The 72,089-nt window shown below is 39.9% G+C and overlaps 1 protein-coding gene across 2 annotated transcripts; it reads left to right on the top strand.

Annotated features, from left to right (window-relative positions):
* Positions 1 to 5,306: 5,306 nt before the first annotated feature.
* Positions 5,307 to 41,867, top strand: LOC126210140 (dnaJ-like protein 60). Of its 2 annotated transcripts, none has more exons than XM_049939288.1 (6): positions 5,307 to 5,444; positions 9,928 to 10,021; positions 15,007 to 15,191; positions 25,462 to 25,635; positions 29,013 to 29,294; positions 39,656 to 41,867. In XM_049939288.1, exons 1-5 carry the CDS (start codon positions 5,368 to 5,370, stop codon positions 29,290 to 29,292), a joined length of 810 nt encoding a protein of 269 aa, XP_049795245.1. In that variant the 5' UTR covers positions 5,307 to 5,367; the 3' UTR covers positions 29,293 to 29,294; positions 39,656 to 41,867. The 2 variants fall into 2 exon arrangements, with proteins under 2 accessions (XP_049795245.1, XP_049795246.1); XM_049939289.1 differs by lacking the exon at positions 5,307 to 5,444 and adding an exon at positions 9,453 to 9,851.
* The last annotated feature ends 30,222 nt before the right edge of the window (positions 41,868 to 72,089 follow it).

Consider the following 72,089-nt stretch of genomic DNA (forward strand, 5'->3'; position numbering starts at 1 on the left):
TTTTCTTGTTTTTGCTCTTCAAATTGTGCTTTTCTTGTTATCATGTGATTTACGTGATAATTATGGCGTGTGAAAAACGTAACACTAGGCTCCAAAGTAAACTGAGAAATAATAGTGACGACGAGCGTAGCTTATCAGCACCACCGTGTAATGAATTAACAGACATTCAAAGCAGTAATTTGGTAATTGTGCATAGGGAAATGGAGCGCGCTGCAAATAATGGTGTAGACAGTGAAACAATTAGTGAACAGGGAAGCATTATCATTCGATCGGTCGACAACAGCTCGCCTCAGGAATCCGAAATGACAGGACACAATCTTGCAAATACCGTAGATTCAGGTTTTGCGTCCTCGCCGTTTTCTCAAATAAGTCAAGACACATTTTCTGATTTTCAAAATGCGAATATTGCCGCTTCAAATGCACTGCCGGATAGCACTGAGGAACATGTTTCAGACACCAGTGCATTGTTATTACCATTAATACAACAAATGGGACAAAAGCTTCAAAAGTTAGACACAGTGGAACAAAATCTTCAAAAGTCATAATATATCATCCAGTCTTACAAATTTACTCTCTCTGATGGAGACACGTCCAGATCATCCGCTCTCAAAACTCCGCCGTCTCTCTCCCCACATCCACCACTGCTGGCGGCTCACCTCCAACTGCGCAACGCTACGCGCTGTTAACAGCCAACTGCCCAATACTACAATAGCAAATTCCAACAATGCAAACCACCCACAGACTGCACACAGCACAGTCAGTGATTTTCATACAGAGCGGTACATGACGTTACCAACATAAAAACCTAAACAGCCTACTTATAACGTGGCATTGCAAATTTCATATTGTACTTCTTAACTAAGCTATTTTTCTTCTTAGAAAGGTTATTTTAATTTTATGTTGTAACAAAAGGTGCATTTGCCTGTAGACATAACAGCAGTGGTCACACAAATGACAACACACCACATCAACTGCCAATAAGACTACTTAAACTTTGTAGTGTCTTCTCTGCCCACAGAAACCGCTAAAATGTATAAGAACAAGTGCGATAAAAGTCGATCCAGCACACCTCTCTGCAAGAAACTGCAAAAATTATTTTCTTTTTAAATTAGAAAGACAGTGTCAAGAATATTCAGGACACATTTGCATCCCAGCTAAAATTCCGGCGACGAGGGAAACAGAAGGCAGAAAAGGGACTGCCGCTTTTTCTTTACTAGACGAATTCCAACCGGCAGGTGTGCTTCTACTGTTCACTGACAATTAATTATTCTGCATTGCCGTTCTTTCATAGCACAGTTACGTCGAGTAATCCTAGTTGGTCAGTTCATCACTCGTGTTTAAAGTAAAAATCTTTGTGCTCGTGTGCTGTGTTTAAAGTAAAAAGCTTTGTGCTCATGTGCCATGTAGTACTATTGGAACTGGATACAGTCTTTCTTTCTTTCTTTTTACAAATTTTTTTCTTTGTTTTGACTGTTGGTTGACAATTTTGTAATTACCTTAACATGACTAACAGTGAAAAAAGCAAACGTGCAAAATTAAGTGGGGCAAAATTTCGCAAATAATCGAAGGAAAGTCGAGAACAGGAAGCCAATATTCTAAAACCGCTTGGCAGAGTAGATAAAGTTTTCGCAAAAAATGTTACTAGTTCGACTTCGACTTCAAGTAGGATGGATGATATTTCTGGCACTGCAACTGTTGTAAAAGAAGTAAATACAGACGAAACAAAAGTTAAAAATGAAGAAAAGCAAATTATACCACATTACGAGTTTCACGAAAACTAAGTGTCGAGTCAGACATTACAAAAAGAAATAACCTCGTTTGTGTTGATCCTGCAGAATGGTGTGTCAATGAATCAACAATCGACATCCTCTTACATCGTGGCATTGATCAAAATTGTAACGATGATTTTTCTAACTCAAGAAGATCTATAAACCAGATATTTGAACAGAAATGTATTTTACCTAAACTTTTAAATGGTGAATCAACATTGCGTGATTTTCAAATATACTCCTGTAGCACCGGTGCTGTTTTCTGTGCACCATGTAACGTATTCGGAGGTAAGGCCGCGATTGCTACTAATGGTATTGCAGATTCGAAAAATATTTATAATATTTATCTCATCATGAGACTTCACTTGAACACAAAAGTTCTGAGTTATCACTCTTAACAAGAAAAAAAGTCACTTGGAACAATAGATAACCATTTTGGCTCATATGTTGAAACAGAAAAAATGTAATGGCATAGTGTGTTGAAAAGGGTGTTTGCAGTAGTGAAGAAGCTAACAAGTCGTGGACTTCACCCTACGTGGACACGTTGAAAGATTCTCATGATGTCTCTTGAACTTATAGCCGAGTCTGATCCTTTTCTCGCAGAGCGTATTGAACGATGTGGAAATCCAATGTGGGGACGTACACGGTATCTTTCTTCAACAATCTATGATGAAATAACAGAGCTTCTTTCTGAACGAATAAAAAGTGTTGTCATAAGTGAAATAAAACAGGCTAAATATATCTCTGTAATAGTAGATTCTACTGCAGACATTTCACATATTGGTGAATTATCTATCATATTAAGATATGTGAACGAGAATGGTGAACCTGTTGAACATTTCCTTCTGTTTTTACCAAAACCAGGACACAAGTCCGAAAACTTATCTGTGGCCATACTAAAAGTCTTGTCTACAAAATCCATTGATGTTACTGACAGTAGAGGCCAGTCATAGGACAACGCAAGCAATATGTCAGGAACCTACACTGGTTTACAAGCACGCATTAAAGAACGAAATCCGGAAGCTCATTATGTGCCTTGTGCAGCATATTCTTTGAATTTAGGCGGCACTAGTGCTGCAAGCTGTTGTCGGGAAGCATGTTCATTTTTCAATGTAGTGAAAAACCTTTATAAGTTTTTCTCTGTTTCTACACAGTGCTGGGATGAACTTTCTTTCATGAAACCAGGAAGCAAAACGGTAAAAAGTTTATCAAAAACACGTTAGTCCCAGACCCTAAAGCTTTACATGTTAACTATTAGATTATAAAAAAAAATTGATTTTTCCACACTAGTATGTTAAATTATGTAATAGCAAATTCAGTTCTGTGTTTGTTCATTTGTATTTAGTTATTAGTTCGTGCAACGGAATCTCTATCTCATTTTCATTTCTTACGCTTTCCTATAGATTCACGTATTAATATCGAACGTGTTTTCTTTATCTGATACACATGCAAGTTAGTAGGTCGTATAACAACAGTTCAATATTAATTTTCAACACATCTTAGTAAAAGTACGTGTTAATTTCTAATGTATGACACGTTCGCTTCACTTTTTAGATCGTAACACAACATTTTATTTTCATTTTGAACGGCCTCGTGTAAAAGAACGTATTAAAAGTGAATATATAACAAAAATCCATTGTCTCCTACACCCTCTGCTGAGTTTTTAGGCTATAAAAGAAAAATTATTTTCCTTGTGTTCGTTTCTGTTGTCTTTCGACAGAAGAATGTGTTAACACACCACATTTTATGTTTGTTTTATCCGCTGCCGTACACCAAGTATGACTTGGAACTCTGGATACCATAGCAAGAATACTTTGTGTGTCCTCCGTGAATATGGTTCTAAGGACATATAACTGTTTTGGAGTCAAAACACACAGAAGACACATAATAGTTTTTCAAATTACCTTAGCACTTATTTTCCTTTGTTCATAGAATTATTCCGAGTATGCAGCTGCATTTAAATATTTTCCTTCTTTTATACGGATTTACTTGGGTATTCATTCTGTCAATTTTCTATTGGAAATGAAAAACGTGTTTGTAGTGTGATTCTGAAAAAAAATTTCATGTATTGGTGAAAACACTTTTGAAATTATGCAACAGTTTCTGTACTGTAAGAGCAGCTGATTCGCGTGTGTACAACGCGGTTTTGTAAACGTGTCTGTGACAACGTCTCTTCATATCTCTATACGCCGCTATTGTTTTCGCCTACAGGCGTTTGCTCTTCGCAGTTGAAAGCTGTCAAAATTGCTGCCAGGTATCGGGGATTTCCTTAATTTGACTCGACGGTAGGAGTGTCTTAATTGTAAGGAATAGATGTATTAAAAATCAATGCATGGAGTGGCATTTTATCATGAATCTCAGTGTTTATGACGTCATATCTCTTGAGATATGTAATGTATTTGTGTAGGTACTGGAAATTGGGAAATTTGTCGTAGGGCCTTACGGGACCAAACTGCTGAGGTCATCGCTCCCAAAGCTTACGCACAACTTACGCTAAGGACAACACACACACACACACACACACACATGCCCGGGGGAAATTTATTGCGAATAGAATTAGGAGTAAAGAAGTATTAAATTGAAACGGCATGCATGTTCATTTTTTTCATGCTTCTCAGTGTCTATAGAGTCATATGTCCTGAACCATGTGTAGCACCGTGACATTACTTTGTAGGTGCATTTCGCGGCAAATGTGGATACTGCCTGTGAAATTTATTACGAATAGATGTGGTAGCACATAAGTAATGAATATAAACGTTATGTGTGATGCCGCCGTTTTTTCACGCCTCTCAGTGTTTATGATGTCACATCTCCTGAATTTTGGAAGCTAAGGGGTTATTACCACCTCCACCCCACTCCCCCTGCCCCAGCGATTGTTGCTTGACAATAGGGGAAATTTGTGCCAAGTTTGGTTGAAATCGGTCCAGTGGTTTCAAACGGAGATTTGTAACACACACACACACATACATGTGTATATAATGCACCTCCCCATTCATATGCCTTGGATAACATCGCCTCGTAATAGTAAACTGGTGAACAAAAAGTGTCACATTACTTCTAGTGATGAACTTCTCTGCCTTCGATTCCGTCTATGAAATGAGGCACACAAAAGAGTGCACACGGAGCAATGTGAACCTTGCCCTGCTTTCAGTAGGAAAAAATCAGTTTAGGTCGCAAAAATAGCGTAAGCTTTAATGACGCGTTTCGCCTTTTTGAGGCATCGTCAGTAATCTTATAGGAATTGCGGGTAACCCATTAGACATAAGTAGTCGACATTCTGGTGTGCACCTTAGTTGAAAGCATGCAATTGTGCTTAGATAGCGCCACACTTCTATGCTTCCTATCTAAAGCCGTCGGCACACGAGCCGTGCATCCGTACGTTGAGTGTTGAGCGTGCCGAGTTTCTGACGTCATAGCGTGGATTACCACGTTCGGGAGTCTTTCTGACATGGAGGTAAGAATAGACGGAGACGCCGTGACGTCACAGCTGTGAAGCTATGTGAAGCCGAGGGTAGCCATCTCAGTCCGACCAAAACATTGCTGCTGTAAGCTTGTGTGCATAGGCTTATCGCCGCTTTTGGAAGGATTTTGCGTTATTATGGTGACTTGTGTGGTGTTCGGATGTACGAATCGTTCTGATAGTGATGCGAAATCGAAGGGAATATCATTTCATGTGTAAGTTGTCTCGTTAAGTGTCATTTTACAACTTCATTGTGAATGAACGTGTGCTACATCGGTACTTGTACTATAGCGTGTTTTTCTCCTGTATGATTTTAATTTCCAAAAAATGAAAGTCGTAAAGCTCTGTGGGAGAATGCCGTGAGGAGGAAGAATTGGCGTGCGTCTAAATGGAGCACTATATGTTCTCAGCATTTCCGAGAAGAGGACATAGACCGAACCTACCTTTCAACAGTAAGGCTCCGAGAAAATGCTGTACCATCAGTTTTCCCTACACACCCAAAACATTTGCAAAACGTATGTTAATTCAAAGAATTAAATTCTTAGTTTTCAAGTTCACGTTTCAGTATAATACATACGTATCGTCGATAATCGAAGTGTTGAGTAACTCACTTTGTCTTCATCATGTACCAAATTAAAAGCTAACACTACATTAACTGGCGTAAAGTATAGGCCTAAACAGGACACTGTGTAGATTTGCCATTCTATGTACCGTATTTCAGCAAATATTGGTGGTAATGAACAGTGTTTCCCATTAGTGTAACGTAACTGAAATGTCCCAGTACGTATTACAAACAAGATGTATTTATGGAGCTTTGGAGGGAGGGTATAGCTAACTTAGTTTTCAGTTTCTATTATTTAGTTTGTGATACACGTTTATTACTGAATCAACAAAATTGTATCGTTTACATTGAAGACTAGCTATTCGTAATATTACATTAAAAACTATTTTTAATCAGAAGAGACGCGGAATTTCGCCTTTACGAGATTTCATTTTAAATAAAAACTTTGAAACAACCAATCTGATGACGTTACATGCGTATATGGTGCAATTAGCGACTGTAATACACGCAGCGCTGTAGCACACTGGCAATGTTTTGGTCAGAGTGTCATGGCAGCGAGCCACGCCCCCATGGCTTCAAAACGTAGTACGGCTGGGATACGTTGCGCCATCTCCCCTTATTCTTACCTCCATGCTTTCCGAACGTGCAGAGCAATATCTGGCATGTCAGATATTCTGAGCGTTGACCAATGAGATGGCACAACGCCACCTACGTCACACGCAAGCCGTCCCCCTTCAGTACAGAGTTGTGAGACGCCATATTGGCATTCATTTCAAGCCTACATGTATGTATGCCGTTTCTGTGCACCAGCAAATTGAGAATCACTGAAAAACCCCTTGTTAGTTGTGTGATTCGTTCCAATAAAATAATGAGAAACATCATATTCGTGGCAAAAGAATTATTGTAACTTGCGTATTATGAGAGTAGGCTATTTGAAGGCAACGGCACACTGAAGATCCACCCAAAACGCATTGTTCTTGGTATAATTTGTTATAGTTAAATTTCAATTAGTAACATTATTATCTACGATTAACGTTTTTAGCAATGTGCAACACAATATGATTAAGCACAGTGAGCTTATTTTTGGTTTAGCGTAAGGAGTAGCGTCGCTATCCAGTAAAGAGTTTTTGTTGGGGCGGTGGTTCGCCTCGTAACACTTCCAATTTTTTTCTCAACATTCGCGTTTTTATTAGGTTCTGATACTTTATTATTAGTTTAATATAAGTATATGCTATAATATTTGGTGTTATGCAAATATAAGTCACCTTTTTTTGAGGAGTGACTTGGTTCGATTGGATTAATCTACAGGACAGCTTGCGCTACTAGTATAAAGATATTTTGCTCCTTTTTCTTTTACGATTCGTAATTCACATGTTTCAATAATTCTGCTACTGGGTAGGATCAAGTAAGACTGACCTTGGAGTTTTACTAAAATGTGGGAATGGCGAAATAATGTTTATCTTATGCGGAGAAGTATTTCAAATTTGTACCGCACTGTTTTAATGGAACTTTTATAAGCCTGTGTCCTTATCGATTGGACATGGTACTTTCCTTTTCATGGACGATGGAGGAAATGTGCGTTTTAATAGAGCTAACGTGGGAATTTTACGCGCGGCCGTTGAGTAAACAGTGTGATATACGAACTAGAAACATCCCTCAACTGCCGCTGGAGTGCGTTGCGATCGCGTATACAACGTTGGGGCCCACGTACCGTGCGCTCAAGTCGCATCGTTCCTGAGCGTTCAACAGCACGTTGAACTTGGCATGCTCAACGTTAACGTTCGACAGCACGGTCCGTGTGCCGACAGTACGGTCCGTGTGCCGACGGCTTAAGCATAGCCTCGTGCTTCGCCGAAGATGCACGCCAAAACTTCGATTACTTGTGTCTAATGCATTACCCGCAGTTCCTATACGTGTTATGAAGTCCCGAAAAGGCGAAATGCATCAATAAAGCTTACGCTATTGTCGCAACCTAGACTGACTTCTCCTACTGAAAATATACCACGATCGCTTGCATCATTGCTACAAAGTGGGAGGATTTGTCCTGCTTCATCGTAGGTGCTATTTACTCACTGTACAAATGGTTCAAATGGCTCTGCGCACTATGTGACTTAACTTCTGAGGTCATCAGTCGCCTAGAACTTGAAACTACTTAAACCTAACTAACCTAAGGACATCACACACATCCATGCCCGATGCAGGATTCGAACCTGCGACCGTTGCGGTCGCTCGTTTCCAGACTGTAGCGCCTAGAAGCGCACGGCCACTCCGGCCGGCTACTGCACAAATATTTAATATTTAGATATAGATATGATATGTTGCTACGTTGGAGGTGGAAAGTAAAGAGATATTACAGAACGTATACCAAGTAAGGCGACACGAACGGTGACAGGTTTGTTTGACTCATAGGAGAGTTTCTAGCAGACAGACGCCAATTGCACCGCAAAAACCTACTTGCAAAGCAGAAGTACTGCTTCTGCAGGGTCCGTATAAATAAGGTTACACTAATTACAATGTGCTCATAAGCAGTCACTTTTCCTTTGCTTCCTAAGCGATTGGAACGGGAAGAAACCCTAATCATGTGGTACCATGCTAAGTACTCCTCTGTCTTGCACTTTACCAATTTGCAGAGTATGTGTGTAGATGTAGAGCAACATTAAATAATCAGCTTTTTTTGTAAAAGGAGCTGTCGAGGAGAAGCTACTTTAATCTACCTTTCGTCAGACATTTGATTCCTGTGCGCAGACTCAACTACCTTCATTCCTATGTGACGTAAGGCTAGGTTCTCAATTTGGTGGTTCAATATCGTCTATCTTTCTACTACTGGTACTGTACTCCTGAACGTCGCTGCTACTCTCACAATGGGCGTCCATACGATGCCTTTCCCCTGTGCAACTTCGCGCATGGTCACGTATTTCCAACAGCGCAGCAATGCAAGTGCATTATTTTATACGTGCGTACACACATTGTTCGCGCACAACGATAAGTGTGTGTAGGCTTGTGGTCCCAAGTGATCACTATGTGTACATTAACACGAGGCACAGTAATATTCTGAAAGGAAAGAGTTGTAAACACGCACCAGTGACGTCCATGCGTCTGTTGAAACATGTTGAAAGCATAAAATCTAAATTACTTAAAAATATATACATGTGCTTTCTGCCAAAGACATTGTACATGTTTTAGGGATAGTATAAGACACTATTCCTGTTTCGTCCATTGATGTACCGTAAGATTCACTTGATTGTGCGAACAGTAATTCATATTCTGATTTTTACAATCTCCTATATCATCAGCTATTATTGTTTCCATTTTGGATTGCTCCATTGTGATTGTGTCTAATCACAGAATCATACATGTCTTATGTAACATTCACTGAAATATGAGAGCCAAATCTACCATGTAAGGAGTGCCACATTGCTGAATTACATTACAAGCGTAAGTCCTTCTTTCCAGACCATAGGATCAGTCACCCAGACAATTTTATTTTGCACATTTTCTACAGGTCCTTATGTGAGAAATTTCTTGAGTCAGACATCTAATTCGAAAAACGAAAAGTTTATCTGCGTATGATGCTTGAATTCTCCTACTGCTAGTAACTTTGTTAGCAGACGCAATTTCGACACTCCCACTCGCTAATTATATGTGCGGAATGCGAAGCTTTTAGCAGTTGGCAGCGCGTAAGAGTAGTTGGGAGCGTGAATGAACTCTGGCCGAGTGTGGGAGCATCTATGGATTACATTATTTGACTTGACTGTGGTGCGGGGGTTGACAGCAGAAGTGCGTGAACTGACGTAAATAAAAACAATGTGAAGCAAACAAATACGTAAGTGACAGTTGTGTTGTAAAAGCCTATGTGCTTTTCTGCAAAGGACAAGTGTGACCGTTTGAGCCAGCATTCTAAACGCGATAATGATAAAAGTGATTGCGCAGATGTTTGAGGCATAGGACGGATGCCTTAGCCTTCTTCGAAAACATTAGATATAACGATGCAAAATTCCAGTTTTGCTTCGTTTGCGTGTCATCTATGCAATGCTGCACTCCGAAATTTCCACTCGTCAAGGTAACGCGCTAGATAGAGTTTGATAGTTATGTAATCAAGTTATTCTTGTCTTACATCCGTACATTCACCTTTTCAGATATTTGCAGAAAACCCATTACGAAGTACTCAAAATTGCACGAAATAGCTCAAATAAGGACATCAAGGAGGCATTCATTAAATTATCGAAGAAGGTGAGTAATCGCCTAAACAATGTTATGAAAATTTCGATACTTTTAACCGTGTTAGTAATGTTTCATTTCTTATGGTAGAAGCTTCATGGAGCTTTCAGTTTTGTAATTAACAGCAGAGTTTGTATGCCGGCTAGAAACGAATATTCATGTATTGTTACAACTGTTTCACATAAACGCACCATATGTTCCTACTCTTTTTTTTCCATTACAGCTGGAGGTGCAGTTTCTTTGTGCATAAATTTCACTATGTCTGTGCTACACGGAAACTGACATATATTTTTCTAAAAATGCTGAGTGGTGTAGTATAGTGTAGAAAGCTGCTTGAAGCGTAAAAGATATGCCAGACATGAAAGAGACCTACATTGCATATCAGGCATTATTATTATGATTTCTAAACTTCGTTCAAGGTCAATGGATTTCTTATCAACTTAGGAAACTTGACAAGAACAGTTCTGTTTTGATAGTTATGCTCTCAAGTTATTCTTTTTATTACTTTTGTACATTCATCTTTTCAGACAAGTGGAATGGTGCATGTCCATTGTGATTAACTGCGGTTTGCTGACTGTCGAAAAAGTTGACGATCAACTCAAGCTTTGAGACTGCTTAGCCAATTCGCACTGAAACTGTCGTTTTCAGTGTAACATAGACCTCAGCCTATGCTAAAGAGCAATGTTCACCCTAATTTCCAGAAATAATGTAGATACAGAAACAATATTATCAGTGTTCTGTTTTCTTTGTTTTTGTGCTTGGTCAACTTCACATGCCACATCATTTTTACGTAATATGATGAAGTGACTTCCAGTATTGGTTAGCTCAGTTGACTCAAGATTACCATATGTTACCACATTTTTCTTGAATTTATTTGTTTCACCGAAGCCAGAATTAAATTATAGAAATGTTGGATTGTGGTTGAACTGACTTCAGACAAAACGAGATGAATTAATCTTCCATATTACTGTTTGTTTATACAAAAGAAGAGTGTAAACTCATACTGGTAAGCAACTAACTGTAGGCACAGTGGTCAATAATTACAAATTCGATTGTATGGAAGTGCATCACCAGTGTTTTGAACTTTCATCTTATTCATTCACAGTGTTAATGGTAAAAATATTAAATTTTCAACTTTCAGTGACAGTAAATCCACTAATCGTTTGTGGAAATATTTATGACTGTGAAGTAGCTTCACTCTATTCCAATCCTAAGTAGAGACCATCATTGAAAAATGTTTTAAGTCTCTGTATGTTCATCTGAAAATAAGTCACCAGGAAATAAAAAAACCCACACGAAGTCTTTACATTGCACAACTGGGATTTACATGAGGTCCAGTTAACTTGTGTGGCAATATTGCTGCATAGATTGGCACATCTTTCCCTTCTTTACAATTTGCAATGCTGTTTTGTCCTGTCTGCCTCCATGTGTCCCTATTAAAGGTATTCCTCAGACTTACGTGTGTGCACAGCCCTCGTACTACATCAGTAAGCAATTTTCTTTACAAGATTTAATCTATGTAAGTACATTAAATCTAAAAATACCAAAATGAGAATTGTAATGCAGCAGTCAAAACAGCACTGATAACGTAGGTAATTATTATAAATACAGTAAGCCTAAATGAGTAATTGTGAAACATAATTAAGTCCGATTTATGTACAGGAAGAAAAAAAAGAGAGAGAGAGAGAGAGAGAAGAAAACCTTTTTATAACAGCCAGCAAGGACATAGTATGAACTCTGAAAGGATATTTTGTTACGTTTCTTATTGACTCAGAATTTACTTGCCTCCCACTGTTTGTAACATAAAGCTTCTGGGGTCGACCGAAGCATCCGATCCCACCCGTCGGATTTGACACATGACGTAAGGCTGTTGTGGTGTGTGACGCCACGACGGCGCGGAACTGAGTTTGTGAGAGTGGCGTGTTTGTAGGTGTCGTTTTGATGTGATCGGTGGTGCCCTCTGGTGGTGTGTTAGGTGATGTTTTTGGTTTAGTTTGCGAGTGTGGCGTCGTGTGTGAATTTTGATAAATTGCTTTTTTTATGTCTTTGGTAGGTATGCATATGACTGACAGGGTCAACAGTTTTCGGTTATCGGCTATGATGGGGGACAGTGCGTTGTCTCTAAGAAAATTTCTTCAACTATTCGTAATTTTTTGATGAAGTCGTGAAGTGTTCAGTATGTCGTGAAGAAATGAGGCTTGCTTAAAGTTCCGGCGTCTCGGACCATGGACGGCTGTATGTGGAGATGTCGTAAGGATAACAGGTCAATGGAAATGTTCGATCGCAATGTGTAGCTGTTGGTATTGGTATCGGGAGATGTTTTTGAGCTATATAGGTCAAGGGAAGTGTTCGATCCCAATTTATGGGATCGTAACAACTTTATATGCGCCATATTTGAATCGTGGTTGGTCGTTTCCGCCATATTTGTGACGTCATGGGTCAAAGCAGACGGGCGGGATCGGATGCTTCTGTATTTCCAGCTTCTGGAATTAGTAATTATATCAAACCCATGCAAAACTATAACTGTGAAGTTGTTTCACTGTTTGTAAGTAGTGGCCTACTGATATTATGTGCTGTTGTGTGTATGTCAGTGTGTCTATTCTTAATGGTCAGTGATCAAAGTTCATTAGCAGCCTGTCGCATCTGACAATTCAGGACATGTACTATTGGGCACTGTGTAATAAATTAACTTTGACTAAATAGAATGAACTTTGGCTTAAAGAAAGAAGGCAATTCTGTAACATTCAACACAAATGATAAATCTATGGTCTGTGTAACATACACGCAAATTTTAGGGATGAATATTGATTGTCATTGAAATGGAAGGAACATATGGCGGATATTGGCAAAGGGAGTCTCCTAAGTGTGTTATAACCATAAGGTTCTATCGTCACAGCCAGTGCCCCATATGGAATTATTGTTCTTATGTGCACTTAGTTCTTAGCTACAGAATTACCTTATCAAACAAAAGGCTAACTTGCTTAACTAGGTATGTTGCACATTTTAAAATAATAGACATGTGGTATGTACCATTTTAACCATTAAAGTCTGCCAGAGATTGAAGACCTTGGTGCAGAAGGGGATAACTCCATTTTTTTTTTTTTTTTCCATAACACAAACCAGCTTCCATAAGCTTTAGAATCTGATCTCTTTCTCACTTTGGTGGAAGAAAGGGATGAATACTGGAGATATTCCTATTTTGCTCTGAACATAGTGGTCCAGTCACATTAATGAGACCATCATCTGTGTTCAATGTCGGATATGTTAAATGTGAGTTATCGCCTTCTTGCACTGAGGTCTTCAATTGTCACAACAATTTGCAGCCTAATAAAGTTTTCAGCAGTTTTTGGTGGCATACATAACAAATTCCTCTATCAACTCTGTGAAGCACAATGTAAGGAAGATTTTATTTTTTGTTTTATTAAGCTAACTTGTTCTAAATATGTGCAGGCAAGAGAGAATTGTTTGCAAGATAGAACCAGATGAGGTAGTGCATTTATTAAGTTGCTTATCTCCAATTTGAGAGGTGCGGGTTTATGCTATTCTGGTATAAAGAAGAATCCAAAAGAAAACTGAGGATCTCTTACATGATGATTGTTTCGGCTTTAGGGATAGTAAAAGCACAAGAGAGGCAGTTCTGACATTGCACTTGGTAATGAAAGCAAGATTTAATAAAAATCAAGAAACATTCATACAATTTACTCACCTAGAAAAAGTGTTCAACAGTGTAAACTGGTGCAAGATATTTGAAATTCTGAAAAACCTGGGAGTAAGATATATGGAAAGACGGGTAATATACAAGAGGGAAATATAATTATGTTAGTCGAAGAAGGACGTGCGAGATTAGAAAGGATATAAGACGTGGAGGTAGTCTTTGGCCCCTACTGCCCCATCTGTACATTGAAGAAGTGTTGGAAATAAAAGAACGGTTCAGAAGTGTGATTAAAATTCAGGTCAAAAGGATATCAATGATAAGATTCGCTGACGGCATTGTTGTCATCAGTGGACGAGAGGAAGAATTGCAGAGCATATCGAACGAAATGAACTGTCTGCTGAGCACACAATAAGGACTGAAAGTATCCAAAGAGACATGAAAGTGATGAGGAGTAGCAGAAATGACATTAGTAATAAAATTAACATCTGAATGAAGTGAAGGAGTTCTACCTCGGAAGCAAAATATTGGGTGACGGACAAAACAAGGATATAAAAAATAAACTAGTGCAGGCAAAGAGGGCATTCCTGGGCAAAAGAAGTTTACTTGTATCAAACATTGGCCTTAATTTGAGGAAGAAATTTGTGAGAGTTTATATTTGGAGCCTAAAATTGTGTGGAAGTGAATGGTGGAGTGTAGGGAAACCAGGAAAGTTACAGAACTTGAAGTGTTTGAGGTGTGTTCCTACAGAAGGATGTTGAAAGTTAAGTGAATTGATAAAATAAGGAATGAGGAGGTTCTCCACAGAAGCGGCAAAGAGAGGAACATGTGGAAAACATTGAGGAGGAGGAGGAGGACAGGATGATATAACATTTGTCAAGACATCAACGAATAAGTTCCATGGTAGTAAAGGAAGCCGCAAAGGGTAAAAGTGGTAGGGGAAGAAAGAGACTGGACTGTATCCAACAAATAATTGAGGAGCTACTATGAGATGAAGAGATTGGCACAGGAGAGAAATTTGTGTATATATTTGACTTACATCTTTCCTTGTACTAAGCTGATGAATCCTTTATCATAACAAGCCATTACTGTTACTTTGGCTGCCATAAGACATGGTGAAATCATATGCTCACCCTGCTGCTCTCTCTTTACTGGTATCAACTCCCTGCCCTCTTGGCATCTCTCTGGTTCATGCCTTGCTTGTCCCAGTGACAGTTGGAATGATACAAGCATTGACAGCCTCCTTAAGCTGCTTATGCCCATTATGCTGCAGTCAACACAGCACCTCAGTTCACGAGTTTCGTCATATTTTCTGTTTACTTATTGATTTCACAAATTGTTGCAGTTTCATCCAGACATCAACAAAAATAACCCAGACACTCACAATGAGTTTGTAAAACTGAATGAAGCGTACAGCATCTTGAGTCGTCCAGACAAGAGGAGGGAGTATGACCTCAGCTTGCAGGTTGCTCACCCATCACCACACCCCACTGGTGGCCCCAGTGTATACGAGAATGACATCCGGCAGGAGTAAGTACTGCACTAATGCTGTTTATAACTTAATCTCTCTAGTCAGTGCTGAATTTCTTCATTGTTGTCTCTTGCAGTGGTAACTTACATGTATCCTCATGATTCCACAAAATGGAGCACTTGGCCACTGCCGTAATTAAGGATAGGGGCTTTCAATTCATTACAAAATTCTCATGTATTGTTAGAAGTAATTGACTGTGATTCCATCAAACAACAGACTTATAACTGCCAAGCACAACAGGAATCGCTTTAGCAGTCACCACAGTCCAGAAATCCAGTAGGATCCCCAGTCCCTCCACAAATCCCTAGGTCCATCCCAGAACTGCTCCCCTTAAGTCTGGCTCCCTCCTCATCCCCACCACTCCCCACAGTCGTACCCTCTACATGCTGCCTGTATTACATAAACCAAACCACTCGGGACTCCCCGTCGTGACCGTTTACTGTACCCCGACAGAGAGAATATCTGCTCTTGTGAACCAGCACCTTCAGCATATATACTGTGTAAAAAACACCAACTATTTTCTGTACTGACCCACTGCAGTTCCTGTTCCTTTACTGTCCAGCTTCTTGCTCGTCACTGTTGTTGCAATCACCTCCTACTCTAACATCACTAGTACCTGTGGCCTTTCCACATTGCCTTTGTCAATGCCTGACTGACTCCATCCTGGCTACCATGGCCAACTATATCCTCATCCACAATGACTTCTCCTTTGAAAGCAGGATCTACAGAGAAATCCATGGTACAGCAGTGGACACACAGTCCTGTGCTAATATATTTGTGGACCACTTAGAGGAATCCCCCTAACTACTCTGAGCCGCAAACCCTCCCAACTGATTCAGATTCGTTGATGACATCTTCACGATTTGGACTGAGTGTGAGGACACCCCATCCGTGTTCCTCCAGAGCCTCCACACATTCTCCCTCATTCGCTCCCCCTGGTCCTAATCAGTCCGATGAGCCACCTTCCTCAGTGCCAACCTCTGCATATAGGATGGCTACATCAATACATCCTTCCATATGAGACCTACCAACCTCGTGACAATACAATACATGCAGTTTGACAGCTGCCCTCCCATCCACTCCAGGAATTCCCTCCCATTAAGCCTAGCCACCTTTGGCTGTCGCTTCTATAATGATGAGCAGGACTCTCTCCAAATATGCCAATTGAGATCCCCTGCTATACCCGCAGGACAGGAGAAATACTTTAATTTGTGGAAAAGGGCCAAAATGAGTGGCTGTCAGCTGCACTTGAACATACTACTTTATCCATTTGACAAACATCACAAGAGTAAACATTAAAAACAGAGCAAGCCAAACATTAATTTTAGAACTTAATTCCCGGCTAAATGCGCCATTCAATCTCGTGTCTCAAGGGCAAAACAACTTTAATTTCAAATCGGCTTAAGGCCAATAACTTCAAACTCAAAAACAGGAATTTGAATTTTAAAAGGCAGAATGACTCATCTTAGAACATTTCTCTAAATTAGGCTGAAGGCCCAAACAATCTCATGCCCTAAGGACAAAACCTCTTTGACTTAAAACCAGCTGAAAGCCAATAACTTAAGGCTCAAAACAGGAATTTGAATTTTAAAAGGCAGAAGGCCTTATCCTAAAATTTCTTTAAATCAGGCTGAAGGCCCAAACAATCTCACGCCTTAAGGGCAAAACAACTTTAATTTAAAATCAGCTAGAAGTCATACACAAACAAACAACAAGGACAAATAAGAAAGGCAGCGCACCAAATGGTACTCAGAAGTTTCCAAGGGTCGGCCTGGAATTCAAACACTAACGCTTACTTAGGTGAGACAGGCAGTCGGCCCTACAATTCTCAATCCGACGGCAACCCAATTGACAGACAGTCAATGGACCAGGCGACAGGATAACTTCTGCTCCAACCGACCAGCACACAACAGGGAGTTCAATGGAACAACGCAGGAGGTATCGGCGCCCACAATGAAGTACACATTCAGCTGCCAAACTACACGCCATGCTGTACAGCCACAACACAACAAGGAAAATACACTGCCTGAATTTACGTCTATGGCCAGGGCAGGTAACTGGAATGTTAATGGCCACAAGGTAGAAGATTCTGCCGGTGCACTTCAACTCGGAAATAAACAAGTTAAGTTAAACTCCACAGGAGGGCAGCTAGAATCTCGGCAACTTGAAAACACACGTTGTTGCTCGCAGGAATGTCCCGACAGCCCACAATGAAATTCAAATGACACAGTGTGAACAGTTGGAGCTGGCTAGTAGATTAAGTAAAGACTCAACTTTCGTGTCCGGGATCGGTGAGCCAAGGACCTCGTAGCAATGGGAACAGCCCCTCACACTCCGACTGCGCGTGGACACCGCCAGTGGGCCCGGCCAGATGCCCGCCACATAGACTTCCTCGCTGCTCCACGCCAACCGACCAACTTCCCGGGCCCGGAAATGGTGAAAGGACCAAATATACGTCGACCGATGAGACGACCGACAGACGGTCGTCCCACTTCAACATCGCTCAGTCGGACAGTTCATATGTGTCCAGAATGAGATTTTCACTCTGCAGCGGAGTGTGCGCTGATATGAAACTTCTTTCAGGAGTGCTAGTTCTGCAAGGTTCGCAGGAGAGCTTCTGTAAAGTTTGGAAGGTAGGAGACGAGGTACTGGCGGAAGTAAAGCTGTGAGTACCGGGCGTGAGTCGTGCTTCGGTAGCTCAGTTGGTAGAGCACTTGCCCGCGAAAGGCAAAGGTCCCGAGTTCGAGTCTCGGTCGGGCACACAGTTTTAATCTGCCAGGAAGTTTCAGTTCATATGTGTCGCCAGTGGTCAGTGAGCACTGGCTGTCGGATCCTCACCGGCGCTCAGACCGTGACTTCACTGCTGCTGTGTCCTGAGTGCACTGCTGGTCCTTCTTTTTTTCTTAGTTTCAGATTCAAAAGAACTGGCAATTACATCTCTTGTTGAAACTTAGTAGTGAAGTGTTACACCTGCCAACATAGAGGGCTTAGGAAAGTGGTTTTCGGAATATATGGAGGAGTTATCACTTCTACATCTACATATACACTGCTAGAGCCAACATATGGTGCATGGCAGAGGGTACCTTGTACTAGTGTTAGTGACTCCCTTTCCTGTTCCACTAGCAAATGGAGCAACAGAAAAATGACTGTATTTGTGCTTCCATACAAGCCCTGATTTCTCGTAACTGTTCTTCACAGCCTGTTGTGAGTTGTATGTTGGTGGCTGTAGGATTGTTCTGCAGTCTATCACAAATTCTGACTCTCAAAACTTTCTCAATAGTGTTTCACAAACGAATGTCATCTTCTCTCCAGGGATTCCCATTTGCATTCAGAGTATTTCTGTAATACTTGCACATCGATTGAGCCCACCCGTAACAAGTCTAGCAGCACATCTCCGAGCAGCATAAACGACACCTTAGAATTTCACAAATGCAAAGTCTACCACTTGCCTTCTGTACGACTGACCTTAGATGCTCGTTCCATTTTATGTTGCTTTCCAGCAATGTTGTGACCTTCACTCCGAACACTGGTTCGGTGCAGCTTTCCGTGCTACTTTATCCTGGGCAAGCCTCATCATCTCCAAATAACTACTGCAAATTACATCTTCTGAATCTGTATACTGTGTTCATCTCCTGGTGTCCCACAACAATACTAAATTGGTGATGTGTCCTATCAACTGATCCCGTCTTCTAGGCAGGTATTGCCACAAATTTTTCTCCCTAATTCTATTGACTACTTCTTCATTACTTACCCTTTCCAGTGTTATGTCTATTTTGTCAGGCAGCATCTCACTGATAATGTATTTGAACATTACAGGATTGTTTATCTTACTCATCAGCATTAACTTAAGTCTTCCCCATCCATATACAGTAAGCTGCTGTCAATCACACCAAATAGAAATTCTACGCAAGTCTTCCCATATCCTCCTACAGTCACTTGACACTCTCCCGTACACGACAGTGTCGTCAGCAAACAGTCACAGATTGCTAATCACCCTTTCCATTAGATGATTTATGTGTATAGAGAACAAGAAAAGTGCTGTCACCTGTGGGCACTCTTGTCGATACATTGTGTCACTTTGTCAGCGTCAAATAATTCACCCTCACTGGCACTGTCTGTGAGTATCTCTGCCAACTCTCCCTCAGTGCAGCCACAACAACCTGTAATTTTTGTTGTAGAACAGATGATGGTAAAAACTCCGTGATGCCAATTCTGATGAACTGTAAGAGATAAAGCAAAGTGGGATCCGGGAAAATGAGTTCACAACAGATAAAGTATCCGTACACCACTTAGCTTCCAGAACAGTGAGTAGTTGTGGTACATGGGGGTGGACATTCCACTGTACATCTGAACTTGTAAACAGCACTCGTGTACCTGAGATCATTAGTGCTCGGAGGTTGGCAAGAATACCCGAGTTAACCTGTCAGTAGTGCCGAAGACAAACAGAGACGCTACACTTAAAACTTGTCAGCAGCACCTCGGGGAACAGTAAGGCATAATGAGTTAACTCGTCACAGTAGTCAAAGCGTTAATGCAAAAAACGTCGAGTTACCCCACAGATGGTAGTCCACGTTACGCTGTCGGTTTCCCTGTAACTGGTTCAGTAAGTCATTTCGAAGGTCAGAGGATGGCAGTGACATACTACTCAGTACAACTGTGCCTAGTTAAGCACTGTAGTGTTCAAACTAATCCTCATGTTGACACAGTTTCACTTTTATGTAACTTTAGGTTTGTTTGTCTGTCAGCCTGCTCACAAGAAATTGTGCCATTTCTTTGGCAAGATGCCACTTTCAAATCTATATTGCTGTCAAGGCTTGTGAGAACCACCCAGAGCACTGCCGAAAAAATGCTTGCCATCTTTTCGCCGGCACTTCCTCACACAGCCCTTATCGAGCTGCAGAAAGGACTCGATTCGACTCCGTGGGGTGCAGTGTGTGTCGCAAATTCCCAGGAGACTTTTATTCTGTCTCACCAATCCACTGTAAGCATGTTTATGCAACATAAACGTGACTGTAACACAAAGTGTGTTAAAAAAGAAACTGAACTTTTGAAATAGCATGCTAGGAGTGCACTGCAGTTATCGAGCACATGTAGCAGGAGGTTTAGACAACAAACTACTGTTTGCCGTGTTTTAGTAAGTGAGTTTCAGCTGCTGAAGTGAGCATGTGCACAAGCTTCTTATCAGATTACTGCCAAAGTGACAATGAAAGAGCTCAAAGAACAATATGTGTTTTTGCTATAAATTTGGCTAAACTTGCTTAGCCAAGCATACAGAGAAGACCATGAGTTGCAGACAGTGCTGTGAGTGGTTTAAGCATTTTCAACAAGGAGAAATGTTAGGTGGTGGTGATCCCAAGCCTGGACGACTTCCCACGTCAGCAGATGACCGTGTCAAGAGAGATTGTGCTACAATTCGCAGAAATTGTCATTTAACTGTTGCCGATGGAGCCTAGTGTGCACGAGAGTTGCTGTGCGTGGGAAGAGGCTTGAATTATGGGAAAACCAAAATTGGATGTTGTATCATGGCAGCTCATGCATCTGCAGATATCTGGCAAAACATCACATTCCCGTTGTGCCCCATCTACAGTACTCTCTGGACTTAGTCCCAGCATACTTTCTCCTGTTTCCCAACCTTAAAACTACACTGAAAGGACATTTTTACCAAACCGTAGAGGACATTCAGGACAACGTGACAAAAAGATTGCATACCAAACCAGAAAATGCATTCCAGGTTTCTTCCAAAAGTGGACCAAATTATGGGAATGATGTTTTGCCACTAGAGGGAACTATTTTGAGAGAGGCAATGCTTAAAATGTTGTACAATAACCAGTTAAGATGTTATAGCAACAGTCTGGTTTCTTTTTGAACACACGTCATGTACTTGGCCAGCATCCCCCCCTCCCGCACCCCCTCCCCATTCCTGTAAGGATACTCCTCACCTCCTTGCCCCAGAACTGAAACACACCAGTAGTTTACCTTTCTTTATGCAAAAACAAGGCCTTCAGTGGCTTGGTGAGGATACATTTAGTTTCATTTAGAACAGCCATATTTTATACTGTAGGTTTGTGTCTCTGCTCTGTGTGTGAACCCAAATACAGTGGTTGTAAAGACAAAAAGAAATTTTGTGTATTAGAAAAGAGAACACCAAATTTGCTATGTTGAAGTAAAAAAGATGTCCTGTCCAGGAGTTGATATCATCTCAAATTTTGTGGAGTGCAATATTGTGAAACATGCATTAATACAATGCAACCCATCTGGCATAGTGCTCAACAATGTGTCAAATTGTGGAGGACAAGGAACATCTTGCTTCGTCCTCAGGTGTCAAGCCAGTTGTATCAGTCAATTCAAGCACTGTTTTGGGAGCTTTCCTACATTTATCTGGTCGAATGCTGGCCCTGGGTTACACATTATGCAAACACCCCAAAATTTTAGTTTTCATGTTTTGTTTGACTTTAATTTACTATCCACTTTAATAAGTACGTGCTGATTACATCCCAGTTTCCCCAGTGGCAGAGAGGTGAATTACGATAAAACCAAATATCGCATATTGCACCGTCAGGCTCTCCTTCCTTGCATTGTTGGTGGGCACAACTTTGAACGAGTTCAAGAATTCAAGTACCTTAATTTCATAATGACCAATAAAAGTGAAGTGACAAAAGAAGTGAGTCAACAAATGGTAAATGGTAAATGCTAATCACATGTTCTTTAGTCTGAACAATTTATTCAAGTCACGATTGATATCACAGAAGAATAAGAGTCAGCTGTACATGTACAGCCGATATGTTTATGTGGTTGTGAACTGTGGGCAACATCAGCAACACCGAAGAAGCATTTTCTGCCGTTGAGAGAAAGGTATTCTGAAAGGTCTGTGGACCTGTCTACAATACCGTGGAAGATAGATGAGAATGAAAGAAGACCTGTAGCAGTGCTTTGGAGAGCCACACATAAGCCAAATGTTAGGGCACAAGAGGCTACACTGGTTTGGCCGCATTCTAAGAGCTGGTAGACCCCTCCTGAACCAAATCTTCCATTCTCAACTTGCTAGATAATGTCCAAGGGTTCATCCAAGAATGTGATGGAAAGATGGAGTAGTAACAATCCTTAAAGAAATGGACTTGACAGCATTGGAAGACAAAGCTAGAGACTGGCAATGGTGGAACATCATCTACATCAGATCTCTCTTCTGCTGTGACAGATTGATCTCCTTTATCATGCTTTTTGTGATGTGTTTTGTTGTAATTTTGTAGAGTGTTTTTTCTCCTTTCGTAGTGTAGTTATTTCTTTTGTTTTTCTGCTGTAGGCTCTAAAGAGCCATTAATGCAATAAATGATGGTTTTGTTAACTTTATTGGCCACACTAGACCAGTCGAGTCATTCCGCTTTCAGTTATTCTCTGAAGGTTGTACTCTTTGGTTCTTGCGATCTGCCCAACACCATTTTGTTGTTTCCAATTGTAATTTTGTCAGTTCACCTGAAATCTCTTAACCCCTTCTATTTATCATTTCTGTTGAAAATTTGTGGTTATTAAGAAAAAGAATAACAATTTCTCTATGTTTTCTGCATGTGGTATTTGAAGTCCAACTGCTATCTGAATTTCTCGGATCCACTGTCCTAAGATTTCTCATCACAAGTTATTGTAAAATCCTGTTTCCTAACAGTCACAACATGTGAAAGAAGTGGGAGATTCTCTTCTTCTTCTTCTTCTTCTTCTTCTTCTTGGAGCTGGTGATTGTGTCATTGGTCAGTTGTGGAGGATTCTCCAGACTCCTTTGACCTGGTGTTTTTTATGTATGCAAATTGTGATGCTTATTGTTTTAGTTTTGAGGATGACCTGTTCTTTCATATTTTGTTTGGATCAGGGTTTCGCTAGCACAAATGGCTTCCAGGAGAGTTACAGTTTTGTAGTGTTAGAGTTATACTGTCTGTTGACAAGCATTCCTTGTTGTTGACCAGGACAGAAATTGAGCTATATTCATTATATTGGTTCTCTTTTTTCCACCTTTGTTTCTCACTTAAACTATGCTTGACGACTTTTCCAAGATATACAAAGGGCATTCAATAAGTAATGCAACACATTTGTTTTCAGAAAGCAGGTTGGTTTTATTCAGGGTTCCAGTATGCCATATTATGCCCCCTCGTTTGGCTATAAAACTATTTTTCAACATAATCTCCACTCACTGCGGCAGCTTTCTGCTACCTAACTGGGAGGGCTCCTATGCCCGCACGGTACCACTCTATAGGTGACATCTGAGCCAATGTCTCGCTGCATCGATAACCTCCCCATTATCCACGTGATTCTTCCCACGTTAGACCAGACAGACGGAAGTCGGTAGGTGCGAGATCTAGGCCATAGTGTGGATGAGGAAGAACAGTCCAATGAAGTTTCGTGGGTTCGTCTCAGCTGCACAGACTTGTGTTGGCGTGGGGAAGGAGAAGTTCGTTAGCATTTTTGTGGCAGATGGACACGCTGAAGTGTTTGTTTCAGTTTCCTGAGGGTAACCCAGTACAGTTCCAAGTCGATCGTATTATCGTGAGGGAGGACGTCAAACTGAATAATCCCTTCAGAGTCCCAGAAGACTGTAGCCGTGACTTTACATCTGAGGGTGCAGCTTTGAACTTTTTTTTCGGAGGAGAGGTGGTGTGGCACCACTCCGTGGGAGGCTGCACAGGTTTGCCTGACGTTGTTGTGATGAGGGGTGACGTCCCGCCCGAGTCAGTGGGTGTGTGTGTGTTCAGTGCCAGGTCTCCACAGACCTTCTGCGAGCTCCTATGAATATCTGCAATGCTGCGGTTCTCCGCCAAAAGAAATCGAGTGAAAGCTCTCTTCTTGGGACACACCTGCATTACAGATGCCTTTTTTAAAGCTATGTGTACGCTGCCACCTATCAGAATTTCTTGTAACTATAGGGCTGAAGTTGGCATATTCTATGATGTCCCACAACAAATTCCACATTTTTTCAACTGAAATTGGCCGAAAAAAAAAATTTGTTGCATTACTTACTGAACACCCCTCATAAATTGTAGAACTATGTTAATTTTTTATGTTTCTGAGGAGTTAATTATATACAGTTTTCTCAGATAATACTTGTAATCTTATTTTAAGGCAATTTTTTGGAGACTGGTGATCTGCACACAAACTTCTTCCATGTCAAAAGCTAAATCATCTGGAAACCCCAATCAGTTTGTTATTATTGAATGTTTCCCTCCAATTTCGATTTTAGGTATGGTTTCTTTTTGCCAAATCTTCGTGATGTAATGCTGTCTAATATCAGAAAATAAAAGACAAGAAGATATTTTTTCCTACATTGTTTCATTTATTGAAATATCTCTTAGGGGAAGGGTATTTGGGTCTGCTTATGGCATCTGAGCTCCCCTCAGAGTTTTATTGTACTGTATTACATAATTCTCGTGGTCCGAGTGTAGAGGCATAAGCCTAGTTTACTTCTTTCTCAAAACCATTATTGCGAAACTATTTCTGTAGATGACTGCCTATATTGTGGCCCCAGTGTACACTTAATTTTCAACATTTTATGACTACTGAAGCACCATTTTCATCTGTGAGATGAAAATTTTGACAGTTATATTTGTAGTGGTGGAGGTGAGGCTTGTCTGCATTTTTGCAAACAGAGACTTTTGTTCCGTGTCCCTGTAGTATCCGTGCCGTGTTCCAAATTCCTCAATTGCTGTAGTTGTTAGAGATGTTCGTCATACCACTTATAAGGTAAATTATAAGTTACTTTGACACACTTTTCTAATCGTGTATATTAAATTTTCTGTTTCCACTGTTAGCTCCAAATTATGTTTGTTGGATGGCTTCTGTATTTACAGATCTCTGCTTTTAGTAAAGTTGATCTCCTCAGGATGGCTTCATATTATCCTGAGAGCATGAGCAGAAGTTTCCAAATGCAGATATGGATTGTCATTAATTTTAGATGTGTTATTTCTTACGCAATTGTCTTCAAAAGTAATTCTGACATTGTCAACCTTTCAATTCTTGTATTGTGACGACTCATCTCGAGTGCCGCTCTGCAGGGCACATCATTCTTGTAAAGATTATCATTAACATCTGACAAGCAACTCACATAGTGTAACTGCAACATAGTTCTGTCTCATAAAAGTTTGGGTACCTCAAAAACAAATAGTTTCACCAACAAGTTTCCCCACTATGGGTCGCACGTGTGCAGTGGTGAGCGGCACACTTTCCAAACTCCGTTTCTCAATGTAATGCCTCTGTGTAACTAGGCTTTACAGTCTTTATTTTGTGTTGCAGCCCATGGAAGGACCCATCATTCTTCAGGAACCGTGATCGCAGCCGGGACGATGAGAACCGCAGCAAGCCATACTACGGCATCGGCAAGCTGGGCCGGTTGCCCAACTCGTGGCTGGTTGCCTTCCTGTTTGCTGTAACTGCTGTCGGTGTTGCTCTGCAAGCTGTAGCTATCAGGTTATTGAGCCAGTCCCTTGCTCCTGAAATAAGCATTTCCTAACACTGATCACTGATATTTACATTGTCGAGAGGGAGGGAGGGGATGAGAGAGAGGGAGAGACAGTAGAGTGCTCATGTACCTAACTAACTGTGTGTTTTTTATGTATTTGTGTGTGTGTTTGAGGGGGTGCTTCCCCCTCCCCCCTATCAACCCCCAAATTGGAGCTGTGTCTGTACATTGACAAGTTTCAACATGCATGGGCAATTTAGTCTTTACCACATGTGTAATCTTGCACTCAGCTGGGATGCAGAAACTGTGAAACTCCTTCATATCCCCTGGGAAACAAAATGAAGGTGTGTGTGTGTGTGTGTGTGTGTGTGTGTGTGTGTGTGTGTGTGTGTGTGTGTGTGTGTGTCACTTGGCATTTCCCAATGTAATGCAAGTAGCAAACTTCTCAATGGTTTATCAGTTTTCATGAAACTTATCATTACTTAAGAAAACAGTTAAAGCTCAAAAAATAGTCATACACTAAAGTGCCATCATTTGTAGCTGGTTATGTAATTCTAGAAGTCATTCCTTATTTGTGATCCTCATAAGTTTCTTATGTTACAGCATAATGTATAGTTTACATTGCAATACAGGAACAGTGGCATAGTTAGGAATCGGCGTTAAACTGTATGTTCTCCTATAGCTACCTCGGTAAGTCAGTTCAAAAGCCGGAGGAAGGCAACGGCATACTGTGTACAACAGGACCACATGTAGAAAAGCATTTTTATTTTATTTTATTTTATTTTATTTTTTTTTATGATCTTCTGATTGAGGATTGCTTTACCTTAAAGGCTACCTTGTACCTAGTTACCTTGTATATTTACCGAAATAAAATGATCACTGAAATACAATTTTGCAGCTGCCGTCTGGCAGAATACTTGGGGATTTCGAATTTAATGTCTTATGATCATTGGTGGCATCCTTTTATAGGTTTTTTCACCGGAATATAAAATTCGTTCCTGAACCCTAGCCAGAGATCCACAGTTTATATGGAAATCATTTGGACTGTGAATTTCACAATTCACTTTCAATTCACTCGTATTATTAACTGTGAATACCAGGATGGAATGTAACAATACAAGAGAAGGAAAGTTGCTACTCACCATATAGCAGAGGTGCTGAGCTGCGATGGGCACAATAAAGAGATTCACACAATCATAGCTTTCGGCCGTTAAGGCCTCTGTCAGTAGTCTTTCGTCTACTGCTGACGAAGGCCTTAATGGTCGAAAGCTATGATTGTGTGAATCTCTTTATTGTGCCTATCGCGGCTCAGCATCTCCACTATATGGTGAGTAGCAACTTTCCTTCTCTCGTATTGTTACATTCCATACTGGATTTTCCATTGTTTGATTTTTGCCTGACGGCTTTTCTTTGATCCTAACTCTGTGCTGTTTACCTTTGTAACTACTTTCTTTTGCATCACTATACTCAATGTCCATCCTTCTTTCTTTTCTTTCCTGTGTTTCTCTTGTTGCCTTACGAACCGCACTGCATGCACTACTTATGAGCCACACTGTATCGACAGACTTGGCCGTGCGCAACAGATGGTGTTAAGAACATGCTGATTGCTGGTGCAGCATCTTATGTCCCACATTACTCCCGCCGATATAATTAAGCCTATACCTTCAAACTGATCACGCTCCCTGTGCCATTGTCTGTATTTTTGTGTGTTATCCCCCACACTTCTACTGCTGACAAAGGCCTTAATGGCCGAAAGCTATGATTGTGTGAATCTATTTATTGTGCCTATCGCGGCTCAGCACCTCTGCAGTATGGTGAGTAGCAACTTTCCTTCTCTCATATTGTAACTGTGAATACCATCAGATAGTAAGCACATTGACACCTGAACATAAAGTCAACCTCACATGGGATGTGAAAGCAAATGTGGGCGTGCAACTGGATTAGTTTTGCAACATCACAGTTTACATTGTGGAGCAATTGTGAATGTAACTGGTAGAATAAGGTACATCAGATTTTTGCTGCATTGAGTGTGTCGCCAGTGAGCTGCAGTGTTGCTTATTACATCACAAGTGGGACTTGGGAGATGACATTTTGGATTAATTATTTCTAGTTGAAACCAATATCTGTTTTTATATTTTAACAGGTGTGCTATGAATATGTGCTGTTTCAAGTCATTGGCAAACTTTAGATGTCTCGAAAATGTGTTATTTTTAGTACCATTTGTGCAGAGAACCTATCGATGGTTAATAGCTTTTTTAATTACAACTTTTGTACCATGGAAGTAAGCCTCTTCAGAACACCATTTCATTGAAGACTTACCAAAATTGCATCATTTTTGGTATGATCTGTTACTGTTAAATTACAGATAACAGCATATTGGTAGTTGAAGCCTTTAGGACATTGTAAGATTTAAAAAATGGACTTGAATAACATCTTTCAGTGGCAGTTTAGTGGTTGCACGCACTCTCTCTTAATTGAAGAGTCACTGTTCATGTTCTATTCTGAGCAAATATCTTTTTTAATTCACCCTCATGTTTTCTGCAATATGCTGCAGCATTGATATAATGCAGAAATAAGAGGAAAAAATGGACCAGTGAATTGCAAGACTGCTGTCCACCTCTTTCGATGATTCATCTGCAGTTTGGTACAAGATATACTGCTAACAGAAAACCTGGCTAGTATGTGGACACAGGAGCAAATGTGAATTTTCAAAGACCCAGTGGAAGAGGACCAGTATTTGTGTAATGTTTAAAGTAACATAAGCAGGCGTACTCTACCAGCAATTCACTTCTCTATCCATTGATGTCTCCAGAACAACCTTACACATGTCTGTCACCTTAAAGCAGACTGTGACCCAGGACCTGTAAATATGTGAAAAATGTTATGATGCAGCAGTTATTGTAATCAGAGAGTGTGTGATGACTTTGTGCTGTTGCTAAGTATAAAAATTTTCACTGGTTGTGCCTTTTATTACTAACAACATTTGGTGAATTTAATTATATGCCTAAATACTTTCAGTCTACATATTACAGATTCACTTTCTTATTACTTCCCTTAAAGAGTTAGAATCTACAATTATTGTAACTCTATGTTACAAGATACCAGCAACACCCCATACGTAAAAAATTTACTTTCGTGTAAGCAACTTACTTTTAAAAGAAGTGTATTGGATCCTTACTGTAAAGGAAAAACAGTGGCAGTACTAAACAGGAGTATATTTAATTTCATAGTGATGGCATATTATATAAATATATGTCGTTACTTATTTCATCAGCTTTAAACAGTATTCTACTTAACATCGATCCTTACACTAGTGTTTGCTTACACTCGACTCTTTGTGGTTTTGTGTGTCAGCATTCACTGTCGGTTGCTCTCCCCTGTGCAGGCACTCGATGACACTGCGCCGAAGCGCTCTGGACGAGGCGAGCGCACGCCACAGCGTGCTTCACACAAAGATGCAGGAGCAGGCGCACGACGCCGGCAACCACAACAATCTGCGCATGATGCACTCGCGTCTCGGTGGCACCAGTGCGGGTTTTGCACTCCTCATGAAAGATGGCAATCGGGAGCTGGCAGAAAAGCAACCGGTGGAAAAGCCGCCGTCACCCATCAAAGTTGTGGATGATCTTCCAGCAGTGGATGCGAAAGCAGCTTCAATTGGCTGAAGGTAAAATATTTTTTAATGTCCTCCATCAAGCTATTTGTTACGTGCAGTCTAGCAACTAGTCTGGAATACCTCAAAATATTGATATTTTTTTAGTGTTCTCAACTTTTCAATTGAGCTTAATTCTTTCTGATTGTATATCATTAATTTTGTGAAGGTTTGTAGGTTCACCTCATATGGGGAAGAATAAGGTGACCCCGGCTGGGCCTGTTTGGAACAGTAGGTGTCCCCTCTCCACTCTTATGTAAGATCTCCTCTTATTCTCACTTTCCTTCACTCCAACAGATCAGTCTGTCAGTCTCTTGCCTCCTATTGTCACTTCATGGGCCTCTCTCTATATCCTGCCAACTTCCGTTCTTTTAACATGCCCACAGCATCTGTTGTTGCTTGCACAGGCTTTTATTTCACACTTTCTCTCACTGCCTCCTCCTTACTTTATCTGTTCCAGTAAGTCCTATTCTGCTTCTTTGACATTTCATCTCACAAGCCTGTACCTTGGTTACCTGCCTTCTCTTCGTTACCCACGTTTCTGATGCATATGTATTGGAGTGTAATATGCTTGGTACAACACTTGTTTGCTTTTTGGTGGTACATGCTTGTTCCAGAAGAGGCTTCTTATACTCTGGAGGAAACCATGGGCTTGTCTTCCTCTTTCACTGATCTCCTTGTCATTCCTCCTACTGTCCTCTGTTGGTACTTGAAAATTTCCTCTTTTTTTTCAGTACTTGCCGTCTGATACTTACATCTGTTATTACGCCCATTTCATCATCACTCCACACTTCTTTGCATTAAATTTCAATCCATACTGTCCCAGTACTTCCCATTTCCCCACACCATTAAATAATCTGTGTACACCTTTGCTTTCATATTTTCATCTCTTATACACACTAACACTCCTTTCATTATCTCATCCATGATGATTATGAAAAGTATAAGGGGTAGTGCAATCCCTTCTTTCAACCCATTTTTCTGTTCAGACTGTTGTCTTCTCTCCTCCTATCTTTATGCCACTCTCACTCCCATGTTACATTTCCTGTATTCTTCTAATAGTCAGCCATCCGATTTCCCATATATTGCTTTTTTTATACCATAATCTGCCTTCTTAATGTACAGGTTTATACACTATCATTTAAATTTAAAATTAAATGTTGCTGTTGTTGTTGTTGTTGTTGTGGTCTTCAATCCTGAGACTGGTTTGATGCAGCTCTCCATGCTACTCTATCCTGCGCAAGCTTCTTCATCTCCCAGTACCTACTGCAACCTACATCCTTCTGAATCTGCTTAGTGTATTGATCTCTTGGTCTCCCTCTACGATTTTTACTCTCCACGCTGCCCTCCAATGCTAAATTTGTGATCCCTTGATGCCTCAAAACATGTCCTACCAACCGATCCCTTCTTCTAGTCAAGTTGTGCCACAAACTTCTCTTCTCCCCAATCCTATTCAATACCTCCTCATTAGTTACGTGATCTACCCACCTTACCTTCAGCATTCTTCTGTAGCACCACATTTCGAAAGCTTCTATTCTCTTCTTGTCCAAACTGGTTATCGTCCATGTTTCACTTCCATACATGGCTACACTCCATACAAATACTTTCAGAAACGACTTCCTGACACTTAAATCTATACTCGATGTTAACAAATTTCTCTTCTTCAGAAAAGATTTCCTTGCCATTGCCAGTCTACATTTTATATCCTCTCTACTTCGACCATCATCAGTTATTTTACTCCCTAAATAGCAAAACTCCTTTACTACTTTAAGTGTCTCATTTCCTAATCTAATCCCCTCAGCATCACCCGATTTAATTTGACTACCGTATTTACTCGAATCTAAGCCGCACTTTTTTTCCGGTTTTTGCAATCCAAAAATCCGCCTGCGGCTTAGAATCGAGTACAAAGCAAGCGGAAGTTCTGAAAAATGTCGATAGGTGCCGCCACAACTAACTTCTGCCGTCGAATACATGTAGCGCTACACAGACATGCTTTGTAGGCACAAAGATAAATACTGGCGCCAAAACCTCTGCGTCAGTATAAAAAAAAAAAAAGTGGAAGACGAGCTTTTTTTCTCCATCCCGAGTTTCGACCACTGCATTTTCATACATTATCCAACGAAGTAAATACAAATTCCGTATTACTCATCTTTGAATGTAGCAGAATTTCAATGTACTACGAAAATCCGACTGACAAGACTGCTTGACATGTTTGTCAATATGGTCAACTCTACGTTCTGAATTTTTTCCTACCTGTGAGAAGAGATGGTTGCTAATAGGAACCTGATGAAATGTGAATCACATGCATTATTCTTTTCACCATCAGAATAATACGAATATAAACATTTTGCCATGTATTCTTTCATGTTTGCTGCTATCTCGTTTAAATGCTGTCTGCCTAATAAACTACGAAACTTGAGTGAGACAACAGCAAACGCGGAAGAATATACGTATCGTGTCATGTTTATATTCGTATTATTCTTATGCCTAATAGTGATACAGTCAAAAATGAAGCACGGCAACTGACTAGATTTTTAAATCTAAGATGACTCTAATTTCTGTGCAGAATTTGATGTACTAAAGAAGCGGCCGCAAAGATTTTGAAACGGAGAAAAATTTTCGCCTAACTCTCGTTCCGAACATGTTCTATCATACGCAGTCTATTATTTGGTTCTTATTGATCATTATCAAAGAAAGCAGCAGTGTAAATAACAACAACTAGCAGTCCCTTGCCATTGTTTCTCTAATGAGACGATTTTTTTCTCTCTCTCTCCTTTTTTTTAAAAAAAGAAGCGGCAGTAGCGCACACAAAAGAAAGCCATGCCGCGAGCGACGACAGGCCGTAAACACTCACTATCAGAATGCGACAAACAACGCATGACAGTACAGTAATGCATTTTCAGCTTAGAGTGACATAAACACCTACAACAAAGAAAACAGTACTTATCAGATCAAAGCAAAATAAGCAATCGATTCAAACCAGACGAAGTACGTGAAAAAGGAAGGGTACCCGTATAAATACGGACGGAGCGCCTGACGCATAGCAATGGCTACCTGGTAAAGCTTAACTGCTTAACTTACGACTCGAACCAAACTACTGTAGCTGTATCGTCATTCATTCGACCTAAATCGTGTCTCATATTACAATGGACCAACTTTGTTTCGATTTGGAGGTGCGGCCTAAAACTTTTCTCTCCCCTTGAATTTCGAGTCTCAAATTTCACGTGCGGCTTAGATTCGGGAAATTTTTTTTTCCTTTATTTCGAGTCTCATTTTTCAGGTGCGGCTTAGATTCGAGTGCGGCTTAGATTCGAGTAAATACGGTACATTCCATTATCCTCGGTTTGCTTTTGTTGATGTTCATCTTATATCCTCCTTTCAAGACACTGTCCATTCCGTTCAACTGCTCTTCCAAGTCCTTTGCTGTCTCTGACAGAATTACAATGTCATCGGCGAACCTCAAAGTTTTTATTTCTTCTCCATGGATTTTAATACCTACTCCGAATTTTTCTTTTGTTTCCTTTACTGCTTGCTCAATATACAGATTGAATAACATCGGGGAGAGGCTACAACCCTGTCTCACTCCTTTCCCAACCACTGCTTCCCTTTCATGCCCCTCGACTCTTATAACTGCCATCTGGTTTCTGTACAAATTGTAAATAGCCTTTCGCTCCCTGTATTTTACCCCTGCCAACTTCAGAATTTGAAAGAGAGTATTCCAGTTAACGTTGTCAAAAGCTTTCTCTAAGTCTACAAATGCTAGAAACGTAGGTTTGCCTTTTCTTAATCTTTCTTTTAAGATAAGTCGTAAGGTTAGTATTGCCTCACGTGTTCCAACATTTCTACGGAATCCAAACTGATCTTCCCCGAGGTCCACTTCTACCAGTTTTTCCATTCGTCTGTAAAGAATTCGCGTTAGTATTTTGCAGCTGTGACTTATTAAACTGATAGTTCGGTAATTTTCACATCTGTCAACACCTGCTTTCTTTGGGATTGGAATTATTATATTCTTCTTGAAGTCTGTGGGTATTTCGCCTGTCTCGTACATCTTGCTCACCAGATGGTAGAGTTTTGTCATGACTGGCTCTCCCAAGGCCATCAGTAGTTCTAATGGAATGTTGTCTACTCCCGGGGCCTTGTTTCGACTCAGGTCTTTCAGTGCTCTGTCAAACTCTTCATGCAGTAAGTATCTTATCTCCCATTTCATCTTCATCTACATCCTCTTCCATTTCCATAATATTGTCCTCAAGTACATCACCCTTGTATAGACCCTCTATATACTCCTTCCACCTTTCTGCTTTCCCTTCTTTGCTTAGAACTGGGTTGCCATCTGAGCTCTTGATATTCATACAAGTGGTTCTCTTCTCTCCAAAGGTGTCTTTAATTTTCCTGTAGGCAGTATCAATCTTACCCCTAGTGAGACAAGCCTCTACATCCTTACATTTGTCCTCTAGCCATCGCTGCTTAGCCATTTTGCACTTCCTGTCGATCTCATTTTTGACGTTTGTATTCCTTTTTGCCTGCTTCATTTACTGCATTTTTATATTTTCTCCTTTCATCAATTAAATTCAATATTTCTTCTGTTACCCAAGGATTTCTATTAGCCCTCGTCTTTTTACCGAATTGATCCTCTGCTGCCTTCACTACTTCATCCCTCAGAGCTACCCATTCTTCTTCTACTGTATTTCTTTCCCCCATTCCTGTCAATTGTTCCCTTATGCTCTCCCTGAAACTCTGTACAACCTCTGGTTCTTTCAGTTTATCCAGGTCCCATCTCCTTAAATTCCCGCCTTTTTGCAGTTTCTTCAGTTTCAATCTGCAGTTCATAACCAATAGATTGTGGTCAGAATTCACATCTGCCCCTGGAAATGTCTTACAATTTAAAACCTGGTTCCTAAATCTCTGTCTTACCATTATGTAATCTATCTGATACCTTTTAGTATCTCCAGGATTCTTCCAGGTATACAACCTTCTTTCATGATTCTTGAACCAAGTGTTAGCTATGATTAAGTTATGCTCTGTGCAAAATTCTACAAGGCGGCTTCCTCTTTCATTTCTTCCCCCCAATCCATATTCACCTACTAAGTTTCCTTCTCTCCCTTTTCCTACTGACGAATTCCAGTCACCCATGACTATTAAATTTTCGTCTCCCTTCACTACCTGAATAATTTCTTTTATCTCGTCATACATTTCATCAATTTCTTCATCATCTGCAGAGCTAGTTGGCATATAAACTTGTACTACTGTAGTAGGCATGGGCTTTGTGTCTATCTTGGCCATAATAATGCGTTCACTATGCTGTTTGTAGTAGCTAACCCACACTCCTATTTTTTTATTCATTATTAAACCTACTCCTGCATTACCCCTATTTGATTTTGTATTTATAACCCTGTAATCTCCTGACCAAAAGTCTTGTTCCTCCTGCCACCCAACTTCACTAATTCCCACTATATCTAACTTTAACCTATCCATTTCCCTTTCTAAATTTTCTAACCTACCTGCCCGATTAAGGGATCTGACATTCCACACTCAGATCCGTATAATGCCAGTTTTCTTTCTTCTGATAACGACGTCCTCTTGAGTAGTCCCCACCCGGAGATCCGAATGGGGGACTATTTTACCTCCGGAATATTTTACCCAAGAGGACGCCATCATCATTTAATCATACAGTAAAGCTGCATGTCCTCGGGAAAAATTACGGCTGTAGTTTCCCCTTGCTTTCAGCCGTTCGCAGTACCAGCACAGCAAGGCTGTTTTGGTTAATGTTACAAGGCCAGATCAGTCAATCATCCAGACTATTGCCCCTGCAACTACTGAAAAGGCTGCTGCCCCTCTTCAGGAACCACATGTTTGTCTGGCCTCTCAACAGATACCCCTCCGTTGTGGTTGCACCTACGGTACGGCCATCTGTATCGCTGAGGCTCGCAAGCCTCCCCACCAACGGCAAGGTCCATGGTTCATGGGGGGAAATTAAATGTAGTCCACACAAATATACTTAAAGATTGCTTTCAGGTAATTGCAATAAATGTCTAATCTACCTTCAGTTAGTAGATCATTCTGTTTTTCAAAATGTCAGAAGGGTGCTTCGCTAATGCATCTTGGTGAACTGTTTTGAAACTAGAGATAATCATTCCTCACTTAAGACATTTCATGATTTTTTTCGTTAAACAAAATATTACTATTATTAATCATCAATTAAATAATATAGTGGACCGTATATTGTGTAAGTAGCTAACTCTTCAATGTTACTGCACATGTTCATCTACATAAGTGATGAATGTGTGGTGTGAGTGAATTCGCTGCCTGCTTCCCCTCCCTTCCCCCCCATTTCCACTCCAGTGGTGAAGCAGAAAACAAGGTAGTTGACACACAAAAAAAATATGTATTCTAACAAACTGCAAGGTACACAATGCATTCCATTCAGCAGTTTGCCTGTCCAAGACACGCCCACTCATCACGGTGTAAAGGTAAGTGCACAAACAGTTCCTGACAGTAAGCAGTCTGTTGGTGGATTTTCGAGGTCCAGACCCATTTTCCATTGCCCTGGTTGACCTATCCACGTGAGAATGTAGCACTAGATACCACTAAAGTGCTGAAAATGAGTGAGATAACTGGAAAAATCAGGGGAAAGACTTGGTTGGTGTTCTGACATACTATAGGACATGTTGACATTAGAATATGTTCAGGGTCATTTTGTTACAAATCTGTCTCCTTCAGAAACAATCACTTCTGGAGCCACATAAGGACAGGTAAAGAGGTGCTTTGAATTGTTATCTCTTTGTCAATCTTCCATAGTTACCACTGGCACTGCCCAGCCTCTGGAATCTCCATTACTGTCGGTGGATTGTCGAGGTCCAGACCCATTTTCCATTGTCTCATTGTGAGTGTTACAGATTGTAACATGCATGTGAGAATTTGTCATTAACATAAAAGCAAAGGTGGGTTTCCAATTTTAAAAAGTAGAGAAACTGTGCACGAGTATAAATGTTTTGTAGATCAGCATTGAATATCTGGTCTTCATTTATCTTTTTTCTAATTTTGCTGACTTTATTGCAGTGTTGTGCTTAAAAGTCAACAATAAGCATAGCGTGATTAGTGTTCAGTTCAAATTTCTATCAAGGGCTACTGATGTTACATCCCAATGACAATGTCTTGAAGCTATTCTCGTAAAGATTTCTCATATGTTCAATATTATCACGCAGTGTAGATGTAAAGTAACACGGCATGATATGGACTGGTGATGGACAATGGTAATATAGGTGTTTCCAGGTGGTGACAAGAGCTTATAACTTACTGAAATGTTGATAAAACTGTAAATATTTTATGTTGACAGTGTTGGTCATCTGTCATGGATTCAGGAACTGCAGCCATATTTACTATCTATAATTAGACTGTTGATTTCTGCCAAATTCAGTTTATTTTGTATTCCCGAACTGCAATGACTAATTATTCTGAAATGTTCTGTTTAAGTATAATATGTTATTGAAAAGTACCCTCTGCTGTGCAACGCAAACATTGTCATGTTATCTGTCTTGCAACATGCACATTAATGTTTACATTGCAAGGCAGAGACCAAGTTTGTTGTAACACACAACAACAATAATAATAATAATAACAATAATACATTTAATAATCAAACACAATCCTTATAATGGACATGATATTTCCGGCCGTGAAAGTTTACATTTTAGTAACAATCCCTAAAACAATCTAGTTTGAGGACATCATACACTCCTGGAAATTGAAATAAGAACACCGTGAATTCATTGTCCCAGGAAGGGGAAACTTTATTGACACATTCCTGGGGTCAGATACATCACATGATCACACTGACAGAACCACAGGCACATAGACACAGGCAACAGAGCATGCACAATGTCGGCACTAGTACTGTGTATATCCACCTTTCGCAGCAATGCAGGCTGCTATTCTCCCATGGAGACGATCGTAGAGATGCTGGATGTAGTCCTGTGGAACGGCTTGCCATGCCATTTCCACCTGGCGCCTCAGTTGGACCAGCGTTCGTGCTGGACGTGCAGACCGCGTGAGACGACGCTTCATCCAGTCCCAAACATGCTCAATGGGGGACAGATCCGGAGATCTTGCTGGCCAGGGTAGTTGACTTACACCTTCTAGAGCACGTTGGGTGGCACGGGATACATGCGGACGTGCATTGTCCTGTTGGAACAGCAAGTTCCCTTGCCGGTCTAGGAATGGTAGAACGATGGGTTCGATGACGGTTTGGATGTACCATGTACTATTCAGTGTCCCCTCGACGATCACCAGTGGTGTACGGCCAGTGTAGGAGATCGCTCCCTACACCATGATGCCGGGTGTTGGCCCTGTGTGCCTCGGTCGTATGCAGTCCTGATTGTGGCGCTCACCTGCACGGCGCCAAACACGCATACGACCATCATTGGCACCAAGGCAGAAGCGACTCTCATCGCTGAAGACGACACGTCTCCATTCGTCCCTCCATTCACGCCTGTCGCGACACCACTGGAGGCGGGCTGCACGATGTTGGGGCGTGAGCGGAAGACGGCCTAACGGTGTGCGGGACCGTAGCCCAGCTTCATGGAGACGGTTGCGAATGGTCCTCGCCGATACCCCAGGAGCAACAGTGTCCCTAATTTGCTGGGAAGTGGCGGTGCGGTCCCCTACGGCACTGCGTAGGATCCTACGGTCTTGGCGTGCATCCGTGCGTCGCTGCGGTCCGGTCCCAGGTCGACGGGCACGTGCACCTTCCGCCGACCACTGGCGGCAACATCGATGTACTGTGGAGACCTCACGCCCCAAGTGTTGAGCAATTCGGCGGTACGTCCACCCGGCCTCCCGCATGCCCACTATACGCCCTCGCTCAAAGTCCGTCAACTGCACATACGGTTCACGTCCACGCTGTCGCGGCATGCTACCAGTGTTAAAGACTGCGATGGAGCTCCGTATGCCACGGCAAACTGGCTGACACTGACGGCGGCGGTGCACAAATGCTGCGCAGCTAGCGCCATTCGACGGCCAACACCGCGGTTCCTGGTGTGTCCGCTGTGCCGTGCGTGTGATCATTGCTTGTACAGCCCTCTCGCAGTGTCCGGAGCAAGTATGGTGGGTCTGACACACCGGTGTCAATGTGTTCTTTTTTCCATTTCCAGGAGTGTATTTCTTGTTGTTCTGAATAGGTCACTTTACAATTTATAAAATGTTATGTTCAACAATGTTTACATTTTAATTCATTTTAACATATACAAAACAGTTTTTTTTTTATCTTGGATTGCTTGAGACTAGCCTAACTCTATGAGGTTGAAATAACTACAGAGCATTTTCCATGAAGGTAAAGAACCAACTTAGAGAATAAAGTTGAATACCTCTCCAGTTATTCTTTTAATTTGGTAGTAGGAACAGCAGACTGATTCTTTGGATTAGGGCCTGGGCTAGCTTCAGCTCAACTTGAAGAGTATTTTTTTTCCATCTTAACACTGTTCTGTGGCTGTTTGAAATACAACCTTTCAGAATGTTTAATCACTGCAATGGTGATACACACCACCATCAAAAAATGGTTTGAATTTCACCAAAATCAAATGTCAAATTAAAAATAAGTACCACTGGGAACTATAGAATACAGTTCCCAATGAAACTGTAAATCTTAGTTGAACTTGGAATAAATAATGAGTAAATGGAATGACATCTCAGATTTTGTGTGTGCCCATGAAGAGTAGTAAAACTTGCTCTCACAGAACTCTACAACAAAAGTTGGTTCAGAGAAAGTTAGAATTTCAGCCAGGAATACCTGAAAATCTCAGGAACGTCTTTTTAACGAAACAGTCACAGCCCTGGAATGATTGCTATGAAATTTAGTTCCCCCCCTCCCAGTATGAAATCAGTATTCAGCTGCACAACTGGAATATTTTGTTGCACTAAACTAAGGTTCAACAGAGATTAGTCTGTCAAGTTTGGAAAATACAAATCATTAAAACATGGGCATACATATAAGTAAGGTACAAAAAGCCTGTTACAAAAACTTACTTAATATTGGCTAACATGGATAATCTGATGTCAATTTAGGATCAGACTATAAAGAACACCTAAAAAGATTAAGTTAAGAAATTTTTTTTTCGTTTTTTGAAAATTATCTGGTGTGCAACAGTTGATGTAACAATATGAAATATCGCAAAATGTACATAGTGTATGTGATAATTATTACAACTTATTAATAACTTAGAGCAAATTAATTTAATTTATATTCAAAGCTAGAAGTGAGAAACAATACAAAAGATGTACTTTTTATCATTTGATGTTCAGCATGCCTGTTGGGTTGGCTGATTAAATTGCAGTTACTGAATCTGCCTTTTTTTTTCTACTGATAGTTCCGTTTTATTTTTCAGATCCGGATGTGGTCTAATGCCTGATGTCACAGTGCCCTGCTGATGATTCCTTTTATTTATGCTTGAAACACAGAAATTTTAAATGAAGATTTATTTTTCTAAGTCCTTTATGTAAAGATGTTGAAATATTAGTTGTTAATTCTTTTGCTGTTATATGTCACTGCAAGATACGTGAAACTGAAACCTAGTACAATGAACTGTGATAATTTTGTAAGTGAAAAGCAATAGGTGAAATTTTGAGTTTGCTCAAAATATTGATATCTTACTCTGATGTAAACAAGAAATTACTTAGTGCAGCTACATGTAACAATAAGGATACTTAAACACGAAAGAAATTATGATTATTACAGTTGTACAGTGGGACTCTCTCTGTTACTAATGCTCAAAAAAATGGCTCTGAGCACTATGCGACTTAACTTCTGAGGTCATCAGTCGCCTAGAACTTAGAACTAATTAAACCTAACTAATCTAAGGACATCACACACATCCATGCCCGAGGCAGGATTCGAACCTGCGACCGTAGCGGTCGCCCGGCTCCAGATTGTAGCGCCTAGAACCGCACGGCCACTCCGGCTGGCTTACTAATGCTCAGACATCTTGTCTCTTTACTACTGATAAGTAGTGAAGATAGCTGTGATACCGTATATATTCATCCCATTTTCCCTCTCTTTGATCTCTGTATGGCTGTCTTGGTTTTAAGATTTCCATAGTTTCCGTAAACAGCATGACAATCACCAGGATGGTGTCTTTGGAAAGTACCGGCTAGTGCCCTTCCTCAATCCAAGCTTGTGTTACATCTACATACATACTCTGTGAGCCACCATATGGTGTGTGTGGTGGAGGTATCCTGTATGACCACTAGTCATTTCCTTTCCTGTTTCACTTGCAAATATAGTGAGGGAAAAACTCTGTGTAAGTCTCCCATCATTCTGCAGTCGGCCTCAAACACCAGTTCTCTAAATTTGTCTTCCCTCCAGTGATTCCCATCTGAGTTCCCAAATCATCTCCATAATACTTGCATGTTGTTCGAACCTACTGGTAACAAATCTAGCTCTTGACTTTTTTGCCCATGGAACACCATAATTCTTTTCTCTTTTGCTGCCATTGTTGAGCTATCCAGATTTACATTATCTGTGATTTCCCTAAATTGTGTTAGGTAAATGCCAGAGTGGTACCTTCTGAAAAGAAATTGCAAATGTCCTTCGTTATTACTTTCTAATCCAATCTTCTGCTCTGTCTATTAATAATCATGTTGTTATTGGGAAATTAAGATCTAATCTCACTTCCCTTTTATGATTACTGCGAAAGCATTTTTTGTTGTAAAGCATGATGTTTAACACTGTTGCAGATATTTGTAAGCCATCTTGTTGGTATGATGTCATAAATGCAGAAGACTACCTATGATCATGTTTAAATATCAGTACTACATAATTTTTAGGTGAAAAGAAAGAAGGGAATATCCATGGAATATTAGTCTTCAAAATTGTACACTTATTGTCGGTACATAAGTAGTTCTTAGTTAGATCAATTCCAAGTTTTGTTTGAGAAAGCTGTTACACTACAAGGAGTACTTACCTCCATGAGGTAAAATTAAAAGTTTCATCAACCCAAAGGTTGGTTTGAGCATCACGAAGCTTTAGTAGGTGTGATCCTACTGGAGATTGAGGAGAAGCTGTTGCCTGGTTTGTGCGAGCACCCAGCCATTGGCTGAACAATGCTTACTATTTAAAGTGGACTCTGACGTGTAATGGCACTCAGCATTTTTTACACCAGGAGTGAAAGGAATGATAATTTTTGTAGGACTGACCATGGACCTGATGCCTTCAGATTGCGATGCCCGACCCAGTTTTCTCCTTATACAGATCAGTTTTTATCTATAAATGACTGGGGGTGGCGATTGGACTTGTAATTATAGTGGGCAGACACTCAAATGCAGTAAGACCTCAGTGTTTATTTCACTAAATGCTCTAAGCATTAATTTTGAGTAGCTACTGTGATGGTGTTATTTGTAATTTTTGTAAGAAACGTCTTTACACAGGATTGACCACTGACTGACAATGAGTTTTTACACTGAGATTACCATGTAATTTTTTATGTGAAGAACTTCTTGAACTGATAGTACTTCAATGCAATGTAACAAGAACAATTTACTGCACTTTTGTTGAAACATAAATTTAGTTTGTCACACATCATGAATCAGTAAAATCATATGCGATGTAACAAGAACAATTTACTGAACTTTTGTTGAAACTTAAATTTACTTTGTCACACATCATGAATCAGTAAAATCGTATGTTCTGAACACCACAGTAAAAATCTTTCTTTTAGTAATGAAAATGTGCACAATACCTTTTGTTGTCTTCTTCTACATCTGCTTTTAATATGCTTTTCATTTTAATAAAATAGCTGGTACTTTTTACACAGTCTGATGCTTTGTTTAATATGGCAATAAGAATATTAAGCACTGTATACATGGCTACGTGTAACCTGCTTATGATCTGAAAATGTTGCTGATTAAATATCACAGTATGTGAAAAGGACACACTAAACATCTACTGAAATAGTAAAACTGTGATAAAGCTCGTTGCTTTTAAACGCTTAACTTGTACAAGAGAGCAACAAATCATGACTTTTACAATAGGTTTATCACTATGAAAAATAGAATATAGTGAACTTCACAGAAATAAATACTTCAGTCCTTTTGTGATGATGAGCAATGTATTGCAACCTCTGACAAGATTTTGCTACTGATGGATGGTTTAGCAGCTTTTACATAGTGCCTTACAAGTCTCAATTCCCATCGTAATAATTGGCTGGTACAGTGGGTAATGCTGCAACATGTCTGCCATCTCCACAGCAAATGACGACTTCCCACTGGCCCTCGTAATAACATTGCCACTTCTGCTTGGTTGACAAATAGCTGCTGAATACTGTAGAATTAAGTGTAACAATAATTCCCCATCCATCTGAGGCAGTTTAACAATGATTATGCTCATTTTAATCACCACATAATACAGTACAGTGGCTTCCAAGGAGCACCACATGCTACTTCACAACCCTTCCAACTCACAAAGAGCACTGTTCTGTAACTTTGTCGCAATGTTTGTCTCACCTTATCCTTCTGCAGGGAAGTCCCTTTAGATTTTAACTTAAACCTACAGTCATGACTCGTTACAGCTTTAATTAACAAAGGTTCATAATACTTTAAAAACTAAGATCTACTTAACAATATATAGATATCTTTATTTATTTACATGAATTGGGCAACTAAGGACTGTGTTACAAATTCTATTTCATGTTCACTTTTTTCTGTCTCTTCTCTCGGGCTGCTCTTCTGCTTGCTGCCATTTTTGCCTAATGTTCAGTTGTTGGTTTCCTGTTGGTCTTCAGTTTTGGAGCCTCGTGAAAAACCTCGAATTGAGTTATTGCCATTCTGTACTTGTCCCTATTCATTGCGTCTATTTCTATTACTACAATTTCACCGAGGGTTTTTTTTTTTTTTATTCCTTGCAACCAAGACTTGGGTGTTTTCCTCTGTTTCATTATATTGAAGATTTTCTTCCTTAATCTGCCATCATCCATTCTCTCCAGATGACCAAGGAACATCAGCCTTCTCTTACTAATTTCCGTTGTGACTGGTTTAATAAATTGGTAGATCTTCTCACTGCTCATCTTTACCCATTCTTCATCAATTTTTTTGTGTCCACCAGGAATCTTCCTCAGAGTTACTCTTTCATTCTCGAACTCTCTGTTCTTGAGGGGGAGAGTTTCTGCTGCAGATTAAACTTCTGTTCTCGTCACTGAATTGTAGTGTAATAACTTTGCATTTTTATTGTACAGCTTCTGTGTTAAGATGTGTGCCCTCCTAAGTTTAGCTACTCGAAGTTTGACAGCTTTTTCTATGCCAGTATCAGTTATTGTTTCTCCCAAATATTTGAAGTGTTTCACCCTTTCAATACATCCAACACTTGTGTGCAATTCTTTTATTTCCTTATATTTATTAGACATGAATTTAGTTTTTTCTTGTGGTATCTGTAAACCAAAATTAGCTACATGCTTTGCTAAGATTTCTATTTGTTTAATTTCATCTGCTATATTCGTGGATAGGAGAGCAATATCACCTGCAAGAGCTAGTGCATGTATCTTGAGGCCTTTAACAGATCCTCCAAAAGACATTCCCTTTACTTTATGTTGTGTGTATTCCTCAAAGGTCACCCTCATAATCTTTTACAAAGTGACGTTGAACAGAACTGGGGAGAGTCCATCTTCTCATCTCAAACCAGTTTGGATTTTAAAAGGTTTAGAAAGCTTGCCTTGCCTTGAAATTTGACTTTGGACTATGTATCTGTCAGTGTTTGCTTTACTATCTCTCTTGTTTTTCTGTCAATTCCATATTCCTCCAGAGTTCTAATGAGTCTTTCTCTGTCTATTGAGTCATACACTTTTCTAAAATCAATAAATGTCGTAATGTGGTTGACCAGCACGTGTTCTAATTATATTTTTAAGGTTAATAATTTGCTCCGAGCAGCTCCTATCTGTGCACTGAGAACTTGTTAAATCCTATTTAGTAATACAAGGGAAATCCCCCTGTAATTGTTCACATCTGTCAACCTTTTTGTGAAGTGGATGTATAAGTGCCGTCCTCCAATCTTCTGGGATCTTTTTGGTTCTCCAAATGGCCTTAATAATTGTACCGAGGTGTAGTGTTACTTTTTCCTCACCCAGTTTAAAAGTTGAGCTGTGATTCCATCTTCACCAGAAGATTTGTTGTTCTTAGGGGATTTTATAGCTTGCCAGACTTCGTTTAGAGTTGGTGGATGTGACTGCAGGGATTTCTTCTGGAGTTTTGAATTCCAGTTTCTCTGGAGATACTATACAGTTGAGAAGGTCTTCAAAATAGTATCCTAAAATGTTGCAGTTTTCTTGGTCATTTGTACCTAATGTCCCTGATTTGTCATGAAAATTTAAACAGGGTGGTTCGTAATCTTTCAGGTGTCTTTTGAAAGATTGGTAAAAAGTCTCTGGATTTGTTTTGAGTGAAGTAGACATGTATTTGTCGAAGGGATAGTCTTTCATACAGTCTATTTCCATTTCTGATTGTTTAGGAGGCTATTTTTCTACTTTCTCTTAAACTTTCCAGGTTTTTTTGTGTCAGATTTGATTTAAATTTTTGCCAAAGCTTTTGTCTGTTTTCCAAAGCTTCATTGCACTTTTCATTCCACCAGATATTCTTCTGTTTAGTTTTGGTTGAAAGAGATTCTTCTGCAGATTTCATTATTTGAGATTTCATTTCGTCCCATGTCTCACCTTGCAATTCTGATTTGAAATAATTTTTAGTATCTGCCTCAATATTCTTGGCTCTTTATTATTTCTTCCTGAATTTAGGATGAATTTAATTGTAGACTTAACAAGATAATGGTCCTTATCTATTTTGGCTCCATTCTGTACCTCAGTATTTTGAATTGCCTTAAATTCTCTTCTTCAAATGGCTATATGGTCAATTTGGTACTCTCCAAGGAGTTGAATTGGGTCCTTTCCAAGTCTTCTTCTTCTTCGGATGTTTCTTGAAGTGTGTAGTCACAATTTTGAGGTTGAAGATTTGGAAGAGTTCCACGAGTCTTATTCCATTGCTGTTTGTCCTCTTATGCACTGGGTATTCTCCGGTGATGATTTTGTATTCTTCTCCTTGCCGAGCTGTGGATTAAAATCCCTGAGCAGAATGATGACTGTTCCTTTTGGAATCTTCTGAATCGTGTCTTCTAGTCTGTACTTTGTTGGGATTTTTTGTTGTTGTCATGAGCGTTGCTAGAGCATGAGCATTCACTAGTGTATACATTTTGTTTTTACATTTGATCGTCAATGGTGAGAGCCTTTTGGGCATAGAGCTGAAGTTTGTTACGGACTCAATTATATTTCTTCTAACAATAAAGGCTGTACCTAATAGAGGGCATTTTCTAAAGATATACTCTGCTGGTTTTCCTTTATAAATTCTGTAGTTGCCCGTTTCAAAAGCATTTTCATCAGTATAGCGAGTTTCTTGAATTGACAGAATTAGGATATTATGGTGTTAAAGTGCTTGAGTCAGTTCTTGATGTTTTCCTGTTTTGATCAGTGAGTTAATGTTCAGTGTTCCTATGTCGTATTTCTTCTTGAATTTGAGTTTTTCAGGGTCTTTCGATAAAATGAGAGCAGAAAGTGCAGGTTCCTCAGAATCTGAAATGCCTGCTTGCTCCCTGAGGCTGAGAGATTTTACTCCCTGGGGTAATTTGTTTTCTTTTCCACTCATAATCCATAAAATTTGTAAGGTTGGCATGGTGGAGCTTTCCGAAGATTGCTTGCGATACAACTGGACTGTTAATCCAGAGGGTTTGTGTTTGGTCCACAAGAGCTATTTTATTTCGGTCAAGTCCGCTGGTAAACAGACCCGCCCTATCTGCCACACGGGGACACGCCAGGTCGGAGCACCACCTCTCCGCCTGTTACAACAGCATCACAGGCTCGGGGCAGCACCTTACTTTGCCCAGCTGCCCTTAGATGGCATCTCTATCATCTCACTGCTTGCTTTATACAGGTTTTTACAACTGCCCTGCTACTGACCGTTTTTTTTTTTTTTTTAATTTTTTTTATGTGTTTTTTTTTTTAGTTACGTCAGAGAAAAATGAAATAATTCTACAAAATGAAATGGAATGGAACAATTCATACACTGTGTGACATATACTTGTGGCGTTACAAGATTCAGTCAGGCACTTTATCATTGTACCACCAAGCCACACTCTCTGTACTGCTGATAGAAACACTTGAGAGTAGAAAATATTAATCCTAATTTTTGGAACTTGTACATTCCAATCCTCAGTCAAATAAGAGGGGCTTGGTCGAGGAAGGCACAGAAAGATGTCACTAGGACCCCATGTTGAGAAGGATCCACAGATGTGTGGTGATGGACGAATAGAGAAATAGATTATACAATTTTCAGTTATGTTCTACTTCTTATGCATCTCATAAGTGTTTTTGGTTATGGGAGACAATAATATGCACATCTTAACTCGCGGTCTTTTGTTCTTACTCTACATCGTACTCTGCGAGTCACCTTAAAGTGTGTGGCAGAGGGCACTTGGGGTTACCACTATCGTTTCCCCTTTTTCCTGTTCTATTTACAAAAGCCATTTGGGTAGAATGATTGAATCTCATGAAACATATATAGGAAGAAGTAATATGTTGTTGAATTAAACAATGGAAGTGTCAGGTAAGAACATCAACAATTTAGGAGAAGATAGATTTCCACTTATCGTAAAGATGGCACTTTAAGTTGCAGACAGGCAGAATTGAGACACTTACACAAAGCTTTCGGCCTCAGCCTTCATCAGAAAAAGAGAAACGCACACCATTCACACACTCAAGCAAGCACACCTCATGCACACATGACCACCATGCAGTCATGTGCACATGATACGAGTTTGCTTGCTATCTTTTCTGTTGATTATGCTTGGTATTGGTATAAAACTAAAATGTAAGCCACTTCTCTTAAGATTATTGCAATGAATCTCATCCTGCCTGGCATCTGCTTATCCTACAATTAATTTTATGTAGTCATTCCACTTTTAAGTTGCTCCAGACAGTTACCCCTACATAATTTACAGTTATGGTTTTCAGTGATTTTTCACCAGTAGCACAATCTAACAGTAATGAATCTCTTTGTGCTCTATATTTGTTTACGTTCAGTGTCAATTATCAGTGCCTACACCAACCTTCTATCCTCTGCAGGTCTTTTTACATTTCGCTAGTTCTTCTGGTATAGAAACCTCCTTATAGGCAGCAGCATCTTCTGCAAAAAGCCTCAGAGGTTCTGACATCCACTAGATCATTTATATATATATTGTAAACAATTACAGTCCCTTCACACTTCCTTGGGGTACTTCAGAAATTATATTTACTTTTTTTGTTTCATCACATTAAGAAAATAACTTATTTAATTCCGTCTCTTAAAAAATCCTGAATCCAATAAAAAATATGGTCCAGTGTTCATGAAGCTCACTGTTTGTTTACTAAACAGTGGAGAACTGTACTGAATTCCTTCTGGAAGTCCAGAACATGGCATCAGCTTTGATGCCTGTACCTATGGCACTCAATTTCATAGATGAACAGAGTGAACTGTTTTTCGCAAGATATATGTTTACTGCATCAATTTATAGGGCTCCATACCATAATTGGTGAAAACGGAATCCGTGTAGGATCACATTGTTGCATGTCCTTGTATCTGTGTGTGGCAGTATGTTAAGAACCCTTTTCTCATGAACGGGTAGACGTACGAAGCTGAAATTTGTCACATACTATGGTCTCTTAGTGGTGTAAAAATTCTATGTCAATGCAATCAAAAGATATTAAATCAAACAGTGGAAATTCCAGAATGGAATAACAACTGTATTAAAAAAAGTATAGATTGCTACTCACCATACAGAGATGTCGAGTCTCAGACAGGCACAAGAAGCAGACTGCTATGAAAGTGAGCTTTCAGCCAAAAGGCCTTCTCCTAACATGGAAAAGATGCACATTCACACAAGCACAACTCTCATACACACATGACCAATGTGTGTGGCCCTGAAGCCATCTCAATGTTATAGCAGTCTTTTTGTTGGGCCTGTGTGCAATTCAACACCTTTATACGGTGAATTGCAATATATCCATTTCATAATGTTGTCAATCAAATGAGACAGTCACTTGTCACATATTTTGATATCTTGCCAGTATCGATATCAGGCAAAAATCTGGAAATTCTCAATCTGCGGGACTAGTGATCTGTCTACATACATAATGAAGTTTGTAGGGAACCCTACTCAGACTAAATATTTTGGTAATGAACATGATGCTACTATCAGATCTTGTTGTGTGTAGTACCTTTTGGAAATCGTGGTTAAGACACAAAACTCACTTTCATCTCCATGCCCAGCCATCCAGATTTAGGTTCTCCGTGGTTCTACATCTACATCCATACACTGCAAATCACTGTTAAGTGCATAGAATGCAGTACTCTGCATAATAGCGTATATTAGAGCTTCTTTCAGTTACAGTAACATATTGAACACAACAGGAATAACTATTTAAACACTATACAGGGTGGTCAATTGATCATGACCGGGCCAAATATCTCATGAAATAAGCATAAAACAAAAAAAAAAAAAAAAAAAAAAAATACAAAAGAACAAAACTTGTCCAGCTTGAATGGGGAAACCAGATGGCGCTATGGTTTGCCCGCTAGATGGTGCTGCCATAGGTCAAACGGATATCAACTGCATTTTTTAAAATAGGAACTCCCCATTTTTTTATTACATATTAGTGTAGTACATAAAGAAATATGAATGTTTTAGTTGGACCAATTTTTTCACTTTGTGATGGATGGCGCTGTAATAGTCACAACCATATGGCTCACAATTTTAGACGAACAGTTGGTAACAGGTAGGTTTTTTTAAAATAAATACAGAACATAGGTATACTTAAACATTTTATTTCGGTTGTTCCAATGTGATACATGTACCTTTGTGAACTTATCATGTCTGAGAACGCATGCTGTTACAGTGTGATTACCTGCAAATATCACATTAATGCAATAAATGCTCAAAATGATTTCCATCAACCTCAATGCATTTGGCAATACATGTAACGACATTCCTCTCAACAGCGAGTAGTTCGCCTTCTGTAATGTTTGCACATGCATTGACAATGCGCTGACACATGTTGTCAGGCATTGTCGGTGGATCACGATAGCAGATATCCTTCAACTTTCCCCACAGAAAGAAATCCGGGGACGTCAGATCCAGTGGACGTGCGGGCCATGGTATGGTGCTTCGACGACCAATCCACCTGTCATGAAATACGCTATTCAATACCGCTTCAACTGCACGTGAGCTATGTGCCAGACATCCATAATGTTGGAAGTACATCGCTATTCTGTCATGCAGTGAAACATCTTGTACATTACATAGGGAATCAGCATACATTGCACCATTTGCATTGCCATCAATAAAATGGGGGCCAATTATCCTTCCTCCCATAATGCCGCACATGCATTACCCCGCCAAGGTCGCTGATGTTCCACTTGTCACAGCCATCGTGTATTTTCCGTTGCCCAATAGTGCATATTGTGCCGGTTTACGTTACTGCTGTTGGTGAATGACGCTTCTTCGCTAAATAGAACGCGTGCAAAAAATCTGTCATCGTCCCATAATTTCTCTTGTGCCCAGTGGCAGAACTGTACACGACATTCAAAGTCGTCCCCATGCAATTCCTGGTGCATAGGAATATGGTACGGGCGCAGTCAATGTTGATGTAGCATTCTCAACACTGACGTTTTCGAGAATCCCGATTCTCATGCAATTTGTCTGCTACTGATGTGTGGATTAGCCTTGGCAGCAGTTGAAACACCTACTTGGGCATCATCATTTGTTGCAGGTAGTGGTTGATGTTTCACATGTGACTGAACACTTCCCGTTTCCTTAAATAATGTAACTATCCGGCAAACGGTCCGGACACTTGGATGATGTTGTCCAGGGTACCGAGCAACATACATAGCACACGCCCATTGCGCATTTTGATCACAATAGGCATACATCAACACAATATCGACCTTTTCCGCAATTGGTAAATGGTCCATTTTAAGACGGGTAATGTATCATGAAGCAAATACCGTCTGCACTGGCGGAATGTTACGCGATACCACGTACTTATACGTTTATGACTATTACAGTGCCATCTGTCACAAAGTGAAAAAAGTGGTCCAACTAAAACATTCATATTTCTTTATGTACAACACGAATATGTAATAAAAAATGGGGGTTCCTATTTTTAAAAAATGCAGTTGATATCCATTTGACCTATGGCAGTGCCATTTAGCTGACCAACCATCTGGTTTCCCCCTTCAAGCTAGATGAGTTTCGTTCTTTGTAGTTTTTTCGTTCGACACTTATTTCGTGAGATATTTGGCCCGGTCACGATCAGTGGACCACCCTGTATAGTGTCGTGCCAAAGCAGGTCTGTGGGGGCATGGTGGCGCGACTTTTTCTCTCTGTCATCGTCAGCCTCCCAGACCTTGGAACTGCTACTCTTCATTGAAATAGCTCGTCAATTGGCATTGTGAGGCCTAGTGCACTTTGCTCCAGTCCTCCCACCAAGGAAAATACGCATAGCAGTAGCAGGAAATGAACCCTGACATGCTGATGTCAGCTTTGCAGGCGAACTTAGCAGCATCTTTGGCATGATTTAATTAATCTTGTCTTTGCAGTCCCTATGAGAGCACTACAGTAAGGGGGCTGAAGTTTATTCCCCTGTTAACAATAGTTCTTCAAATTTTGTTAGCAGGCTTTTGAAGGATCTAGGGTAATTGATTGCTGTCTCAAGAGTATGTATCTGGTCAGGCTTTTAAACACTTCCGTGATGCTCCCCTGCGAGTCAAACAAACCTGAGGCCATCCGTGCTGCCCCTTTTTGTAATTTTGTACACAGAATGCTGGGGTGTAAAGGAGTCAACAGATTTCCTTTCCCATCCTAATTTCAAACCTGACTTGTTTTACATCATGTCTGTAAGTACCTTCAGATGCATGTGAAAATGATTCATTTGAATAGGTCACAGCCAAGTTCATTCTCAGTTCTTGTGATTGCAGTAACCTTGAACTTAACAGATCCATAAACTCTAACCTGCCTTCATTTAATTGTGTTTGCACAACAGTTCATTGTGTAATGATTATTTCTAGTTTTTTCCTATTTCAATTTTACTACATGCTGAAGTGCAAAGTTACTGACTATTTTACCTTATTGTAATAGCACAAGTGAAACAAAATGGACAGCTGTTACTGTGCTTCTTAAGTAATAGAACTCAGTACGTTGTCCTCAATGGTGAGTGTTCATCAGAGGTGAGGGTATCATCTGGAGTGCCCCAGGGAAGTGTGGTAGGTCTGCTGTTGTTTTCTGTCTACATAAATGATCTTTTGGATAGGGTGGATAGCAATGTGCGGCTGTTTGCTGATGATGCTGTGGTGTACGGGAAATGTCATCGTTGAGTGACTGTATGAGGATACAAGATGACTTGGACAGGATTTGTGATTGGTGTAAAGAATGGCAGCTAACTCTAAATATAGATAAATGTAAATTAATGCAGATTAATAGGAAAAAGAATCCCGTAATGTTTGAATACTCGATTAGTAGTGTAGCGCTTGACACAGTCACATCGCTTAAATAGTTGGGTGTAACACTGCAGAGCGATATTAAGTGGGACAAGCATGTAATGGCAGTTGTGGGGAAGGCGGATAATCATTTTGGTTCATTGGTAGAATTTTGGGAAGATGTGGTTCATTTGTAAAGGAGACCACTTATAAAACACTAATACGACCTATTCTTGAGTACTGCTTGAGTGTTTGGTATCCCTATCAGGTCGGATTGAGGGAGGACATAGAAGCAATTCAGAGGCGGGCTGCTAGATTTGTTACTGGTAGGTTTGATCATCATGTGAGTGAGTGTTATGGAAATGCTTCAGGAACTCAGGTGGGAGGCTCTAGAGGAAAGGAGGCGTTCTTTTTGTGAATTGCTACTGAGGAAATTTAGAGAGCATTTGAGGCAGACTGCAGTACAATTTTACTGCTGCCAACTTATATTTTGTGGAAAGACCACAAAGATAAGAGGGATTAGGGCTCGTACAGAGGCATATAGGCAGTCATTTTTCCCTCGTTCTGTTTGGGAGTGGAACAGGGAGAGAAGATGCTAGTTGTGGTACAAGGTACCCTCCGCCATGCACCGTATGGTGGATTGTGGAGTATGTATGTAGATGTATAATCTTATAACTTGTAATGTTTGTTTATGACAATATGGTGTACCTACAGAACTATCCTGGACTATGACATAAGCCCATTATTTGCTGCTGTCTTCTTTTAATCTCTAGATCATGTACTGGAGGTGAAACTTTGTAGTATTATTAACTGCAAGGAGTATTTGTCCCATTTGCTACTGTGACCATTACAAACATGTTTGGAATCATTGAAAGGGAGGAAGACGATAAAACCACATTAGTGTGCTCATTTTGAAAGGCACTGAGGAGACAGACAGCTGTCCATTGGCAGTTGTCTTCTGCTCCCAGAACAAAGGGTGTTGCTTGCAGGTGTGCCTTTTAATCTTGAATCCATATAATAAATATACCATCATGTTTCACTTTGCTGACCGAATTCCAGCAGCAAAAATTTCTTCTACTACCATAATTAAATCCAGTTGCCTCTGGCGGTCACTGTATTAACATTTTATGGTGGTAGGATTCGCCACCGTATGGGCTGTAACTATCAAAAATATGAAGTCATTCATTTAGTGTAGGTGTATATGCGTATTTCATTGTTGAAGGTATTTATTCTGTTGTGCAGCAAAAGTAGACCTTCAAAAAGGCAGGTTCCTGTTTGTGGCCTGCTAACAGCTAAACTTGAAATGAAGTGCAGTTATGCTGGTTTTATTCTTATGCTAATAAATAAATTTCTTTCCTTGAACTTTTCCCTCCATACTAAATATGTGACGTGATCTAACAGTTCTCATACATATGTTTTCCTGTGAGAAAAATCTGAGCTGGGTTTCTCATGACTGACGTGTTTGAAGTCGTTGCTTGTTGGCGTGGAGATGGTCATTCTGTTTGAGGTACCTTATATACCGTGTGAAAACTCAGCTCCTAGCAACAGTATCCTGTGCTGTCGGGAAGCCTCTCGAGCGTGATATCAGATGCTTCCACGAACGCTGAATAGCTTACAGCAATGCTGCAAGCAACAATGGGCAGCTGCCGAAAAAAGTGATGTATTTTGTGCAAGAATGACCACGCTGCCTGTGGCCCCAACTTATGGTTCCCTCCAGAAGATGGTGAGCCAAGTCCAGGTTCTTGCTTGCGGGAGCACCTTTTCCTCTGAAACAAGTCCTTTTGTCCAGTTCCTGTGAAAACGACGAATGAAATTTGCAGAATGGCCATTTCTTCCAACACAAACCAAGCAACGAGGTAAGATATTTCTTTTACCTTATCTCCCTGAAGGAGAGCCCTTGGCACTGGCACCATCACAATGCCATCAGTTGCAGTCGTCTGTCTCTGAGGAGCTGAAGGACCACAGCTGTGATGGGTCAGTTACACTATGAAAGCTGGAATGCACTCGTGAGACTTGTGCATGAGGAAGAAATAGCTTGCCAGTAGAATCAAAGAAGAAAAAAAAATTCTAATCAGCGCACAACATTACTTACTGCATTGGACACCGACAGAACAGAGAACACTTAAAAGGTAACACTGTTTCTTGTGCTTCTTTTTGAGTAGGCTTTGGATAGTTCATTTGAAATCTGTATATTTTTCAAAACACGAGAAAGTATAGGAAAATATGTTTCATTCTTTACACTCAGTAGAAAAATTTAGGGAGGAATATTAAATTATTAATGAATTCGCAGAATGCAGCATTTTAGACACATTGTGATCCCACATGAGGAGTACATAGAGGTGGGAATGATAGATTGATACATTGGGAATATTAATAAATTGTACAAAATACACACATTAAATAAAAATTTACATCACCCCAGTTCCCAGAACTCCTGAAGATGGACTGTGTTTGTGATACAATATCCACAGTCAATGTCCCTTTGACTGTTCAGAGATGTCACAAAATCCACCCAAATATGTAAAAAACCATCCACGAACAGTGCCTATTAGAAGGAGGGGGTTTGACAGCCGATCAGTTACAGTTATTCCATCAGGAAGGAGGTACACGGCTTGTGTTGTCTGTAGTTCAACCGTGCCTAGATTGTCAATACCGTGGTTCGATTGCGTTCACATTGTGCCAGGAAGCGCTCTCAACATGGAAAGTGTCCAGGCATATCTGAGTAAACCAAAGCAATGTTCAGGTGTGGAAGAGATACAGAGACAGGAACTGTCTATGACATGCCTCGCTCAGGCTGCCCGAGGGCTACTACTGCAGTGGATGACCACTAACTCGGAGAAACCAACAGCAACGCCATCATGTTGAATGTTTTTCTATGCGACCAAGGACGTCGTATAATGATGCAATAGGCTGCATGATGCGCAACTTCAGTCCCAACATCCATGGCGAGAGGTCCACCTTTGCAACCACAACACCATGCTGCATGGTAGAGATGGGCCGAACAACATTCCGAATGGACCACTCGTGATTGGCATCACTTTCTCTTCACCAGCGAGTATCACATATGCCTTCAACCAGACCACTGTCGGAGACGTGTTTGGAAGCAACCCATTCAGGCTTCGTGGACTATTCACACCCCCATCATGCACATCTTGTGAATAACTTCCTTCAGGATAACAACATCGCTCAATAAGAGTGGCCAGCATGTACTCCAGACACGAACCCTATCGAACACGCACGGGATAGATTGAAAAGAGCTGTTCAAAGATGACATGACCCACCAACCACTCTGAGGGATCTACGCCCAATCACTATTGAGGAGTGTGACACTCTAGACCAGCAGTGCCTTGATGAAGTTGTGGATAGTACGCCACGACTAATACTGGCATGCATCAATGCAAGATGACGTGCTACTGGGTCTTAGAGGTACCGGTGTGTACAGCAATCTGGGCCACCATCTCTGAAGGTCTTACTGTATGGTGGTACAACATGCAATGCGTGGTTTTCATGAGCAATAAAAAGGATGGAAATGGTGTTTATGTTGATCTCTATCCCAGTTTTCTGTAGGGGTTCCAGAACTCTCGGAACTGAGGTGATGCAAAACTTTTTTTGATATGTGTATATTAACATTATAACAACAACACTATTATACTTTCTATGGGTCAACATTATTCTATACATCATCGTGTGTGTGTGTGTGTGTGTGTGTGTGTGTGTGTGTGTGTGTGTGTGTGTGTGTTTTGACAAAGGTCTTAGGCCTTAATGGCTGAAAGATTTATTTCTGACAATCTTTTCGCTGTGCCTATCTGCGACTCAGCATCTTCACTATATAATACTGTTATCTATAAATTTTCTTGATGTATTGGACTTTGATAATCCTATTTCCTTTGTACTTTTACTAGGGATTAGATTTTCGAAACAAACTCTGAACAAGACACTTTACATGAGCTACAATTTACTTCCACACCAGAACAATTTTTTGTTAGCAGTATTCTTGTCTCTAGGTCTTGCCCCTCCACCTATGTCAACTTATGGACCTGAAACATGCTAAAGCAGTAAGGAACCACTATAACCATTATAGACAGAGGCTGAAATGGACATGGTAACAGAACTTTTGGAGACCTTAGAAGTATGTTGCAGAGAATACAACTGAATATTATTCCTCCAAGGCACCACCGAACTGAGAAACACAGTAGAATATTTAAAAAATTGATGTTGCTGATTCTCCAATACCACTTATATTTAGAGTATACAATTTACGCTGAGGTGACAAAGTCATGATACAGTCTTTTGCCTTACAGTTATGGCGGTAGTATTGTACATGAGGTATAAAAGGGCAGTGCCTTGGCATAGGTCTCATTTGTACTCAAGCAATTCATGTGAAAAGGTTTCCAAAGTGATTATGGGAATAAACAGACATTGAATGCAGCATGATAGTTGGAGCTAGACACATGAAACATTCTGTTTTTGAAATTGTTAGAGAATTTGGTATTCCAAGATCAACAGTGTTGCTGAGAATACCAAATTTCAGTCATTATCTCTCACCACAGACAATGCAGTGGCCAATCGGCTTCACTTAATGACAGAGCAGTGGCATTTGCACCGAGTCGTCATGTTCTGCTGCTTGGAGGCATTTGCACCCATTCGTGGACTTTGTTCCCAAACACCAATGGAATTTTTATGGATGACAATGCACCATGCCAGCAGACCGCAGGTGTTCGCAATTTGTTTGAAGAGCATTCTGGACAATTTTAGCAAATAATTTGACTGCCAGATCACCTGACATCAATCCCATTGAATACTTATGGGACATATTGAGATGTCATTTCATGCATTTTTGCAATTGTGGGTGGTTGTAGAGGCAGCATGTATCATTATTTTTGCAAGGGTCTTCCAACACCACGTTGAGTCCATACCACATCTAGTTGCTGTACTATGAGGTCTGTCTAAAAAGTATCCGACCTTCGACTTTCCCATGCAAAATAGAGACGATAGCACCACACCACTTTACACTGTAAAGGAGAGACCTTTACGTGCACTCACGAATTTTGTCCCCACCTTCCAGCGCGTCAGTCGCTGCCTGTCGGTCGCCGAGTGAGGTGCCGTACAACGTGTTCGTCGGATTACCGACTCTCTCCAGATGACTGAACATGTTGAGCAAAGATACTGCATCAAATTTTGTCAAAAGCTTGATGATTCTCAAAGCAAAACAATTCGTAAGATTCAGCAGGTGTGTGAAGAAGATGCAATGGGTGTAACACAAATAAAGATAGCGGTGGTTCAACTGATTCAAAAATAGCTGCACATTGGTGGAGAGAGACCAGCGTTCTGGCAGGCCCCAAACTGCTCTGAGTGCAGATGTTGCTGAGAGGGTGCAAAATTTGGTGATGGCAGATCATCATCTGACCATGCAGGACATTGCCCAAGAGGTTGGAGGGAGAAAATATTCTGGACATGCAATTTTGCATGACGATTTGAACATGCACCGAGTGGCTGCGAAATTCGTGCCCAAGTTGTCACCAGAACGAAAAGACATCGGTTTTGATGTTGCACAGGACCTTCTGGACACTGCCAACACTGATCCTGGGTTTCTTAACACTGTTGTACCTGTACACCCATGACTGATCTACAGTTATAATGTAGAAACAAAAAGCAATGGAAGCATCCCGAGTCTCCCTAGGCCGAAGAAAGTGTGCGAAGCAAAATCAAAGTGATGCTGACTGTCTTATTTGATGTCCGTAGTATTGTGCATGACAAATATGCACCGGAAGGACAAACAGTGACAAAGTATTACTATCGAGATGTTCTCCAGCGACTCCATGATGCAGTTCGGTGCAAAAGACTACACATTTGGACAGTGAAAATCTGGCAACTGCATCACAACAATGCCCCCGCACGTTCATCCCACTCGATCCAAAATTTCTTGGCCAAACATAGAATTACAGCCATTCGCCATCCTCCCTACTCTCCAGACGTGGTTCCTTGTGACTTCTGGTTGTTTGCAAAATTGAAAACGTCACTGAAAAGATCCAGTTTTGAGAGTATTTTGGGCAAAAGGAGGTCCGACAATATTAGAAGGTATCCCGCAACTTTTGTCATCTCAGCATCTCTCTCATGTCAGTATCCAAATGAAATATCTTCCAAAATAATTGAGCATCCCATCTTAGAATATCAATCAAATGTGTGGGGCACCATATTAAATATGAGTAACAGGATACATTGCATGTATACGAAGGAGGATAGAGATCATCACAGAGACTCAAACTGACCATCCCACAAAACACCATCAACAAAGTTTCAAGAACCAGCTGCAAGTGAGGAACTTATAAACTGCAGCCCCCCTACGTATCATGACCGTAGGAATCGCAAAGACAAGATTAGACTAAATATTGTGTGCATAGTGGTGTCTTGAACAGCCATTCACTCCACCCATGAATGGAACTAGAAACTACAATAAGTGGCACAATCTAAAGTACCCTGTGCATCCACTTTGCAGTGGTTTTTAGAGCAGTCATTCTCCACATGTGACCCATCAGGGGGCTCTAGCAGCACCCCCTATAGAGGAAAGCCAGCACACCCATTCAGTGACGTCACGCACAGAGTCTGGTGCCGGTGCTAGCAGTCCATTTGGCCACAGCAATAGACTGTAAAGGGATCCAGATGACAAAAATTTGTAAAGAAATATGACATACCTCTCTCATGAATTACAAGATTTCCTTTCTTAAATGACCCAGTTCTTTTGTCTATAACTTATTTCTGCATACCTTTTAGCCCCGACTTAAGAAGTGGCTGTAATAACTTTCACTATCTGAGGCATCAAAACTCCCAAATGAATGGACCCATTTCACTGCAGTTTATTTTAAAGTTGCTTTAATGGGGATTGTCACAACTTGTCTGATGACAGTCTGGTTAGCCATTCAAAGGTCGTCAACCGTACAAAGTGAAAGTGTTTGCCGCCAGCGTGCTCTTTTCCAATACCATTCCTAAACTGTAAGTGCTGTAGTATAAATTGTAGATCTTAGAAAGGCCTACCTAAACATCTGCAACGGTATATATTTATCTTTTATGGCTGACCACCATTCTTCCGTTTTGTAGTTCCTGTGTAAGACAACTTTTAATGACAAAAATTTGGATTGAAAGCCACCCGCGAAAGATTCTTGTATGCTCTCGCAGACTTTCTATTAGGTTGTTGTTTTTTTCAGTGGTTTTTTAGTTAAATATTGCATCACTTTGACGCAGGTCTAATAGTGTGGACAGCAATTTGCAAAGTAGCACACTGGCAGCTAACATTTTATGGACACTGTTATTGCCACTGCTTATTCTTTATGTAGCAAAATCTATTTTAAAACCTGGTTGGATGATATACCTGTGAATTAAAAAAAAGAAACACAAAAATTGGGCAAACAGTGGTCAAATTATAACAGCACCCCCTGTAGAGGGGCACTGGTAATAAGCAGTTGTTTGAATTGTTTCAAAAACTAACACTGCCATGAAAGAAATGTTCTACATATGTTTTAGTCCACCATTCAGCAACCTTGTATTCATGCTTTTTTTAAATTTAAAGAAATTTCTCGTGTTAATAGTTTTTAAATGAAATGCAGTTCTAACGAATGATATGATCTCTTCTCGGTTTGTGCACCTTTCCCTAAGAAACTTTCTTTTCATTAAGAAAATCTCACTGGCTCAAGATAAGTATGTAATGGTATTGCCAGAAAGTTTTGGTAAGCAAATACAAATTTCAATGAATTCTCTTTTCTCCTTAAGTTAACTAAATTTCAATCTATGTATTCAAATTATATGAGGTCTCAAAATACAGATTACCAGGTTAGAATTTCCCTGCTCTAACCTGAATACCTTTGAAGAAAGGATGTTTCTGTACTAAGAAATATATACTTTTGAAACAAACTGTTTGCATGACTTACACATAAATAAATTTCAACTACGAAGTAAGCTTTCAATTCATCTGTTGAGAAGTTTTATGAAGTGATGTGACCTGTGATGAAATAATTGTGAAAAATGAACACTTACCTACATTTGGCATCACATTTGGGCTGCACTGACCAGTGGCTTTGATTCTTCATCCTTCCATAAGATGGGGGAAAGGGGTGGGGGTGGTGGGTCATTTCTATTTAGTTGCAATCTACATTTACATCTACATCCATACTCCGCAAGCCACCTGACGGTGTGTGGCGAAGGGTACCTTGAGTACCTCTATCGGTTCTCCCTTCTATTCCAGTCTCGTATTGTTCATGGAAAGAAGGATTGTCGGTATGCCTCTGTGTGGGCTCTAATCTCTCTGATTTTATCCTCATGGTCTCTTCGCGAGATATACGTAGGAGGGAGCAATATACTGCTTGACTCTTCGGTGAAGGTATGTTCTCGAAACTTCAACAAAAGCCCGTATTGAGTTACTGAGCGTCTCTCCTGCAGAGTCTTCCACTGGAGTTTATCTATCATCTCCGTAACACTTTCGCGATTACTAAATGATCCTGTAACGAAGCGCGCTGCTCTCTGTTGGATCTTCTCTATCTCTTCTATCAACCCTATCTGGTATGGATCCCACACTGCTGAGCAGTATTCAAGCAGCAGGCAAACAAGCGTACTGTAACCTACTTCCTTTGTTTTCGGATTGCATTTCCTTAGGATTCTTCCAGTGAATCTCAGTCTGGCATCTGCTTTACCGACGATCAACTTTATATGATCATTCCATTTTAAATCACTCCTAATGCGTACTTCCAGATAATTTATGGCATTAACTGCTTCCATTTGCTGACCTACTATATTGTAGCTAAATGATAAGGGATCTTTCTTTCTATGTATTCTCAGCACATTACACTTGTCTACATTGAGATTCAATTGCCATTCCCTGCACCATGCATCAATTCACTGCAGATCCTCCTGCATTTCAGTACAATTTTCCATTGTTACAACCTCTCAATATACCACAGCATCATCCGCAAAATACATTAACAGATCATCATTTCAAAATATATATACTGGTAAACTATTAGAAATAGTTTAATTGTTTAGAAGTGGAACACAAGTTGCATCTACTAACCATGCTGATATGAATGATTGCAAATGAAAGTAGAAAAATTCTGTGTATGAATGAATTTATTTATTTCTTTTGTTCATCTTCCATATACTCTTGCTGTCAATCACTAACACATGGAACGAGAAAAATTTTAGATTATAGTGGTTCACAATAGAAAATTACAGATGTACAGCATGAATACTGTGTAGGTACAAAATAATTAAGACTTATGAACACCAAGTCCAAACATTAAGCACATTCTTGAGACAGAAGTTTATTAGGAATAATAATGATAAATTTTGAACAACATTAATTAATAAATTGCTATTTTATAATCTCCAGGGTAGTAATGGAAGGTCTTTAAGTAACTGGGACACTGCATCATAAAGTTTTGTGTAGGAAGAATGCATGTGAAAGCACTGTAGTAGAAAAATGGCACTGCATATAGACTTTGTATTAGGTCACCCTGTAAATTTCAAGTAATTACTGTCTGTAAGTGTATGTTATGTGGCAAAAATGTGTCAAGTGGTGTTGGAATATGATCATTAATGCACAAGTTTGAACTGGACACATTAATTAAATTAGGTGAGTGAAAAGCAATTGTAATAGGCTTAAGCTTTTTGAATATTCTTTTACAAAGAAATATATTCAAAAAGCCAACAGGAGGGCGTACCCGACAGTCCACCTCAAAAATGTTTTCCTTCTCAGCGAAGATGAGCTAGCAAGAAGGCACTTTATGGCACAGAGCAAGCATCTATTTAAAGAACTCAGTTATTAGTCAACCTGAGGATTAGTGGCACACAATAGTGCTTGTAACAGAAGTGAGAGCTGTTCCACAATTGCATTACTGTTAGATGAGGAGACCTGCCAATCATCATACACAAAGGAGGCCATGAAAGTACTGCAAAGCTCTCCTTTACCAGCTTCTCCATTTGTAATGGTAGTATATATACAAACATGATCTACAGAAGAAAATGTTGAGAGAACAACAGTTTTAACAGCTGCAGAGAAAGTAGTAAACTCAGAAGGAAAGAGAGGAAATTGTCACAGCATGCACATCTGCACTCATAACAATGACATTAGTAAAAGACAGATTAACACCACAAACACTACATGAAATCGAAGTTTGTCTACTTAAAGAATGCATGAATACTATAGAAGCTTTTTCAACAGTAACAATTAATGAATCGTTACAAATTGGCAAATTTCTCACATATATCACAAGCTAAAGTAATAACTTCAGTATGCAAAGAAAAGTGTTGCAGAGAATGTAGAGAACTGTAGAGCAACTTTGCTCTTCTCTTCCATTTCTAGAAGAATGGGAACTATATTTATCACCAAAACAAATTAACCTTGTTTGCAAAAGAAGTGGAGTCTGTTATAGCACAGCTTGTGTAAGTTGTTCTCAAAATAATAAAGGAAGGTGATCAAAATGGCATTGTCTTGGCTTTGTCAAAGGAATGTGGCATGTTGGGCCACATAACTTTATTACACAAATTAATAATACTATGTTCTCTCAACATTTTCTTCTGTAGATCATGTTCGTATACAGACTACCAAATAAAATGATTTTTAGGTTTCACATACTATAAAAAGATTACTATTAGTCCTCTCTGCCTGCCACACTCCCTCCCCTCCCCCTGTATGTATCATTCACCACCCAAAATTCAACTGAGATAGAATTAGTGTAAGATTCTTTATATTAAAGATTAATTTCTTCGATAAAAATTTCAAGTTGGACTATCACTGTTGATAGCTGTTAGCAACTGTTTATTAAAATATTTATATAAGCTCTAAGCCATAAGTTGTAATTTGGTAAGTTTTATTGCTTGACTAGTTTCAGATTAACCTAATTAGTTCAGCTTAAGAGGCATTTGTTGATGTTGCAATATTACTGATGACAGGTTTTGTATTAAAGATTTAAAAAGAATGCAAGATAGAGATTTCAAAATTATGTCATAAGAGTTTGCGGTTTTCACTGAGTGTTTTTTGAAATTTTTTTCCATTAACCTTTTTACAGTAGTTATTAAAAATATGGTGACACCAACCCAAACATCACTTTCCATTATTGCCTGGGGTGAATGTCCATTGCAGCATAGCCCATCAATTAATATACAGTCATTTTCTTGAAGAGTAGCAAGTGCTACTGTACAGGCAATAGCACGACGATTCATACAGGCGAGAAAATCTCTCTCATGTTATTTGAGAAGTTTGCTGGTGACAGTGTAAGTGTAGACAATCTCATTTAAAATAGTGTCTGATGGGTATTTTAGACCTCCATGGTGAAGTCTTTGTATCAAACTAAAGTGTTCGTTTATTGGCAACTCCTTTTTAATCACAATTTCATTAAGGCAACTCTCACACTTCAGCTTCTTTATCACTGCATGAGCACAGTAGCCTGCAATGAAAGTTAAAGACGTTGCAATATCTGTCACTGAAAGAACATCGTCTACAGTTGCACTGACTTCTATGTCTAATGTGTCTGTTTCTTCAACTTCAGGAAACACAAAAAATTTTATGGTCCCTACTGTGATATAGCCATAGGAAGGAGAACATGAAACTAAAGGCATTACACTTTGAATTTGAAGCTTCTTTTCTGCTTCATAGACTTGTGTCACTGAAACATTGTATTGGGAACCTGCAAGCTGTCTATACAAAACCCCACTTGAGCACATCTGTTTGAAACTTGACTGTCAATAAATAGCTCATACCTAGCTCTTCAGTACAATATCGAGCAATTTCTACAATGGCATATGTTGTATGCTGAATAGCAAAAAATATTTCTTTTGTGAGAAACCCACTTGACAGACCCTTTGCTTTCCACATGTCAAACCAGTCTAGAAAATCTAGCAAAAATTGCATAGAAAACTATCAGTTGTCAACAGATCCTTATAAGGAATCTGCTTGTGTTTCCCTTTAAACACTGATTTCACATTCATGACATCAAACCATTTTGTTGTTATTCAAATGTATTCCACTGTTGGTGCCCTCCGACACACGCCAATTGAATATCTGCAACACTAGTTTCATGCTCTGTTTTTCTAATGATGTAGGGCAAAGCGATTTGAGAGACAATGTGTGATAATATTTTACTGAAGAACTGGAATCCATGTCATAAATCTGTTTCATCATTTTAAAAGAAGCTGCAGGAAACTTATTTTCTTCCACTTCTTTTCTAAATGGAAACTGAGGATAAAACATATCTTTACCATCATTTTTTTGGTTCAACCACACATTTCTTATGCATTTCACCATGTGTGTGGCATCAATTAAAAAGAAAAGTGGGTGATTAGGATCAGATGGATGTTTAAAAACTATATTAACAGCTTTATCCACAGAAAACATTGACATGGTGTAACGTCTTGTAATAAACAAAGACAATATATTATGTAATAATTAAAATATTAGATGTGTCATATTGTGTCATTATGTAAAATTATGTATTATTTTCTTTATTTTTTATTTTTGAGAACGTCTGTGTCGGCGAGTAATAAGACCGACACAGAAGATAAATGTTGTACAGAGATCACCAACTGAATTTGTATATAAGGCATGATGTAAAGCAATGTCTTTGTCTTCTTAATCTGAAAGCGGTGAGAGAAAGATCTCCTGTTGTTGTCGTAGAGAGCGCGAAGGTAGCATTCTTTTGTCGAGATTGTGAATTGGACGCCATTGCGCGTGAATGTACACAGGTCTGTAATTATTAAGATATTTAAATGTTTAAATAGAGTTGTTTAAATGAAAACTTGTATTACTTAAATGTTAAAGTGTGCCTGCCTATTATCCCATCCTGTTAAGATATTTTTCAGCCATATAAAAATATTATCTGTGGAGCTGAGCTGTGTGGAGAAAGAAGAGCCGCTGCCGCGGCGTATTTAAACGACTTACAATATAGTCGAGTATACCGCAAGGAAGTGGTAAAATAATAGTAAAAAATAATATTATTTCTTTTAGCTCCCAGGCTGGCAGTGAAGATCAGCAGATTTTATGATGTGTTGCAGGTTGACGCGGGCTGCTGATAGGATATAAATTTCAGTGCAAATAATTTTATGTACCTAAAGAATCTGATAGGAAACTTGCTGTGCTCCGTTCTGATCTGGCTAAATTTTATAGTGAATACGTAATTTTCTTTAATGAGAGTCTCATGTTCTTGGGCTAGCCGTGGTATGAAATAGCATTTTAGTAAGAAATAAAATCCACTGCAAACTTGTATTTGTGAACGATCGTACGAACTGTAACATCAGTGATCATAGGACATTAATTTCAACTTTGAATAATTACGAAGTAGGAAAGATATATTGATACTTAGCATGAGTTGCAGTTACTAAAAAATCGTTCTTTAAATTGTAGGCCAGATTCAGAACAATAATACTTCCATCATTTTATTTTGCTAAAAAAGGTAACGATGATAAAGCAATTAAAAGCACAGCATTGTTAAAAGAATTTCACGTCACTCTTGCCATATATGCGTTGTTACGCCAATAATAATTAAAAATAATTAAATAAACCAGAAGGAGCAAAAACAATTTTTATAAAAGCAACAATTAACGAAAGGGCAGTCGGCAACAGCTATAGTTTTTTAAAGAGACGTGAAACTGTCGCCCAAAAACGCGGGGCCCGAATTTGCAGTGGCCACGATTATAAAATTTTATGTATTTTTCTTTCAGTGTCTATTGTTATGTATGTGTATATATATATATATGTATTTAGTGTTAAATGTATGTATATCATGATCTATGCTATGTATTAATGAATGTTCAAACACTATTTCATGACAAAACGTACTACTGCAAGCGAGTTTGAGAAGACGATCCTGATTGTACTGAGAAGCTCTAACGACTACGTAATCCGGGGGCAGCCGAACCCCGAGATAATATAAAGTAAAGGTAAGACTACAGTGTAGTTGTCCTGTTTGTAGAAGTTGAGCTCCAGTGAAGTAATCTCATATCGCTAGTGGTGTGCATACTGTACGTGGTTTGATGTTAGTATTTGTGACAGGACAAAGTTGATGTAGATAGTAATTTTTAGTGGGCAGTGTAGTGTATATAAAGTGACGTATTTTGTGTGCAAGGGGAAAAACTGTTAGATTTTGTGTTTTAGTAAGCAATTTAGGAATATGGTTAAGTTGCGTAGTCAACGTCCAAGCAATATGGATACTGAAGAACAACAATTAGCTAGTGAAGGAAATGTGGAACCGGGTGCCTCAAGTAGTACTAGTACTCTCTTTGAAGATATAACAGGCGAAAATGTGGGGGCAGGGCCACAGGAAGTAGTGCCACCGCCCACTAGTCATCAAGTTGATGTAGATAAAGAAATTGTACCACCACCAGAAAAGCAGGAACCAGAGAGTGGTAAGCGGCCTGGTGGGTATTCAATTCAGGCTATATTAGAGCGTGTGCTAGATTATCAGGCAAAATTTGCGCAACAGCAAGTTGAGCGAGATCGCCAGCAAGCTGAGCGAGATCGTAAGCTAGTAGAAAATTTACTTGCCCAACAAGCTGAACGAGATCGCCAGCAAGCTGAGCGAGATCGACAATTAAGAGAAAATTTACTTGAACAGCTAGCTGAGCGAGACCAGCAACTTGTGCAATCACTAGAAAGTATGAAAAAAGAGATAGCAGGTATGAAAAAGAATTATGAGTCAATACCTAAGGCCGTGCAGGAGCTGACTGAACAGGTCACCCACCTGCAAGTCGCAAACACTAACATGGTAGATGAAATAGGTGTCTTAGCCAACAGAGTAGAAAAGCTAGAAATAGATTCCACACAGCTTGTAGAGCAGAAGTGGAATGAACAGGCAAATAAAATTGAAACAGAATTTAACTCATGGCTAGAAGTGAAGGAGACTGAGATTGACACGAATATTAATTCTAAAGTAGAAGCAGCAATAGCGAATAGAGATTCAGAATCGTTCAGTACCGCCGTAAATAGTCAGGTACAGAACGATGTGCAAACCATTAAACAAATACTCAGTGAAGATATTCCGCAGTGGCAAGTGAATGTTAACAAACGGATATCCGATCTGGAGAAGGGTTTAGCACAAAGCAGGAAACAAGTGGAACAGGAACCTCTGTCGCCAACAGCCCATGGTTTTGGCAACGCACAAACTTATATGCGATACAACAATGGGGAATCTGTAGTCGATAATGCGAAGAGCTGTAGCTCCGGTTCGGAGCACCCAGCATATGTCCCAGCAGCAAACCCCTGTAGTTCAAAAATATTAGTGGAAGAAAGTTTAATTAAAAATAGACAATTTCAAACATTTACTACTGAAAGGAAATCAGTACACCCAGTAGTATTTATAAAAAGCTTTAAAAATATCTTACCCAGTGTATGGAACGAAACACAGAAAATCCAATACGTAATGTCGTACATTCAAGGTGACGCAGCACTGTGGGCTACAGAAGTAGCAGACAGCTGCAAGACATACGAACAGTTTGAAAGGGCATTTTTATCGAAATATTGGTCGCCTTGTATACAAGAGCGACTAAGAAAAGAGGTATATAATCCCGAACCGTACTCACCCCGTCTTGGGAATTTGAGGCGGTACTTTGAAAAATATATAAACAAAACACGCTACTGGGACGAGCCTATATCACCGAGAGACATAATAAGACTACTCAAATCCCATTTACCAATTCAGATCAAGGAGAAGTTAATACATGTACCAGAAAGCGACATGGAAAACTTCCTGTCGGTCCTAGATTCCATAGATTTGATACAGGAAGATGTAAAATCGGCGTGCGACCATTTGCGGAATAATGGGTCGGGATGTAATCACGACAGAAACAGTAGTGCACAAAACCACAACCATAGAAATGGTGGGGGTGGTAGCAAGCGACAAGAACAATCGCAAAATGGTAGTAACGGTAGAGGCCAAAACGGGTATGGACAACCAAATTATAACAAAAAGCGTCGATTTGACGACAGATATGAATCCGGAATGTCAGGGACCAACCGCTGGAAAAATGCGCGAGGTCAGTGGCAGAGTAATTATAATGATAGTAATCGAAATTGGCAACAGAATCAGTGTAGAAGCCCAGAGCGACAGGCTAGTGACCGGTATGACAACAATAGACCACCACCGCAAAACGCGCCTATTGCGCAGCCGTGGCGGCCTACAAATCAGAACGTACATATAGTGGAGGTCGCGGACAATAGCCGTCCAAGTACCTCCCAAGTAACTAATCCAACAAACTAGAATCGGCCTCGATATGCTCTCCATCGACGGCCGAGGGATGGAGTGAGAGCAACTCGAGTAATAATAGTAATAGACCTGGGATACGCATGCTGCGATACAACGAAGGTGTCAGTATGGATAAAGATCTGCTGAACGAACCGCACGAATGTAAGAAGGATAATAACGAAAATGTGCAAGCTATTATTGAAGCTAGAATCAATGATGTTGCAGTAAACATAATTATCGACACAGGTGCCTCAGTAAGTGTGATGAGTATGGAGCTATTTAAAGCACTGGGAAAGGGACATAGTATTCCGACCTTCCCGGTTAATAATTGTAAGGTGTCTGGAGCCATTAGTGCACAGAGCCAATCAGTTAAGTACCAGGTGCAGGTGGAGATTTATAAGGAGGGCGAAGCCATAGTGAGCTCGTTCCTCGTGGTTAAAGGATTGAAGGTGGCCTGCATTCTGGGAGTAGATTTTCTCCGTGAGAGGGACGCATTGATCGACCTCTCCGTGGGGAAATTAAGCATAATTAATAGGGGTAGAAGGATTGAATTATCTATGATGAAATCGAAGGAGGTACTTGTGCCGTGCTGTAATCGAATCAATATCAAAGGTAGGAACCCTTGGGTACTACACCTCGATGATTTTTCACATGCAACAGACCTCTATTACCCGAATTTAGAGGATCAAAATTTCGAAACAAATGTTGAGGCATTTCAGACTAAAGTGCACGAATCGGAAGGTTTAAATGATACGCAAAAGCAACAGTTGACGCAGCTGCTATCGGAATATACTATGGTATTTACCGACCGACCAGGAATAGTCAAAGGGTACCACTATCATATAGAGGTGATACCCCATAAAACATACTGTCGCGCAACCTACTCCATCCCTTGGTCGAGGAGGGAATTAGTAGCTATTTGTTAGCACATCCCCATACGGGGAAGATCAAAGGATTATATCCACGTAAAGACGTGAAGTTATTTATTCAGTGACACATAACATATAAAGAGTAATAGGTGTAAGAAGATGTTAATTGTGTTTTAGAATATAAGGATGTTAGTATTTAAAAAGAAATTTGTGTGTAATGAAGCTGGGAGGAAGTGGAATCAGAAAGTGAGCAATAGCTTACACAGGACAGATTTTGTTACAGACAATTAGTCATTAAGATATTATGTGCTTATTAAACAATGAACAATTTTCTTGTTGTATAAAGGATTAATTTCTTGAACCATTTTCTATGTGTAGTGTGTAAGTGCAATTAATGATGCAATCTTATAGAGTAAGGTAATTGCTGTAATTGTATTAGGATAAGAAACCCTGAGAGAGAGAGTCTTTACTAGCCAGACATTGACTTTGCAATATGCAACAATGATGTAATGTGATGTTTGCTGCCAGTAGTGATTTGAGAACGACACTGGAGCAGAACCTAATTAAAAACGAGCCCGTTCCGTGGAAACTCCGTTCTGTATGTAGCAATGCTTCAATTGAAGCCTGTGTACTTGGTACACGACCTTGAATATGCATTACGCGATACGCGAGTTAAGTCAGACAATGCAGAACCTACACTGTAGTCATATAGGAAAAATCATTAAAAATAATGTCAGTGCTGAACGAAGTATTTATTGAACAATATGCCCAAGTCAAGCTGTCATGCACATGGTAAAATCTGTTTGATAGATGGGTGATAACCAGGCAAGCTACACTAAGAAAAAAAAAAAATAATATGTACAGAAAATTCACACACCGTTAAAAAATTTACAAAAGGGCCAAATACGCCTAGTAATAATATGAAAAGTATGTTGTGATAAAGTGAAAACAAATAAATGCTATGTAAATCAGAGTGACTATGCAAAGAACAGTTAAAAGGTGTTAAAAAATAAACTGTGTGCATAAACACTTAAGGACAGGACGGAATATTGTGTGTAGTAGGGACAGAAAATGACTGTTGTATCTGCACCAATATATACGTCGATAAATCTAGTGTTGAGTGATAGACTGTCCTAGTGCAGTGCTCAACGAACAATAGACAGTGTATAAAAACAGTAGTTATTGATCCGTTCGGAGACGATTTACACAAACATCGCTCAACGGAGACATGTAGTATGAGTGTAACGAACCATTTTCGCGTGTTGAAAGACGCTCTGGCAGTGCATCAACCGTGGAAGTGAGTGAAAATGTGTAGTACGATGTGCGTGTGACGAACTCTGAATACCAGTGTCACGATGCCACAAAAAACCTGTTATCACGCCAAAACATCCTGTGCATACCAGTGAAGCGACGGCTTACTGAACAATAAACGCTTTTAACAAATTGCCTCTTCTTCCACAGCTAGTAATCTGTGTCCTTAAAGACAGTACACCGTTGTGGAATGTTTGTTTCATGCGCCACGACGGGGAGCCATGCGGAGAAGCAGAGACGAGTGCCGTGCCGCCATCCAGCCGGTCGCGGTAAACCACTGCCACTCGCCGACAACAGCGAATGGTTCAGCGCGGTTCGCGACTGCTTGGGCGCCACGCCAGCACGACCTCACTGTTATTGAGAGCCGGTCGTCGAACCCAGCGGCCGTCGGTACGCGGCGTTCCAGACGACGCTACTCAACAATTGCTTCGCGCCGCCAGCTCCATACCACATTGTTGTCATTCAAATGAACTATTAACTATATGTATAATGTACTAGCATGAATAGTGTTTAATGGACACGCAATGACGTGATAAACATTTTTTTGTTGTTATCCAACACGAACTCACAATATTCATGGATTTAGTGATGTATCGATCTAATATGTTTGCGTCATGTTAATGAAAGATACTCGCACGAATGCTAGACATTTTAAACCAACTGTCGCGAGTAAGTGCAAAGACGGTTCATTATACTATTGTAAAAATGTGTAATAAGTGACTTTCATAACAATCCAGAATACAAGTAGTATATTGAGAACAAAGAGACTAAAAGTGTAGCATGCTATCACAAATAGCCTTTGTTGTATGTGGACATTGAATAGAGTCTAAACTTTTCGTGAGATGACCATGGCTCCGGCGCAGTTTTCCCAGGTTTTCTGATCGCACGTAGCCCGAATGGGGGAGCCAAATAAATGTAATGACCCTGGGACTAGGTTGATGGTCACCTCGCAAAGTATAAGAACAGTATACGAAGTGTAATTAAACCTACAGTGTAAAAGAACTGAGTAGTGTAAAGTGAATGTTCCAACCAAAGTAATAAACCATAAACAAGACAGACGTTAGTGGCAGCATATTGCCGAACATTTTCATCGTTAGTCAAATGCTGCCAGGGGGCATTGTAACGTCTTGTAATAAACAAAGACAATATATTATGTAATAATTAAAATATTAGATGTGTCATATTGTGTCATTATGTAAAATTATGTATTATTTTCTTTATTTTTTATTTTTGAGAACGTCTGTGTCGGCGAGTAATAAGACCGACACAGAAGATAAATGTTGTACAGAGATCACCAACTGAATTTGTATATAAGGCATGATGTAAAGCAATGTCTTTGTCTTCTTAATCTGAAAGCGGTGAGAGAAAGATCTCCTGTTGTTGTCGTAGAGAGCGCGAAGGTAGCATTCTTTTGTCGAGATTGTGAATTGGACGCCATTGCGCGTGAATGTACACAGGTCTGTAATTATTAAGATATTTAAATGTTTAAATAGAGTTGTTTAAATGAAAACTTGTATTACTTAAATGTTAAAGTGTGCCTGCCTATTATCCCATCCTGTTAAGATATTTTTCAGCCATATAAAAATATTATCTGTGGAGCTGAGCTGTGTGGAGAAAGAAGAGCCGCTGCCGCGGCGTATTTAAACGACTTACAATATAGTCGAGTATACCGCAAGGAAGTGGTAAAATAATAGTAAAAAATAATATTATTTCTTTTAGCTCCCAGGCTGGCAGTGAAGATCAGCAGATTTTATGATGTGTTGCAGGTTGACGCGGGCTGCTGATAGGATATAAATTTCAGTGCAAATAATTTTATGTACCTAAAGAATCTGATAGGAAACTTGCTGTGCTCCGTTCTGATCTGGCTAAATTTTATAGTGAATACG

This window comes from Schistocerca nitens, chromosome 10 (assembly GCF_023898315.1).
Source record: "Schistocerca nitens isolate TAMUIC-IGC-003100 chromosome 10, iqSchNite1.1, whole genome shotgun sequence".
NCBI lineage: Eukaryota > Metazoa > Arthropoda > Insecta > Orthoptera > Acrididae > Schistocerca > Schistocerca nitens.

Bases quoted from the DNA above. Each gene is read 5' to 3' on its own strand.
- LOC126210140 (XM_049939288.1), top strand. From the start codon at position 5,368: ATGGTGACTTGTGTGGTGTTCGGATGTACGAATCGTTCTGATAGTGAT. The intron at 5,445-9,927 runs GTAAGTTGTCTC...TCACCTTTTCAG, and splicing joins AAGGGAATATCATTTCATGT to ATATTTGCAGAAAACCCATT. The intron at 10,022-15,006 runs GTGAGTAATCGC...AAATTGTTGCAG, and splicing joins TCATTAAATTATCGAAGAAG to TTTCATCCAGACATCAACAA.